Here is a 72,089-nt window from a genome sequence, read left to right as displayed (position 1 = left end):
CTAGACATTCCAATGGAAACATGCATAGCTACCAGTAATGTATCCACCTCTTAGTACAAAATGTACCGTGACATGTGGGAGACACAAATTTTACACAGATATATTGGCCTGAGTAAGACTGAAACTTCATCATAGCAGGGAGACCATGTAAGAGTTGACATGTACTCTAAAAAAAAAGCATGTCCCCACACACAAAATAGCAGACAGAATGGAGATTTGTGTGCTAGCATCCTTCATATTGTTAAAAAATTAGTCTGCCTTGTATTTATACTTCATATATTAAGTGACGCATGGTTACATTACTGACCTTTTGTCCCTTGTGAGACACAAAAGCAGCATCAAAAAGCCCCAATGTATCTCACAGAACACACTCAAACTTCCAGACACAAAACACTGAGCATGTGAGGTTCAAGGCCCGCTTGTACCTTGATTGTACCGCATCTTCAGCAAAAAAACGGCACAACATTGAATGTCACGAAATAAAAATCATATCAAAAATATACTTTACAATGTTGAATTTTGCCCACTATCTAATGTCAGAGATACAATTTTAAGCAAAGGATCTCGGTTGTGATAGCTATTCCAACATTACCAGTAACTCAATACAGTGTGCACATACCCTTTGTGTTCAGAATACATAAGGGGATAATTAAAAAAAATAGTAAAAGCAGCAGTTTGAGGTTTGTTAGCATCCAGTTTCACCATTTTGTCAAGTGGTTTTTGCTCATGTACAGTAGAGTCCTCTGCTACTTCAACTAAAACCTTTTAAACTAGATCCACAGGTGCTTTCCTCCTGGTGTGGCAGTCCCAGTCTGAATTTGATACATCTGTGTTGCGAGCCGCTGGACTGTCCATTACCCGAAGAAATTTCTCCACACAAGGTGAGTCCACGAAAGCCGGTCTCTCAGGCAGAAGGTAATAGTGTGTGGTGCTTGCCTTTTTGCCATTCTCCATTACAGGAAGGATGCAGGGGGAGCCCTCACTGTTTTGTCTCTGTAAACCCCGGCAACTTACATACTTAGGATCTGGTGCAAAGCTTTGGGTGGGGGGCATCACTCCATTGATGTATGTCGGGAGGCTCTTTGGGCTCGGGGTACGGGAACTGCCTCTAGACAAAGGATCCCTAGGAGGCACCTTGGGTGGTCGGTCGTCATCACTGTAAGCCCCAGACGAGACCTCTGCTGACCAGCGGCGGTAGTCTACTGTCTTGATTGGTCTTGGAGGGATAGGTGGTGGCACCTCTGGCTTATCCGTACTGTGGGTGTGGCGTTTGTTGCACGGGAGGCGCAGCATAGAGGGCTTGTTAAACGATCCAGCTGGGCCTGAGTGAGAGCGCCGTAGCCTCCTCTGAGCCTTATCCTGCTGTCTCTGACAGACCACTGACAGTTCCTGTCGCTGCTGCTCGTGCTGGTCCCGCATTTCCTGTGGAGGATGTGCCTGGTGTTGCTGTTGGGGCTGCATCTGGCTTTGCGGTCCTAAAGGACCGTCATAGTAAGCATAATTAATCTGCCCACAGTCCCTGAAGCTCCTTCGGCTTGGGACTCCATATCGAAAAGGTGATGATTTTGGACACTGATCAGACACAAGGCAGCAGCTATCGTCTGAACTTGTGAAAAATTCTACCTCATTGTCCATTGCCTGCTCAGGGGAAATGTCTGTCTGTGGAGGGATTGGAGGTAGAGGCTTGGAGCATCTGCCTGGTGTCTGTGGTGGACTGCTGCACTCGTACACTGAGAGCCTCTGGAATGAGGGGACCACCTGGTCATCATCAACAGGACTCGGGGTGGATGGTTCAGCATTGCAGGACAGGGAGAGATGGGAGGGCCGGGATTTCTTGGGAGGTAATCTCTGTGTGCTGGGACTGTGTTTATGTCCTGACAGAAAATTAAAAAAAAAAAAAAAAAAGAACATCACATTAATGGCATAGTATTAAATTATAATGGTTATGGCAATTTACTACTCCTATTTAACTGTATCCAGTAGAAAAGGACATAAAAATGTTCTTATGTGAATTTACAAGTTGCCATTGAACATTTGGAATAGAACTCTTAGTTTTATCTATATTTCTGAAAAACCACTTACTATATCCAGTATGTAGCAGATGATTCAAATGCATAATACATGCAGTGCAGCACTCGTGTATTTCAGAAGAAATGCACTGCGCAGATGACAGATCATGCACTTACTCTCATAACTTGGAGATGGTGGAGGTGGCCCCTTTTGCTGGGCACGATAGCTGTGCGTGTCTGCATTTGCAGTGTCCATACTGAAGTAGAAGCTGTTACTGTAACAAAGAAAAAAGAAAATATGTGTAAAAGAGGTTTAAATAAGCTACGTAACATTTCATCATAATGCAAAAGAATTCTCAGACTGACTTGAACCTTAAAACATCAGCATGCCATACAGTGTTGAAAAATCACCCCTTCCCCCTTAAGGATTGCTAATCCTGGCACCTGAACACTTACTTGTCCAGCTCATGGCGATGGCTCCAGGATGATTTGGATCCAGCCATGCTATGACAGTGGCTGCCCCGCAGGAAGGGGTTTTCTATGGGAAAAGATGTCTCCTGGGCAGTCAGGCCCACTGTGGACATGCTCCAGGCACACTCGGGTCGCATCAAAGCCAGGAAACACTCAGATCACCCCGGCTGGCTGCCCCTACCTCTGGTGCACCTGTAACACAGCCAAAACACAGCCATGAACGACAGTGAAAAAAGGTTGAAAGCAAAAGCAGATGAAGAGACAGAGCATGTCGTAGCACACTAAAAAAAAAAACTCTTTGAAAGCACAGACAACATACTCAAGGGAAGTCAGGAAAGAAAGAAAGAAAATGATATAGGGTATCTGATATTAGGATGAAAAGCAAATAACAGAAATGTTGGTTTATTACACAGATTTTTTGTTTTGTTTTGTTTATTCTTCAAGTCTCCTTTTATGAAGCAAGATTGGATGTGGACACATTGGCTATGTATTAATTTCATAATGTGGAAATGGTAAGATCATTAAGTGCTTAAATTTGGACTCATTTGACTTCAATACAAGTCAATACAAGTCACAACAGTTACTTTTCACAATCATTGGCGTTTCTATAGTCCATGACCTGAGTCTATATAACTTTAACATATCCGTTTTAGGTGTTGAATAATTAAGCAACTTTCAAAGTTCTATTCCTACAAACTTCTCTACTTTAATAAGTTTACAGTATATTATAAAACTTGACAGTGTGCCTCAGTGCTGCAATCTCACTTGGCCTGAACAGCAGAGGAAGGGGCTCCTCCTGTTACCAGAGATATACCTGATGTTGCAAGAACTCCTCATGTCAAATGACCTGAATGTTTGTGTCATGTCAAGTATGTGTCAGGGCTGCGTAAACAATGTATACAATATTCACAGAGGAGGAAACCTGGCAGCAAATCTATATTTCTGGGTTCAGAAATACACCGCAGGCTAAACGTGATCCGAGTTTACTGGATTAACCTGTTCAGTATGTCACAGTCCCTGGAGAAAAAGTGTAGAAAGTGTAAGTACAGAGAACCTTTATACTTTAAAGCAAGTGTATCTGAGTATGTCTAAGTTCACTGTGACACCAACCATGCATGTTGCAGCAAATCCTTTAACAACGTCAGTGCACCAGCAGTAGTCTTAACACTATCAATCTGATTTTTCAGAATGCAGGAAAACAGGTGCATCCATAACCCTGTTGGTCAACTCTTCTGCAGACCACAAATGAGGTGCGTGCACACCCAGAGTCACGTTGTCCTCCTTATAATGCAGTACTGATGAATGAGTAGAACATGGCCCCCCACCCCTCACTCCTGGTCTCCTATGAGCCATATTTATGTGCTGCCCTGACAGCTGGTGAGAAACAAAGCTCTAAAACAACAGGAAGCCTGGGGCATCAGTCGGAGCCAAACTGCCCAACAAGGCATGCAATCCCCCTGCCCAGGGCCGTCGATTCGGTTCGGCGTGGACGGGAAGCAACATGATCCTTGATAATGAACCCCCGGGGGCTTGTGCTTCCTCTTGCAACAGGTGCAAAGACAGTTCATCCTGGCAGTTAACCATAGGAGCATTTACAGGCAACAGGATTAAAACAAATGATGTGTAGTCATGCAAAGCATTAACCCTCTTCAGGAGGAATTCTTTAAGTCACTTAATTCAGATTATTTGGCCAGGCAATGTGGCTCTTTTTATAAACAAGTCTGACTTCAGTGTTTATACAATAGGTGGACAGGCTCCAGCTGAGAGTGTGTGAGGACAATACAAGGCCCGTGGGTGCTGGAAAAAAATGAGGAGGTCTGGTTGTGTCAGCAGTGATGTGAAACATCAGCAGATAGCTTTGCTCTTGATAGCTGTAGTAGTAGTCACACACAGACCTTGAAAGAAGGAGTTCACACCCCGTTCATGACACCCCTGCAGCGGTTTCCAAGCAACCATACCCGCTCTACCTGTGCTGCAAGCAAACAGCGCGCACACCCCCTCACTTTACCGGACTGAGATAATAATGGTTAAAAGCCCTCTAGCAGGCAGGTGACTCACACCACAACACACAAGTCAGCTCTTTGGCCAGGACAGGTAATGATGATACAGAATGAACTGTAATTTCCCTTTTGAGTAATCAGAAAAGATTAAAATTTAGCAGCCTCAATAAATGAATCAAAGCAGATTATGGGCAGACCTTGCAAGTTAAATGCATACATAAAAGGGAAGGGGGAAAAAAAAACCTGGTTAATGTTGGCAAATGTGTTCCCAGTTTATGGTTTGAACATTTTAAATCCTCTTAACTTTCAGCTAAAAGGCAATTTGCTCCTCTACATGGATTTATGCGTCATAAGCAGAAACAAGATCTAAAACACAGATGATGATCTCAACAGGACCTGAAGTTACATCAATCAGTGTCTGTCGTGCTGGCACCAACATACACAACAGTGACAGAGGCGAGACATGGGTTCATACAGAAGCCCACACCACACATTTACAATTACTTTCTCAACTCACCTATGTAACTTCGCACTTCTCCGCTGACTGACTCCTCCTGAGTCCTCTTTGGTCAAATATAGCTCCTCAATTTCTTTTTAAGGGGGATTTGATTGGAGTCCGTAAATCTTCAAATATCTATTGCATCAGGAAGGACGCCAACGAGTTGGTGGCGCTCCGGCTATAATGTGACACTTTTAGATAAGTCTTGTATTGTAGTGAGCAATGTCTTATAGGCTCCACCACACTACAGAAAGGCTCTGACTCCGCCTAGCACACTTGCCCTTAAAGGCACAGCCCACATCTCTCTCTCTGCATTGGAGCCTACGTGCAGCAAGACGGGCTGCGTGCTTATGGATTCCAGAAAATCACCCTTGTACATATACACAACGCTCGTTTAAAGCACAAGTTAAATTGATGTGATCAAAGTCTGCAGGGCTTTATTTATATGCACTTTTAACCTCAGAGGACAGAGCAGGTGTGAACACAAGGCTAAAGTCAGCTGATTAACTGTTCCAGTGGGATGAGGGTATAGTGTACAGTAAACACCTCCACTATTAGACATGCAGCAGCTCTGTGAATAAAGTCACAAACCAGAGCTCAAGGAGATGGGTTCATTCTGCACATGCTCGCAGATTATTTCAAACAGAAAAGGTGTGCTGATTCTGTATTTGCAGCATATTAAGCTGGTTCATTTTAGTTCCCCTACTGCCTTAAAGCTGTGACTTAACTGAAATTAAGTTTGAGAGTTCAAAGTTGTCTCATAACAAACTAAGATAAACTCAGAAAAGTTAACTCAGCTGCAGATTATAAATTCAATAAATGGAAAATATGAAGTTGAATAAAAAATGTTCAGTCATATTAAAAAACATCACAGTAATTTGATACAATTAATACATGATTATAAATAATTTAATACAATTATTATTGAGTATTAAAGTGTTTTTTTCACAGGGGCAATATAGTTTAATATTATTATATACAGATAAGCAATGCTACAGATATAATGTATGAAATGCATAACTGAGAGGGTAGGGACTGAATTTAACACTTACTTTCGTTGTGGTTAGCATTGTTTTCATTATTATGAAGAAGAAACAACTGTGACTGATCTTAATATGTATTAAAGACAAGACAATCATGTATGTTTTCTTCAACAACAAACGAAAAAGAGATCTCTTAAACAATGAATGTTGAAAAGTCTGTTAGTATGCTGATGATGTTTCTTCAGAAACATAATTTAATGAGTTGTGTCTCACCATCCACTCAAATCATATTTCAAATCAGGAGAATCCCCTTTTATATGTTCTGAAGTGAAAAATTGAAATTATATAAATTGTGTTTAGACCTACTTGAAATTAATGGAACTTACATATTTATGTTAAGGATATAGTATTAATTGATTCAACTAAGTTCCTGTATATTGTCTGACAGAATGCTGTTGTTTGCAGTAGTTTTTTGCAGACTTTGCAGCATCAAAGTGAGAATCATAAAGTAAAGCTTTGCCTTTCAAAACACCAAAACACACTTTTGCATAACGTGTGTTCTCTTAAAATGTCTCTCCTGCGTGGCTTCACAAACAACAAGGACACAGGCTGCAGGTCTGCATGGAGACAAAGGCAGTAATGGGGATGGCTCCAGGGTAGATAACACAGACAGCAGGCAAAGAAACACTCTTATCTGCACAAAACTCAGCTGCCAGCTGAATGGAGCCCAGATGGTTTTGCTACTCGCTTATCAGATCACCCCAGGCATTTTCTTTAGCTGGATGTCTTCTCTATTTACCTGACATAATGTTCACCTAAACACAACGTAATAAGGTAGCCTTGAATACAGGACTGAAATACATACTGTACTTATTTTGTTTCTGTTTAGGAAAATATATGTATAATCTGGGACGTGCAAACCCTCTCCATTTCCAGTCACTACTTAGACCATAAGTGGTGTTTTATTAACTATGTCACCTAACCAAACTGGGCTAAACAAACCCAACACTGACATGCACACTAACCAAACACAGAAATACAATAGCTACAAACAACTCGTGTGTTGAATCAATAGTGGCAGAAAGCAGAGGTGCATGGAGAGAACAGAGTGTTCTTGTGCTTGAGTTCATAAATCCTTTACAGCTTCGGCACAGGGGCCCCCAAACCCAACAGGCTTATCATTACATATTTGGCCTCCACATGGACCAGGCTCTCTCTAATCCCCCTTTATAATTTCAAGCACATTTTTGGGATTCCTCAGGGCCAGTTGTGACCAGCGGGGGAAGGGGTGGTTGGGGGGGGTGTTTTGCACGGTGAGATTTACGGTTTACAGAGATTCACAAGTGACAAGTGAAAGTTTGATGTGACAAATGGCGCAGGCAATACTCACCTGGAAAATTAAAGGTAAGATTTCAATAATGACAGAAATGCAAATATAATCAAATCTAGTTCAAAAAGCACGTGTCTTTGTGCTTTCCTAAATCTGGCATTCAGCTTTTCTGAACTGAATCTGTTATCAAAGCGTATTCCACGGAACACACACACATTCATTTGGAGAAATAAGCTTTATGTCCAAAAGAAGCGCCAACCACCACCACCACCACCACCACCACCACATCCCCTCCCTGCCTGTTAGCCGCGTTGTGATGTCATCACTCACAGGAAGTTCCTTATAAAGTTAGTCAGGGAGGGAGATAAGCAACCACAGCCAGAGGCAGCTCTGATGAGTTCGAGATGGTAAATGAAAGAACTTGTGTCACAGATGATATCCTTCTCAGGAAAAATGACTCTCCTTTTTCTTTGGTTCTGCTTCATGACTCATGCTGAGCTTTATTCACCATATCCCATTCCAAAAAAAGAAAAGAAAAAGGACGCCTTTCGTTTCAGCTGATCTTTGAGCAGAAAGGAATTCCCCTTTGTGGCTCATGCTCCACCCGATGGTATACTAAAAAGTGACTCTAAAGTATCTCAGCTGATTACTATGAATCCCTCACTAACCGGAAGGATGGAGCTTAGTTGGAAACAAGGCAGAAAAAAACCCCTTTATCATTACCAGTGTAAATGATTTATTCACTGTGGAGGTCACACCATTGATTGCCCCTGCCTGCTGAGGTAATTAAATTACGTGTATATTCAGCCTACGACCAAAGTTCACACTGATATAAACACAGCAGCAAGAGAGATTTGTAGTAAGGTGACGTCAAGTCTGTTTGAAGATTCCAGTCAATCGGTGTTATGCTAGTGAATGTATTTGCTTTGTTTACATTTTTCTCAACAAAAGAGTGATTGGCTGTCTGTCTCTACGTCTAGATTAAAAATGGAAGAGGATCAAGCATCTGAAGCAACCTGCTACCTTCCTTTGGACTTAACATTATGTGCAACCTGTTGGAACCTTAAAAACTAAAACATTTTTTCACTTAAGCCTTGTGGTATCTGTTTATGCAATGTTTTTGTTATATCTGCAGATATTTTGAGGTATCTGTCTCAACCTCAATACATTGGAGGTGAATGGAATTTAGATTATGGTTATCAAAGTAATGAAACACAACATTTAAAAAGCACAATAATGTCCTGATACTGATGACAAACCACAGACGCTGTGAACACTTACATCAGGATTTAAAGTAGTTCCAAAGAAAGCTGTTCACAGTGAGGTTTTTCAGAATAAGTGGAGAATTGTTGTTGTTATTTTTTGTCAAACACTCTGCTGTTGGACAAAAACGTCTTATCAAAGGGTTTGTCATAGAGATAGTTTTGTTGTCGTCATGTGATGTAAGTATGTTATTTTGGTCACATGACAACAGGTGGGTTGTACGTAGGGAGAAGATTGTATCTCTGACATCCTCTAATTTACTGCATCTGCTCATGAAAGTCTGTTGTGGTTGAAAGCTCCGGTATAACCAACCAAGACGGTGGATCTTGTGATAAGAACTTTTCCTTATGAATGAACCTTCAGTCTCAACACATTACTTTCCTGAAATGCAATTTTGCAAACATTTAAGAATTTTTTTTTTTTAAAGAAACCTTGGCAAATACAAGTAAAACTATCTCGATGGCAACATACCACGTGTAATAAATCAGAAAATATAAATCATCAATATGGCTAAAATGATTTGACTTGTTTTTATGTATTTGTTAATTCTGCTCCAGAAAGGTGCTAAATACAATAAATAACTATTACTGTGAGTATATGAACGTGAGTCAAGGCCTAATTATCCACAAAGACAGTAGCCCATAGAAAGAACACACTTTTCATTTGGATGCGTGCTTCCTGTCCTCATGGTTCACACTGCAGATGAGCTGTGCATCCAGCCAGTACAGCTGTGAGCCCCTTAAACAAGGCTCAGGCTGACACATCGTCATGTATTACTGCTGGATCGTGGTTTTCGTCTGGCAGACCCACACACACTTGGCTCCTGCCTTGGAAACAAAACACAAATCCCCAGGCAACGGGGCTGTCATCTCTCACTACAATGTAAATACGACCATATTAAAGCACATTTTCTACTTGTTAGCCATACCAAGTTCCTGAGAGTCCTCCAGCTGCTTAAGTTATGAATCACTTCCTGTATTGGTGAAAAGACTTCTGGGAAATGGAGAGATTTGGGTAAATTGCCTCACACGCAGGTATTTTCTATTTTGGAGTGCAATATAATCAAAAGCAGCAAAAGCAATAACGAGTCATCATTGCATCACTCCTCAACATTGTTATGTTCAGTGGTTCAAGTGCAGCCACAGCCTGCTGTTAGTAATAGGTGGAGCGAGCCAGTTTGCCTCCTTGATTATGACAGGGTGTGTTTAGTCTCCAGGAGGTGGGGATTGCTTTAGACATAGAGTGGGGGAGTTACTGGCGAACACATCGTATGACTTAGACTGAATCAAATTTATGTTAGTAATTACGATGGCTGGTTATTAGTGGATTCACTGCTAACATGCTGTAATAATTCTTCTTATTTTGGAGTTTCTGAAGGAGTGAAGAGAATGCACTCACAGTTACACATAATCACATACGGAGACGCCCACACAAACAATCTCATTGGTGTCTGATGTTTGGGGAGAAGCTGTGAAAACGACAGCTGTGGTGTGATGGAGAAAGTCATGCTGGTTTGACTCTCCAGCCACTGGTTCAGAGCCAACTCAGCACACAGGCTGCTCCACTGGAGCTCTACAGGATTGACTGACACAGATGGAAAGCAGCTCCTAATATGCCTTGTTTCCGGCACATTTGGTCCCACAACCAATATTCAGCGTACAGAACATCAGTTATCTGTTGCCTACATTTTCACTCCTTGTTCTGGCTGCATTACTGAATCCTAAAGGGTATCATGAAGAAATGCATTAGGAGTTTCCACGATGTAATGCCTGTATTGTATTTCAAACGTCCAAAACAGGAGTTTCTGGCATCTGGCCGATGAGTATCCCAGGTTTCCTGTGTTCCTGATGTCAGCCTGCAGTAGAAAAGGTTAAAGCTTTACTTAATGTAGCAATCTATTAATCTTAAGTAACAACTGATTGCTGGGGGAGCTTACTCTTCCCCTGATTTCCTGGTTTAGTCTTTCTCATGGGAGATATTCGAGGCACAGCAGGTCCCAGGGCCCTCAGCTCTGCTGATAAAGATTTCAGATGTTGTCCACCAAGGAGATCTGTAGGCTTGCCATCAAAGGGGGCACTTCCAATGCAATAAGGTATAAATCAATAGGCACAGGGTTAAGAAAGCATTGCTCTATAGGCATAGTAAGAGGACAGAAAAACATATGTGTAATGAAGGATGCGGTGGAAGTCCACAGATGAGCTACAGCCAATGAGGTGAACAACTTCTGTTTCTCCTTTTGTGTCTGTATATGTGAGTCTGTATGAATGTGTGCTGATGACAGAGACTGAGTCACTCCGGTCAGCTTATGTGCCTTTTGTTTCATTCACACATGGATTTAGGGCCCCTGATCAAGTCAGCCTGGTCACCTGATCTGGCTCTGGGCAGCAGCCACATTAATTCCTCACAACAGAAATGCTCTGGATCACTGCTCACACAAGCCTCTTAACGAGCAAGCCTACTGAATCAGAAGAATGCAGACTAGGCCCAGCTCCCATTTTCCATCTCCTATGAGCAGGTTGGCTGTGCAGACGCATATGTTTGGGGCAAAATGTGGTGCTCCAGGGAGAGAACCAGACGTGGGTGGAAATGCACAATCCTGTCCTAAATTCAATCATAGAGGTACAAGGACTAAAAGAACCTTGAGGCTACATGCTAAAAGCCAAGCTAGATGAATAACTAAACTGCCATCTAATATGCAGCACAACATCATTTGTTCATTTGCTCACAAGTTAATGCAAAGTCACACCATGGCATTATATTGAAGAGCAATGAGTTCTGGACAGACAGCTTCACCGATAAGTTTATTAGAGTTATTTATGCATGGTATACACAAAGTTACCTGTATTAGCATACTTTTACTGTTTTATGTATTTCAATATACAATATTCAGGTGAGTGAAAAATGAAAGCAAACACCTGAATAAATGAGTGGAGATACATAATGAATGTAGATGCTTCCATACAGGGGAACAGGGGTCAATGAAAGACTTGATGTGAACACGAGTTTATCAAACTAAGGCCTTCACAGCTACCAGATCACAATTTGCGAGATTATGGAGTGACATGTTAGACAGTGTTCCCCAACACCATCAAAACAGAAAGTTACACACATTAATCAAAATTTAAAAATTTCAACTGCAGTCATTTGGAAAGTTGTTCTAAAACAATTATATATTTTGAAAGAGTTGTCATCATACCCCTAGCAGAGCTAGTCTGTTTTGTTGGCTCATGGTGGCCCAACATAATGTAGCTCTGTGATGAATTTGTCACCAATCTGTGTATTTTTATCTCTCAAAACAGCTGAAAAATGACTGAAAATCACTTACTCTACAACATGATACTGCCAAGACTAACCATAAGGAAAAAAGAGGCTTCATGTGAGCCACCTTTTCTGCTTTTGTAAATTTAGCTCTGGGTAGAATGAACACTCAGTGTCAAGTTTAAATGAGGACTGTAATTATCTTGGAGCAAGCAGATTATCCCCAGCTCGGCAGAAAAATAATGGGTTATCGCTTCTGCACAACCTATTTTTAAATCATGTAACAAGTGAAGCTGGAGACCTTCAAGGTCTTACTTTGGTTTAACAGTGTAATTCTGACGTGGCATCTAAAACACACGTCATGCTTTGTTCTAGAGGTTTATTATACATTCAGTGAGCTAACAGTAGGGTCACTGAAATGGGCAGCTTCTGTTTGAAGAGGCGATGAAATATAGAATTAATGGTTGTTAGGTCTTGTAAATTAAACAAAAATCTCAGTTTAGCCGTGCTGTCTTTCCGCCTCCCAGCAAAACCCTGGAGACACTGTCCTCCACACACTGCTGTGGTCCCTGGCAGGAAGTAAATCAGCCAGGGAGCCGCCCCAGACCAAACACTGCAAGGGCCTCTGGAGCCTGAGGGCGTGTGGGAGGTGTGCACCAAGCACACAGGGCACAAAGTGCTTGTTACTTCCTCGTCAAGTAAGAAAACAGACTTCGCTGTATACACAGACATGCACATAAACTTGTATTGACTCATGCAAAAACGTGTGCACACATAGACGCCTGCACATTCTTGCAGACACATACACACACACACATAGGTATCAGACAGGCACAGAAACTTCATTTCAGTATTATAATTTATCCCACACACCAAACAACACTTTCAGAGCAATAGCCTATACTTAACACGCTCTACGCAACGCTCTACGCACAAATCCTGCTCTAAAACTGTATTTACTGTAAAGTTTTTGACATAATTACTCCATCATTTGGAGCTTTCCCTGAATCCCCCCACTGAAAGAAACCTTTGAGATATCCACTACACAAGAAATGAGTGTCATTTTACACTTCTCTAAGAGATATCACACTCACATACGTGTCCTTTTAACCTCAGACTGCCTTTGTTGAAGGGTTGGCTTTAAATAGGGGCTCATGTCGAAGTGGTTAAGACAGTGTGACACTCTGCTTGTGTCAAAAGAGCCTTATATGTTATCTATCATGACCCGAACTAGGCCCTGAACATGTCTGTTTTCAAAAGAATCAAGTTGTGAACAATTTCTCTAGTTTTACAAAAGAAAAAAAAAGATTAGTAGTGCATGTTTAGCAATACAACTTCCTTAGAACTTGGAGAAAGTATTGCGAAAACATACTCAGTTTATGTAAACTTTCGAATATGCATTTTCCGGGAGATCAAGCATATTAGACATCAGACAATGGCCCTTGAGCACGTCTGTGTCTGACTAACTACCGCCTGATAATTAGAATTGCCTAATTAAAATGCTGCCATAATACCCTGTAATAACGCTGCACAGAATACACTTGAGCACAAAGCTTCAGATTCAAGCATGGTTAATTTTCCGTGAGCGTGTCTGCAACGTCTGAGACATCAGTATAAATATCCCTCATTTGTAGGCGACAATAGCCGGCCATCCAATTACCAATCATGCTTGGCAGGGATAAGCTCGACCATCGAGCTAGTCCTGTCTGTTCTTCTGCTCGTTTAATCACATCCATTTCCAGAACTCTTATCCGCTGTCTGGGCATGGAGGAAGAGGAACTAAATGTTTACATTTACTCCCACCACAAACACAGATACAACAGGGTTTTCCCACAGCTCGAGCCATTGTGTCATAAACGAGAGAGAGAGGGACAAAACAGTGATAGACAGACTAGACAGACAGGGAGGTGGCCTGTCTTTGAATGTTTACTCAGATTAAACTGAAAGTAAGCATCTTAAAATGCAGAACATGTTGACAGGAGAGTGTGTCATTCTCTGAAAGGACGAAAATAAGGATGTGTGGCACAAGTAATCACACCCACCTGACTATAAAAGAGAGAAAGAGAGTAAAGAATGGTTGCCTTTGTTAACAAACAGTTAGCTGGCATGAAAAAGATAGTCCCAGTGTATGAACATTAAGGATATGAACTGTTGAGTGTGTGTGTGTGTGTGTGTGTGTGTGTGTGTGTGTGTGTGTGTGTGTGTGTGTGTGTGTGTGTGTGTGTGTGTGTGTGTGTGTGTGTGTGTGTGTGTGTGTGTGTGTGAGTGTGAGTGTGTGTGTGTGCTTTGAGCTTATCCTGCATAGCTGCAATCTTTTTCTCAAGTCAGCCTGCAAAGTGTTCCCACCAGGAACCACTAATTAAGTTCATCCTCATTAAAACGCTGAAAGTAGCTCCTTTGAAAAAAACAGTTTGGGAAGCTGCAAACAACAAACAAATCCCCACGAAATATTTCAGTGCAAGGTTGAAAGGAACGTATGGGTGCTGTGTGGTAAGAAAGCATGACAAGATTCTGAATCCTAATGTATTTCCTTGTATTTTGACATGAAAATCACATGACTTACAGCTATCGCAGCTCTTCAAATTTTTTACTATTTGTAAAGGAGAGGGGAAGCAGGGAGGCTCTAACACGTTCTCCCAAACTCTGCCCAGCACTAACTAGTGGTGGATGCATACCAAACTCCAGCCAGATAAGATTGTAAGTCATTGAAAGGGGTCCAAGTCCCCCAGCTACCCCCTCCCCCTCCCCCACCCTCCCTTGTTCCAACAGGTCCTTTCAGGGATATCGCTACTTGTTCCTTTATCAGGACAGGAAGCACCCAGCCAAGAGAGACAACAACAGCTCTGCTTCCTCTGGCTTTTCCCTGCTCTAGGAAATTGAGTTAATAGGAAGTAGATAAAGGATCTCGGGAGCTAAAAGGTGTTGAATTTCTGTTTATGAGTGTTTACATACATGCACAATATGTCCATATGCACTTGCGCCTGTGTCATCGCAAGCGTAAAAGCAGGAAAAATAACGTCAGCACGGGATGAAGAGCAGAACTCAGAGTACAGGCACTTCATGGGAGTATGTCAGGGTATTGTTGGCACTCTGTGTGAGAAGAAGCAGACATGACACTGGATGTGTTTTCCTACTCCCCGGTTGCTCAGACCAGAAAATGCACAGAGAAGGAATGGATTTTGTGATGGAAAAGATGTTAATCTGATGGACGTCCTGACCTGCAACAAACACCTCATTAGTACAACAGCATAAACACCACTCCCTGCTGTCTACTGGCCTTTTGTGTTTAAATAGGCATGTGTCCATGTGACGTAAGACAGATTTCTTATGAGACACGGCTGTAGTTTGGCAAACAGAGCTATGTCATGTTGTTCTAAGCCAGTGTAGTATTGGTAAAATTTACACCTTCATGGTTAAATCACAGTCAGGAAGTGAAGAGGAATTTCTGGGGCTAAACATTCATCACCTAAATCGGCTCGATGATTCAGACGGAAAGAGGGTGTTAGAGAGGAAGAGTGTGAGGGAGTTTGAGAACGATGGGTCAGGGAGTAGTCACAGGAGAGAAGCCACCCACTCTCACCACAAAGGCTTGACTCATGCAGTTTGGTTGGCACACGGCTGTGGGACGGGGACACAACACTGGGTCTCCTCTCCAGGATGTACTGCCTGACCCTGAGCCAGAGCAGAGCGTAGCGACCAAATCACTGGCAACGGTGTTCACTATCGGTGCCACAGCGGCTGGCGGATGATTGGAATACACCACAATGATCCAAATAATGACATACGACCCCGCGGAGAGCACACTGTCAAAGCTTGTAGTCATGCACGCTGTCATGAGTGTCACTCCTGCTGCAGTGAGGTTGTGCAACATGCTTTACTAGTCAATAACTGAGCTGACTAATGTTTCATTTTCCACATTTAAAAGATTCTCCCCACCTTTTATTATACTACCAACAGAAACATATGATTTTAGTTTTGTGCTGTTTGGTCAATTAGTTATATGTTGGCACTGTTTGGAACATTGTGTGCTTCTTATCACTCTTTTCGTGCTATCTTTAATCAATCTACCATGTTGCGAAACAGGGTCATTCATTCCTGTGCAATGTGGAGAAAAAAATTAAACAGTCTTCTTCCTGAAAAGGACATGTTTAAAGTAAGACATCTGGGAAAACTTAAGGAAAGTGAGCTGTGGCACAATGTCCTTTATAAGAGTATTTATTATTGTTATCATGAGTTAGCTATCAGCATGTGTGGTTGTGATCATATATAACACCGGATGTTTTGTTTCGTCTGCTGTTTTCATCTGACTGTGTCCCTGGTCACTCTCTGTACACTTTTTTTTTCTCCAGCTTGTATAGCCAAGCTGATAAATCCTCCCTCCTATGGACACTAAGATAAGAGCGTGTGATTACGACAGACGGAATACTTGGTGTGCACTCTTACCTGGCACGACACACATGTGGTTTGTATAAATCTGTTCTTACCAGCTCTGCTAGGGCTTAAGGGAGTTTCCTGATTGGATATGTTGAAATCGTCTCTACCTACGGAAGCCACACAGTGACACACAAAGTAAAAACTTTCCTGGAGAGTGGCCTCTGTATGACATGATTACTCAACAGCCCAGGGGCCAAGTTGTGTTTGTAACCACTACATTTAATAAAGTCCAGGTATCAGCTCCAGCATTAGTCAGCAGGGTCACATGCACAAACTAAATACTGATGGCAAGAACAGTAAAGCAGTGGAGGTTTAGTAAATAATATATTTTGAATTTAAACACCTGCACAAAAGGTTTTAAATACTGGCCAGCATAAACAGATTACTGAATTATCATCCCAAATTTAGCGTGATACATCATTGTCCATGCCACAATGTTACCAAAAGCCTGGGAAAAGTTAAACAGTTCGGAGCCAGCTCATTCCAAAATCAAATCAGCTCCACATTGCAAAGCCCTCAGTGAGCCGTGGATCCAAGCTTGCCGGTTTATTGGAATAATGTTGTGGCAAACCCTGTGTTTACAGAGTTTCCCATTGTGGTAAACATGGATTAAAAAAAGTCTGACAGCTTTTAAACTCCCACCACCCACACTGTCTCGTAAGGGCAGGACGTGGTTGAGAATACAGCTTGAACTGGGCACAGACCTCCTCCTGTTCCCGCAAACTGCATTTTGTGTGGCTGACTGATTTATGTCTAGTGTTTCATACACATACAAAACCCTCGCATTGTTTGTTTTACTTGTTGCCATAGTGATAGTGGCATCTCTCAATAGTTGACCTGAATAGATGGTGTGGGGGCAGTGCCGGCCGAGCAGAGGCTTAATTTGCGCTGCTTCCGCCAAACTTATGAGAATAGATATAGATCTGACATATTGTAGTCTACAAAAAAAGAAGTGGATCCTGGCAAATGAATTATGCAGGGTTTGTTTGCTTTTGGTAGCATTAAGTACACTGTTATGATTTAGTGTCAGCTGCGGATATACACACAGATTCAAAGCAACAGCTTTGTCTTAAATAAGACCTTTGTCGTAGTTACGGTCATAATAATGCTCTCTGCTGAGTGTATGAGTGGTAACTCTACCCAAAGCAGAGGAAAGCTGGAGTGTCTGTATGTGGCATTGAGAGTCTGTTTCTGGAGTGACAGTGATGGAGAGAGACCAAAACAGATCATCCTGGCCTAGATTGGGGGGGGGGGGGGATCAACAGGCTGCTTCTTCCTGCTCTGTTAGCTATTTCATGGACAGAGGGATATATTAACTCCTTATAATTGCTTTACAACCCATTGGCACCAGACCGTCTGCCTCAGGTAGGATCTGCACCTGTGTGTTCAGCGAGACTGATAGGGCACAAACACAAACTACAGCTGGAGACAGACTCCCTCGCCTTCAAACACTGACTGTGTCAGTGAGTCAGAGGAGTCCGATACTTTATGAGTAGGTGTAGTGTTCAGAATGAAATTAACTTTTACAGTGTCATCACACCATAGAGACAACAACTTGTGCTACTGTGCTGACAGTATGAACACAAATATTCTTATTCATAAATAGACAAAGTATGAAATTACAGGTCCTCATCTCTTTTTCTCAAACTGTGTTTCAAGCCTTCGGTAAGAAAGTTATTCTGTTGAACAAAGCAAAATGATGCAGGAAAGTCAGTTAGGTTTAAAGGCTTTTGGACTTTTTAAGGCTTTCGAACTGTGAAAATGATATTTAGTGTTATCAAGAAATCAAAGGGTTTCAAAGAATGAGTCTTGCAGAGGGCTCAAATGTTTGTCAGATAATCGTGGGGCAACTCTGAAGGTTTGTCATCTGTGACTGGTTGGACCTGATTTGTCACATGTATCTCTGTCCTTTCACCGAGCACAGAGGGTGGGGTTTACCCCTGGCCTGTCTGCACTGAAGTGCAAAAAAATGATTTACACTGAACATGTCTGTCCGTATAATTGCAATTACTTTTTTTTTTCTTTTAAAAACAACAAAAAAAAAAAAACACAGCATCTCCTTAGTCTCTCAAAATAAATGTGTAAAAGATCTAACCAATAAACGGATTGTGTAACTATGAAAGTATATCACTAAGACTATAATGTTGCTACTTACTTTTTATATCAACAGGCTTCTGAGAGAGGCAGTCTGACACAGTGACGCTGTGACAATACTTACCGGTATGTAGTTTACAAAAAGTGTCATCATATACGTATTTCAAGCAGCTGTGTTACACTTTATCTTCACAATCTTTGATGCATGACTTGGATCTGCATGCATTCACCGAAGGAAGGAGGTCAGCGTATTGTGCAACCACTTGTCAGTGAGATTGTTAGGTGCTTCAGGTCAAGTAAGTAAATGTACACAGATACAAAAACTGCAAAACTGCATTTTGTAATCTGGGCACGCACACATGTGCATCACTGACTGACCATGTGTTTATGTACATACTGGATTTTTGTCTCACTGGAAAATGTATTTCATCTGACAAATGTTGTGAATTGAAGTATGACTGAGTCACTCAAACTTTGCCTCTCTCTGCACTGAGTGTGTATTTAAAGAAAAAGAAAAAAAAACTGGAAACGTCAAACAGGAAAGTCAGGATTTATGAAAGCAGAAAAATGTGTGGCTGCAAGGTTAGCCCAGTGTTGTACCAGAGAAAACATACATACTGATCTCAAACAGAGCACCCCCTTTCATGTTGCCCATCACAGCCCACCTCCTAACCTCTGGACATGAGTACATGTGTTTCCACCACCTGTACATCTGTGCATATACATGTGCACTGCAGACTCTGTGTGTGTCATATGGCCATGGTTTACAAACAGAGTCTGTCTCCCGTTACCGGACACCGGAGCTATTCTGGCCTCCTCTTCCGATGTACACCATCCGAGGGTCCGGTCTCCATGTGGAAGTCTGCAAGCCAAGGTCACCGGGTCACATTCCTCCAGTGCTTTGGCATTCTGCCCCAGGGTTCAAGTAGTGTGGAAGTGTGTGTGTGTGCCTGTGTGGGGTGTGCGCGTGTATGTGTGCATGAGTTGTTTGTCTTTCATGCCACAAACTACATTCTGTTAGAGGAGAAGTACTGCCAGGAACTTCTGCACATGGTGACAGATAGAGGTGCACACACATACATAGACGTAGGTTGTATTTGAAATATAGAGCTGTAAAAGGACATGTTATACAGAAATGTGATTAATGTGGCTGTCTCCACACATACTTTCAACAGTCCTGGCTGTCTGGGAGGCGAGCGTTATGAGAAACTGCTGTTTGCTTGGTGGGTGGATAGTGATCCTTCAGGATCAATTGCAGATAGACATATTTTAAGTCTATCTGGTTGATTTAGATTCAGTGTACTTGACACTTGAGCAGCGGAAGTGAGGAAAGTCAGCACAGCACTATAGTGTGAGAAATAAACCCTAACCCTAACCCATATACAGAGTGCAGAACTACTGTGTAATTAACCAATTTCATAGATGTTGTAAAAAGTAGTTAAGAAATGGTACATCATTTAGGTACCACTTGTGGAAAAATAAGTATTCCATTTTCTTTACTTAAAAAAGTATATAGCCAGTGGGGTTAGAGCTATTTTTAACTACTTTGTATACTGATGAGCAGTTCAATTGGTAGCAATGCATCGCATATTATAAGATGGTCATATATTTAGCATTTTAAATCGTAATCTTTAAAATACAAATGTAACATAAATGTAATGAAGCAAGAAGGGCAATATTTGTTTTTGAGATATATTAAATTAAAAGTACAGTATAAAATAGAAGAAAGTGAAAATGATATATTTAAAAGCCACAAATGTACTTTATTACAGTGTCTTAGTAAGTGTACTTAGTGACATTCCACCACTGGCTATCACTTTGAATCTTGGTATTCATGTCCTGACACCTTTAATGCCCAATGCATTACATTTAAATCTGACTGAATTTCTCCAACAACAACACTTCAGCTTGATACACACAGTATCAGAAGTGAGTCTTTCCTATGAACCAACATGTTTGTTTTGATAGCCCATTGAGGGAGAAGAGGCCCAGGTAATCCCAGAATGAAAGACACCTTGTCATGACATCTTCCCCAGCCAGCATCTAGAGGTGATTAGCCTGCAGAGGAAGACACACACACACACACACGTACACACGCACAGTGGATCCCTGTCTGTCTGGACAGGGTGGGACGAGGAGCGTGGGAGGACAAAGCCTTTTCTCCTGCAACAACTGTGATTACATGACAACACCAGTCACTCACTAACATGACACACGTCTGATTGCCACAGACTACATACAAGTAGGGCTGTGAGGGTTCTTGTTGGGTGACCCGCTAATTTCAGTGGAGGGATCTTATATATAGAGGATTTCCAAAAAATATAAATAATTATAGATAAGACAGTCCCTACAGGAAATTATGATTTAGCAACTACAATAATGAAAATTCAAGAAATGTCTGCAATATTTGTGAGTGTTTGCAATTTTGCTAAATTACTGCAACTTTTCCAAATGAAATGGCTAAATCAACAGACTGCTTGTGAATCGGACCAGTTGTAGCATTTCGTGTAACGATAACTTGCGTCATCGCAGCACACATTCAGCAAGGATTTAGGTGTGCATTGAGGTGGAAAATGGACAAATCTCATCTGCCAACAAAAATTACTGCCATAGACCGCACAAAACAATTCCCAAACTTTTTGCACGACAGGGGAGGGAAACTATTTTGTACCCTTTGAAACATTGCAGTCAACCACAAGAAGCAATCTTCACTGGACAATCACTTTTCTACGTTGAAACATAAGAAACTGGCCACAATGAATAAACAACTTAAGGAAATCACTGTGACCAAAGAGGCCGCATCAAGGCCTGTGGCTGAATATCTTTTTGTTAATGGAAGGAAATTACTGACTGATTTTATTTGGTGGCGATATTAAGGTATTTAATAAAGGCTTATAAAGCAAATCAATCCTGGAGCAAACTTCTGCTAATAAATCTCACACCCTCTATTGGGGCAAAGGTTTGGTGTAGTACTATAGTGACAGCAATATTTTTCATAAATAAAAAGGGCTTATATTCATTATAGTATGCATTTTGGAACATCTAACTCAGTTTATAAGGCTTAGCTCCAAATTCCCAGTCAGATTTATGCTCTGAGCTAAACATAGCATGTTAGCATGTCCTCTATTAGCAAGATAACTACTGGTTAACATGTTAGCTGTGAGAATGTTATAATTTTTTGATTATGTATTATTCATTAAGCATTTTGGGTTGTCAAAATTGTAATGTTGCCATACTAACCAACAGTTAGCAATATAACTATTATACTATCATGTAATGTTTTCCATGAAAGCATAGTGAATTGCTAATATTTAGCATGTTAGGGTAATTCACACATTAGCATTAACATAATTATATTAGCACATATTATCATTCTTTTCATCAGTCCCATCATTTCACCTCAGATGTCCGCTAACATAGTTAAAATAAATATACAGAATACTAATGCTGTCCCACTGTTGAAGTACCCTGTTCCCTCATGTATGCATAATATGACAAATCTTTATGTCCTGATTTAATTTCATCAGAATGCACAAATATCATATTAACAGCAGCCATGCATTTCATCAGAATGCACAAATATCATATTAACAGCAGCCATGCATGAAATAGCATATTTTATCAGCTTGAGATTGTCTGCTGTAGATGTTTTATTCACAACTGGAAAGTGAAGCCTAAACCCAAACAAGGCCATATCCAAAAACTTCCTGGAGTTCTGTTCCCTGAATTTCCAAGAGTCCTGCCGGAAATCCAACATGAGGCAACAGGCTGTCCCTGAAAGGGTCGTAGAGTGTGAATAAGTCCACAGAGTGAACATGGCCGGGCTGACAGACGGACTGAGTCAGCGCCACATTCCAGTGGAGTCAACCATCCACTTCACCCTCAGCACACGCACCCCTCTGCACACACACACACACACACACACACACACACACACACACACACACACACACACACACACACACACACACACACACACACACACATGCATCACCTCTTTACCCTCTTTTCCTCTTGCTCACACATACTGTTCTCTATACAGGTGCACTGGGTTTATACCGTCCACTTTTCCATAACAACACATTATCCATAACTCATCAGAAGAAAAATAAGTACACAGTCTGTCATGTGCACATACACACTGTTTGCCCAACAAACGTCACTCTTTTCATAACGGCCTCAGTCTTATTGCTACCATCCAAATGTACACATAAGGGGTTTGAGATTTGTTTTGGAAGTTGAATAGTAGCTCCTCCCTTTTTTTCCACTGTAGCCTCCTGGTTTGTCCACTCAGCTGGAAAACTCACTCTCTCTCACACACACACACACGCACACACACACATACACACACACACACACAGAGAGAGAGAGAGCTCAAGGCAGGGGCCAAAAGCAAGTACTAGAGAGCTGGGTGGTTTGCTCTCTCACACACTGACCTCATAAACACCAGCCATACGGGAGTAAGCAGTAGAAGCTGACTGCTCACTTCTGACAGAGAGACCTGGCATTAATGTAAAATGTGGACATGACAGTCAGTACAGTATATCCCACGCAGCTGCTAATGGATGTCTGGATGCTGGGCTGCCAACCATCCTGCCCCTCATCTGCTCACACACTAATCCTCAAATCAGTCAGTACTACAGGGATTAACATGTAGCAGAGTTTTGTCAAGAATGTAGTGTGTCTGTGTACAGGTTTGTTAACCAAGTAGTAAGTAAAAGTACACTACAACTACTATTAGTGATGTTGGAAACTGATGCTGTGTGATTTGGTTTTGCCTACAATTAATCAAATAGGTGTTCAGCGGAGATAATATCAGGTTCAGTGAAGTTCTTCTCACAATTAATATTACCTTTTGGATTTCATTTTAAGCATGAAGGCATTATCATATTAGAGAGGTCCTTCCCCAAACTGTTACTACAAATTTAGACACACACTGTTGTCTAAAATATGTGGAAAGGAGTGACCATATACTTTTGGACATTTAGTGCACTCAAATCTCTTTGTTTTCACTTTCTTGTGAATTTCACTTTAACAATTAAAAAATGAAGGAATATTGGACTCACTTAAGAAAGAAAAAAAGTCATTCTCAAGTATATAACTAACTAATAATCAGGATACAGTATGAAAGAAAAGTGTTTTAAATATGTAACTGCAACAATATTACATCAAAAACATTTTTAATCTCATAAAATGAATGATTTTTAATGTTTGTAGGTATATGTGAGGTACCAACAGACATGGATAACAATACTAAATACATAGATAGTGATTATAAAATAAAAAGAATAAATAAATCTCATTGTTCTCACTGTCTTTCTCTTCCTGTTCAGTGTGGAACACTGCAGGGCTGCTCTGCTGAGCCGTAAAGGTGTGTGATTAACTCTGTGTGAGTCAGATACAGGTGTTTTGCAATTTAAGGGAGGCCTCTAACACCATCCCCTTTCCCCAGGTTTTTTAGGTTTATAGTTGTGAGACAGCCTGCATCTTCACACGCAAGCTGGCTGTCAGTCAGGAGGATCCGCGGCACACAGGTTATCATTCATCACACTGGAGACAGTCAGAGGGGTCCACAGCTGGGTGTCTGTGTTTACACGCTGACAGATTTAGACCAGGCTTAGATATGCTCTCAGAGGAGGAAAGTGATAGCAGATACAGGTAGAGTTTGCACTTACTATGGTTATGGATAACACCCATTGATAAAGGTTGTATTAGGCACCATAACAGAGAAATTGAGAAATCTATTTCTCCAGATGAGATAAACAGACTATGAAGATATAAAGAACAACCCCCAGACTAACAGGGCATTCTTACTTATTTAGGCTCAAGTTTTCTGAACAGGGCCTAGGGTCCTCAATCCAATCCAGAGCCCTGCCCTGTATCACATTGCTAGCTTGTCATCATGAGGGCTATTACCAATGCGTGATACTGGTGATGACTGGTATTGTCACTTGCCTGGAGTAATGCAATGTGGATTTTCCTGTAAGGTCACCAGAGTGACGCAAAACTGTGTCTCAAAAATGTGTCTCAAGAGCACAAACTGAGTCATCTTTCCAAATAAAATACAATATAACTGTTGTGAGTGCAGCATTTTCGGATGTCTGTCATGTTAAATTTGAAACAGAGTTATGCCAAACCTGGTGTATGATAGGATCCCGCTTCTCCAGTTTGCAGTTTTTGTAGATGTCCTGTTTAAGGTCATATATTATTCCATTTTGTAGAATTATGGTGGCTCACAGCAAGAAGGTCCTTAAGACCCAACAAGGTTTGACTGGGGTGTTTATGTGTGTAGTTTGCATGATCTCCTCATGTGGGTTTCCACTTTTCCTCCAGCAGGTCACATGGCTCCTATATTGTACACTATACTGTATTACATCTTCAACAATATGTCAATATGTGTAAACAAATAGGACAGGACAGTAGGCATCTTAAAGGACAGGTTCATATTTTTCAAGTCTTATGCTCACATGGCAACACTGTACATTGTGACCTCTATCATTCATGCATGTATGAAGGATACATGCATGAATTAAGGAGTTATTGGTTGGTGTGATTGATCCTTCTGTCCATGTTTTTGGCCCTGAAGTGATCACGTCTTAGCAACACTTCAGTGTAACAGATGGAAGACAAAATCTACAGTCCCTGTTCTGTGCAAAAATGCATTAAACTACTAAAATTCTCTCCTTGTGTTACTATCTGTAAGCAAACACTCCTGGGAAATGTTTCACTCAAAAGACTGTAACTTTGGGGGAAACTAATTCATTTGACAAACCCCTAACCCAGGCTGCTGAAGCCTCATAAAAACTTCAGCTGAAGTTTAGAATATACTTTTGCACAGAGAAAGCACACTGGCTTTTGTCCCCCATCACTTACACTAGAGTCGCACTGGGAAGGGAACCGGTGGAACAATTACAGCAAACTTTCTCAATGCACACTTGAGTAATGTTTTAAGACAGACTTCTCCCACATGGCTGCACTTAGGCCGGCAGCACTAAAAATAATTGAAATAGTGATATACTGTCAAGCAACCTTAATGAGCAGCTGGAAACTGACTGCAGAGGTACTGCGTTCATCTGCAACCCATCAGTGATCGCAGGAAAATGTAGGCCAGTGATGGAGTGATAACAGTAATGTGAAGCCTCTGGTTAGATGATGCCATGGGGTTAGCCTCTTGCTGATGAGCAGGTAACTAGCAGCCGGTGCATTCATGTTAAAAAGGTGTGGCAAGTTCATTCAATCTAAAAAAAGAGTCTGACGAAAATCTATTGAAAAAAACTATTTTGAATTTAGAAAGTCAGAAAGTACGCATTTTATGCTGCCATTTCTCGAAAACCAATGAAATCCTCACATTGTATGATTTCAATTTACTTTTATTTTCAATAAAAGTAATCTACAACATCGGATATACAGGCAATGACCAAAAAAATGTAACTGAAAGAACAAGCTCTACCTCTATCACTTCACAATGATGAAATCTGTCTTTATGCTTGTTGTGTGAACCATGAAAAGGACTATGACAGGAGACAGAGTCAGGTTCCCTGAAATGACTGGGCATGTGGGCTGAGGCAGTTCCTAACCTGTGCTTAGGAGAAAAGACACCCCGAGGGTCGGACTGTGGCAGCTGGTATGTTTCTAAAAACAGGCAACCCCCTAGCCCCTCCTCCTCAACCCTTCCTCCTCCTCTGTTCTTCATAGCAGATGCTGATCTCTGTCTGTCTTCAGAAGGAAGCAATTATTGAGTCAGAGGGAAAGATGCGCCTCCCTTTAATAAACCCACATCAAATCATTCGATGACTGACAGCCTCAGAGCATGACTCACGTGTTGGTCGGAAACGGCGAGTGAAAAGGTTCAACAATGACAGAAAGAAAACTGAATGAGAGGTCTTAGATAGGCAGAGTCATGCTGTTGGGCCAGAGCTTTAGGCAACCATTTTCCCAAACCTCCTTTATTTCTCTCCTCATAAACAGCTTTTCCCTCCTCCACAGTATCCTCTATTACTACCTTTCCTGTCTGTCTAGCTGCTCTCCTTTCTCTCTTCTCTCTGTCTGACTCTGTGTATGACTCTTATCCTCTGTCCTATGGTAACTCAGCCTCTTACATAAGATTGACCTGGTAAAATTCCACAGTACTCGCCTGCTCCTCTAACTTCCAAGTGTTTCACCCTGTAGCGACAACAATTTCTTACTGTTCAAATCCAGCCGCCCACTCATAGGATGTTTTTCCAGCTGCTCACAAACAGGCTACCTAACTTCAAATGCGGCTTGAATCAAAGAGAGGCTTCACCTTTAAGAGAGTCAATCATCTGAAAACACTGTGTCATTGTAGTGAGTGGTTTTGTCTCTCACTCTGGAGCTTCTCCTTAAGCTACTCATGTGAACTGGGGACACTTTGGTAGCCACTGATCTGAAGGACATGAAAAAACATTTTTATTTTTAGGTAAATCTAAAATTATTCTTGGCTAAATGTGCAGATAATCAGATACTGGATTTGATTTGGCAGTATAGTAATGTTTTTATCTGGCCTATTCAAATATAATGAATTACTACAAGTGAAATAGTTAAAGCAAAAAATGAACAAAAACTATCATTATAATCAAAAAATATTTTGTCTGCATACAAATTAAACATACAAACACATTTTAGCACATCTCCACCCCATTGCACCACATTATCTTCTCAATATTTAATATCTGTAGAAATGTAGTCAAATTTAATTGTAGGAAACAGCTTATACTACCAGTTCCAGCAGGTAAAAACCGCAGGAGGAGAGCAGACTAACTCCGAGATCACAGATAACTCGTCTCATGAATCACAGACCGGAGGATGACAGATGAGACGTATCAGTTAGCTTTGGGATGTAACATGACACCACCATGAGTGCTCTCTTTATCTCACACACACACACACACACACACACACACACACACACACACACACACACACACACACACACACACACACACACACACACACACACACACACGCACACACACACGCACACAAACACACAAACATGACAGATATAAAGTCAAGAATAAATGTTTTCTGCTCCACAAATCCACTTACGCCCATTTAAAATCCAAAGGGTCAACAGATCAGTTACACACATCTTGGCTCATGCAATTTGCCAACAGACTGTGCTGTTTGAAAAAAAACGAAGAAAAAACAGACAGACACTTTAGCAAAGTACTGTGACATCTCTGTAGAAATATATGCGATGTGTTGTAATGATTTGCCATTTGGGGAAAAATATGGCAGCCATCTCATCTGGGTCCAGTGTGAAACTTACTGAAATTGAAACCTAGGGTGACAGAGGCTCATGTTGTTTTTATATTTCTATGTATTCTCCTACCACTTATGGTTTTTATTCAAAGTAATGAGCATAAGAAAAGTGTGCCCGTCTAGAATGAACCGAAAAACTAAAGAGAAAACAAAAAAGATTCTAGTAGAATATTGATTATTATAGGCCCAAGAAAATAAATCATGCTTTAATGTATGACGATAATCTCATAATTGTGCATTTAAATAGCAGGCAATATTTTTTCTTCAATTTTGCCTAAAATTGATATGTAAAAACTGTCTTTGGTATTCTATATAACTACTATACTACATCAAGCAATGCCTTGTATGTAAAAATCCTGAATAAACTCAGTATTATGGCCTATATTGGCACACTACTACAATCAGAAACACAAGAGATAAACACACCTACTGTAGTATATATTAATGTGGCAATATGACAAGATATCTCTCTCTCTCTCTCTCTCATACACACTCAAAGTCATGACTGTTAATTTAAAGCATTCATTGGTTTGTTTTTATACTTGTCGAAAGCTTCAATTACAAAATGGAGCAAAAACTTTAACATGTCAAATAACAACAGAGTAACATCTTTAATTGCTCTGTCCATTAGGTTGCATTTATTCATGTATTAGCTGTTATACTGTTTTTCGCAAATGCAATATAGTTTATCTTCACATCAATAATATTTAACTGCCGTATGAATGGTATGCATTTCAAAGTCTAGTCCTATTTTATTTAATCTACAACGATATCTCTGAGACGGGACACCTATCTCAATTCTTCATCATACAGAATATAGGTGACTGTTGGCCTATTACTATTCATGCATTAGATTAGATTGCAACATCTTTACATGTTCATTGAGCCATCATGTGACCGCAAGAGTTTGAAAAGAACTTAACCTGAACAAATCTCCCTTCACTGACTGGATTACTTCATCTGATCAAGACATGGATCATTTTTTATTTCTTTTACTCAAAGGAAAATCGTGTGAAGGCATGAGCTAAACTGACAACAAGAGATAATATATTATGACTGATTGCAGGATTAAAATTGGCTAATTAGCGTTAGCTAGATGTGGTTAACATGTAACATTAAGTGTGACCCTTCGCTCTCAGATAACAATATGTCGGCTGATTGTGTGGTTGATTATTGTTTGTGTTGCTGTCAAGAATGTTGCAAATATTACTGTTGTGTTGATTTGCCTGGGATTCACTCTTTGTGTAGATTGTAAAGTAGCTGGCTTGCTTTGTTGTTAACATGTTGTATACTTTGCGTTTGATTGGCATGGAACCAGCTGCTGAGTGCTCAAATGTTAGCGCAATATTAATAACTTTGTTATAATGTTACTAAGCATTACCACTGAGCTCAGTTAAATTAGCATAGCTAACATTAAAACAATGTCTGCTGGTTATAACTTCTATTTTTAGCTAACAGTTTGATACTGTTGACAGCTAGTAATGAGCAATAACTCTAAATAAGAACTCAGCTGGTCCGTTACTTGGTAGCTACTGGTAAAGTTCAATGACTTTTTGTAGTGTTAGTTGACCCATGTCTAAAAAACTCTCTCATCTCCTCTATATTGATGTGCCTTCCTGGTGTCTTTGGTCTTTTTAGTAAAGCATGTATATGCTGCACAGCCAACAACCATAGTTACTGCTCATAGATGGTGATTGTAAAAAATACCCAGGTAAGATGGCAACGGTTATCCCATTAGTTATGATGTACTGTTTTGTATTGGTAATCACGTCTGAAAAATCTCATCTGAATGTGTTTATATACTATTATCACAATGACCTCCCTTATCAGATACCTAAATACGGTGTATGTTATATGCAAGATAACAACTGAACACATAACATCTTACTTTTTCTATTCATCATATAAAGTATTTGTGCAGGTCTGACATTGGTTGTACAACACAGGTCACAGGAAAAAAGCTTCTCAGTGGTTCATTTGTCCACAATGTCGCCAAAATGTACACAGCTGTGACCCCCCCCCCCCCCCCCCCCCCAGCTTTCTACACACACAATCTCAATAAATCATGCAATATGTCCAACACTGAATATGGGAATGCTTTTTTTGCGTGACAGCTGTTCAAGTCAGCCATTTGCCAATCCCTTTTCAATTCATTTAATAACACAGTATGAGCCTACAGCACAAGTTAAAACACTTCCTAACTCAAATTATTCAACAACCTCATAAAATTCCTACTGCCCAAAGCCCATAGGCCACGGTGAGTCAGTCATTCACTGCTGTTTAAGTAGCAGAGCAGACTGGCATAGATCAAGCTAAACACCCTTGCCCCTGATTTGAACTGTAAATGGTTTTCAGAGTCGTACAGCAAAGAGGTTTTTTGCCCCTGACCCGCAAGTTAATTAATCCAGAGTGCAAACATTATTGTTCCAGTCCTTGGACAGTGCTAACACAGTTCTAAGAATCAGGTTAATTTGTAGATGTTTTTTTGTTGAGTTTCATCAAAGTTTTCTCACTGCTTTGCTCAACAAAATGTTGTAACTGTAGATAAACGTCCACAGCAAACTAAATCTACAAAATGAGTCACAGAATAAGTTTAATCTTTGGCTAGTGTAAAACAAAGAAAAGGTCTAAATTGTAATTTACTGAAAGCAGAATAAAACAATGCACACATGTATTTACCTTTGTTTATATATCTCTGCACATGTGGATGTATGCACAAATTATTGTTGCAACACACTTGTGAGACACACACGCACACGCACACACACACACACACACACACACACACACACACACAGGTTAAAGACACGAAGAAGAACAAGTTTTACTGCTGGAAGGGGGAGGATGAATCCTTTATTTAACCCTTCAAGGTGAGGTAAAAACACCTTCTAATGGCACATGAATGTGTTATGGCTGCGATAACATGATAACATACATGCTTTTCTGCTTGAACAGGCTGATGTTGTAAACTGAGTGATGTTACACCATCACAGCTGGTTCAACCCAGACCAGCCGCCCCCGCCATCATACAACAGGATCTCCTCATTCCCACATTTTCCTCCAACATCATTGCTACAGAGCTGATCATGACAGATGGCCTCATGTCCAGCCGCACAGTTTAGTATTCTGCTGCCTGGCTGCATGGGCCTGCTGGCTGGCTGTCCTCACTCTGTACAGTGAGGCTGGCTAATAATTTGTCAGCCCCTGTGGGGTATGAGGCCAGCATGTCAACAACGGGCCCAGTGTTTCTCAGGCCAGCGATGGAGATTAGAGAGCGAGGCTGATCCGGCCACTCTGCAGGCAAAGGGGGAGAAGTGGGAGGGAAGGAGGGCAAAAGGAAGCAAAGGAGAGCGGGTGGTATTCCTGGGTTTCTCTCAGATAGGGAATGTAGCTGAGACAGTATTTTGCAACAGTCACAGACATTTGGGAAAGACAGAGTGGGCAAATTATGTTTACCAGCCACAGCACATTAACACTGGCACAAAGGAACAACAGCCCTCTAACATGCAAGAGTATCTTTTTCTTCACATCAGGACATGTATGGTCTTCCCCTGATGCAAATAACATCTATGTTTTTTCAATCTGAGAGGTATTGTGCAACAATGTTCCCTCCTTTGCAGGTCATAAAGCTAACCCATGGAAATCTACAGACACACACGGAGGAAATGGCTTCAGGCTTGCAGGACAAAACATGTTTCTTCATATTCAAAGTAAACCAAAACATAAGGACCAAGAAAATCATTTCAGCATTTACACAGGTTGACTCCCCTCTGTTATCAGTTGTTCAAACAGCCCTTTGCTACACAATGTACCTGCTGCCCACACAGCTGCAAGAAGCTCCACCTTCCCCTCATCACCAGCAACACAGTATGTCTCGAGTTTTCTCACCTCAGGCCTACAACTTCTAACAACATAAATGTTCTCTGTCTGTATGAGCTAGTAAACGTTCTGAGTGCCGGATTTTAACAGCCCTACAGGCAGCAAACAGTGTGTGAGCCATAGGTGAAAACAATAAAATACACACATCTGACATCTAGTGGCTGAGGTATGAAAATGTCCACACTGATGGTGGACTTACTGCACCAAACTGAATAAAATGATCATACAGTGTGCTATACAGTTAATATAAGTAATACATAGATGAAATATTAATTACTGTAATGAGTATCTGGCCATGGGGCAGCTTTTGGTTTTTATTTGTCCATAGAACAAACTGTGAACAGTCTTATGAGGACTACTTCCTCAGCAGAAAGCAATTTCAGTGAAAAGAGAGCAAAGCCTGTGTATTACCTAAAGTAATTGAATCATTGCTTCTTGAATTTATATTTTATTGTAAATATTTATTGTGGAGGAAGAAATATATGAGACTCGTATCCCAAAACGTGAATGAATGAACCCAAGGCTAACTGCTTGGCATAGCTGAACCAACTCTTCCACCTAACGTTCAAGCCACCGTCAACAAGCATTCATCCAGCTAACAAATGGAGACACCACAATCAAACTACAACATCATTAAGCCTTACTTCTTCTACACAACTCAAGAGGCGAGATACTTTAATGACCACCAAGCACTCCAGTACTATCGAGGCCTATAAAGTGTGCGTGTGTTTATAAATTGCGTGCATTCTGTACTACCTGGAAACTGTAAACAGAAAATGTGTTTGCATGTGTGTGACGCTGACGAAGATCATCAATTAAAGTTTAGCTGCAACACACACAAAGGCAAAAGGTGAATTCATGCTTGACAAAGAAAGCTGCTGAAACATAAACAAGATGTTAATCTAAGTCCACCGTCTGTACACAAGAACAGCACGAAACACTGAGCCCACACTAATCGCACACAAGATCCAGTCACATGTAAGCAGTTATACACGTTTCTGCAAATAAAGTGATCCTGACTGTTCAAAGAGAGGAGAGTCATAACAGCTTATGGTAAAAGAATGAACTGTAGATGGAACGAACAGACAGGCTGTGCCAAAGAAAAACACTGAGTTTCATCACCGGTCTTCTTACGTCAAGATGCTTAACAAGATATGCAACAGAATACCTTCTTTATGTCCCTGAACAAACCCTTCCTGTAACTCCTTAAATCTGGCTTGTTCACCTCAAAAGACAGAAAGGAAAATGGTGATGGCTGCACAGAAAAGGTAGATTTAAAAGAACCTGCAGCAGTGAATACTTTAGTTTATGGTTGTGATACAGTACAGAAGATGATTGGGTGTGTTGTTCAATGCAAAACTGTCGGGGGAAACTTGACATTCTGTATTGTTTCTTATCAGAAACAAGATGAAAATTCAACATCGATTAACAACATTTGTGAGATGCAGGTGGAACAGGCGAACAGAAAAGGAGTTCAAAGGCTGGGGAAGACACAGGGAGCAAGGCAGGGCTAACAAGGCTGATGTAGGGCAGATGATGAGGGAAGTGTGAAGGGAAAAGCAGGCTGAGGACAGAAAACTAAAAAACCATAAATATAATACAAGCCCATCTAAGAATATACATGAATAAACTTAAATACACAAGTTCACAATAAACTGCAAACTCTCTAAATTACAATTTAATGATAATGCAGTTCTTCTAACATGACACACAGAGACTGTAAATGCAAATTATTCAAATCTACAGAAAGGAATGTTAACAAACTCCTTTTTCATAATGTGAGAGGATGAGTTACAGAGAGTCCAGTCATTGAACAAACACCTGTCCGTTTTAAGATAAGAACGTCCGCTAAATGCCCTGAATGTAAATACAGGAGACATGTGGAATGAACGGCCTGATGTATAAATAGCTGCATCTTTGACATCTAACTAGGTGTGTCACACTCCTCAGTTACATTTCACAACTGATGAGAGAGAAAATGTCAATTTCAACTTCAAGGGCCAACTCCCAATCAGTCCAGTTCAACAAACAGGGAAAAAGTCAGAGGGCATCTGGTGGACTGATGGAGAATGGCAATTGAGGAACACAGAGTCAGACTGCGACTCACCACAATCACAGACAAATGTTCAGGAACTGAACTGACACATCCAAACTCTTCCTTATAGTATACCACTGTAAATCAGTCTCTCTTAGCAACTCAGCAAAGTTTTGACTTTTTAATTGTTCATTTAAGATTGGTGTAGTCCGGGCTGCAATTAAGTAATTCATCTGAATGGTTCCTCATTTCTAACCTGTGACCTCAAGCATGACAACATCAGATTTAGGTTACATGTACTAAAAATGATTAACCTTTTTTTTGTTAATATTTCCCTCCCTATTGCAAGGCTTAGTGATGCAATATACAAGATCTGTGCTAATCAAATGCTGCTTCCAGGCAATCACTTGTTTTTAAAACATATTTAACTTATTCAGCCTTAACAATTTGTTTGAGACATGTCTGCCTTGTTCAGTAGATTCCACATAAAAGAAAAGGTGATATCTGAGCCAACCCACTGCAAGTATTTTTGCTTATTTGATAAAAAAATATACATTTTCTTGACAACAGTCAATAAACAATGACACAGACTATGAAGCAAACTGGGTTGATTTTATTTGTTTAAATTAAACTGTGTTCATTCTGAAGGGTCTAATTATATGTAGTAGATGTATTATATTTGTTCTTATTTCTACATAAAGAAAGTGAGCAGAAGAGTTGTTTGCAAACAAGACAGCTGGTTAGCGTCCTGTCACAGGATGAAGGGTTGTGCTTGAACTGATTTCCAGCTAATCTTTTCTCATAGTTTCTCTGAATTCACCTTGGTTGTGTCTAAGTGTTCCAGTTTCATGCCACAGATCCAAAAACGTGCATGTCAGGTGGACATGCTGTCCATAAGTATGAATGTCAGTGACCCAACAATGGACTTATATCCTGTGAAAGATGTTTCTCTGCAGACAGGTAGGCTTACAAAATGTCCCCTTTCTTATACATTTGTATGGTATTCATACATGTACCCAACATTATCAGCACACTCAGAGCACTTTCTGTTGCCCCCCACCCCCTCTTGTTAATTTACAAAAGCATAATCCAACCTATCCTGGTGTACTGTCTCCATTGTTTCTTTACCGTGCTAACTATCTTCAACAAGAACAAACTTAACACACATGCCGCCTCCAAAATCATCCACTCTCCTACACGCAGTCTCTCAGACATGAACAATAGAGCCATCACATGCCTCGCTAATAGTGAATGACCCTGATCATCCCCCTTAACCCATACTTTACACTACTGCCATCAGGGCGTAGATACAGGACTCTAAAGAGCTTGTTTTGGAAGAAGTTTTGCCATAGCAGCACTGAACAAACTGCCTTGCTGGTAGATCCACAATAATGAGTGTATAAATATGTGTATATGTGTTGGGACACAGGCGGGGGAATTAATGTAATGTGTTTATGTATATCATTATCAGGTTCTTAAAACAAATGTGCTGCACGTGATACATGATAACATGTTATCTAAATGTCTTACTGGATGTGTTTTACTGGATAATAAAACAAACAAACAAGATATTTGTTTTCAAAATTCTGTGACCAAACAAACTTTGAAATCAGTTAGTAAGTAACCTTGACAGCTATGAACAATAATTTTAGGGCTTGTTAAAGTTTTAATCAAAAGAAAAAAATAAAGGTGTATGTCGACTGTAGGTTTATGTAAATATCTTGGGAGGAAATATGTCAATTTGTTTGTATGAATGAACAACATTGCATGCAAATGACCATGCAAAACCAACACTGAGGTGAATGCAAAACATGACGACAACTAATGAAAACATGCAATATAACAAATCTAAACATATGTGTTATTGCCTGCATCAGAGTTAATACATATCACTGATTTTGATAACAGCACATTGGCTAAAGTGACTGCAACAATGCAGCATTAATGTTCACCAAAACGGCACAGTGCGACACCCACAAAAACTAACATTTGCAAAGTGATAAACGCAGTTTGGCTGTGATAACAACTCTGGATGAGTTGACCAAAAGGAATTTACTGTATATGCTCATCCCCTGACAGATAGTTACACCAAAGAGAATCAAAGAGCAAACCACAAGCAAATGTCAGGGAAATGCTCCGGAAAGATGACCACCACCTGGACAAATACACACACAAGCACACACACACACACGATGCAAGGGGACTCTTTCCCTCCTACATGCAATATCTTAAGAATGTGAAAACAACTATCCTTTTTGACAAATCACAGGAATGGTACAGTGAATACTAGAATGATTGTTTTTTAAAACATTCATAATAGTGAAAATACTATCCACATCTTCATGATTATAAAAGGAGAGCTACTTTATTCATGTTCATGGGTACCACAAATGTAAATGTAGGTGAATTTTGTAAGGACCATTTCACATGATTTGTAGTTACTTGGTAGAACAATTTCATGTGATCAGGGAGGGGAGGGGCCAATTGTGGCAACTAACTTTGAGGCTTACAGATGAGTTTGCATACAACAACATTTGATGATTCGCTAACACATAAGCAAGCTGTTCTCATTCCAAAAGCTTCAGTGTTGAACTTGCCTGCAGCATGGCTGCACCTTTCAGTGTGCTGGTTCTGTACTGGGCGTTTAGACCTAGCTGCAGTGTGAGTTCACCTGAATGGTTTCAGAACATTTCCACCAGCCTCTTCAATTTATCTGGGGACATTATGCTGGGAGGGCTCTTTCCTATCAACGAATTGACCAGCAACCTCAGCCTGAGGAGTGAGCCTAACAACATCAGCTGTGAAAGGTACCGGGTTATGAAAAAAAGTTGTTTACCCTTTCTAGGAAATGATGACCTATTATCTCTGTCAGTATATGAAATAATGTATCACTATGTATGCTTAACTTGACTAACAAGGCTTTTAATTCTGTTTTTTCTACCTGGGCTTGCACAGAATAAATGACTATGGACTGGGCATTGCTCTAGTGATGAAATATGCAGTGGAGGAGATCAACGGAAACCAAATGTTGCTCCCTGGCATCAAGTTGGGTTATGAAATATATGACACATGCAGCAAATCTGCTGTCATTGTGAAGCCTACCATTTCTTTCCTCGCTGAAAAATCAAGCAGAATGTTATCTGTGGAGTGTAATTACACCAACTATGAGACCAGCATGGCAGCTGTCATTGGTCCTGATACCTCAGAAATGGTGTCCGTCATTGGAAAACTCATGGGATTCTTTTTGATACCACAGGTTTGGTTACAAATATGTCTACTCATATGTCATCATATATCTTCTTCATGAGTTGGTTTGACATTTCAACAAAATTATTCCTAAAGTAAAATATTTGCTTCAACAGTGTACCATAAGTCTTAAACTGTTAGCAAAAGGGGATTAGTGCCTGTTTTACAAATATTTAAACATTACAAATACAATATTACAAGCTAATTTGTGTAAATATTTATTATTTTCTGTAATTCAATTGCTTTTTTGTGCTTTTGACAAAATAATTACGAAAGAAACAATCATCAACTTAACACGTAACAGTTTAAACTGCAACCTCAGTAAATGTGCATTGGGCCTTGTGTTTCAATGATGGGCAGGATTAGATCAAATTAATGTAGTAAAATGTCTCTTTTTTTTTTTCAAAAGTGGAATAATATGACTCTTCTCACTTCAGATTAGCTTTGGTGCCACCAGTGACAAATTCAGTGACAAACTTCTCTACCCATCATTCTTACGCACGGTGCCCAGTGACAAATATCAAGTGGAAGCCATTGTGCTTCTGCTAAAGGAGTTTCATTGGAAATGGGTGGCAATTGTGGGCAGTGAAGAGGAGTATGGAAAACAGGGTGTTCAGGAATTCTCCAAAATAGCACAGAATATGTCTATCTGTGTGGCCTATCAGGGGCTGATTCCAGTATACACAGACCCTGAACCACTGGTCAAAACCATTGCTGAGAAAATCAAAGTGGCCAACGTCGGAGTAGTAGTGGTCTTTGCTATCCCAGAATCGGCAGAGATCTTTTTTAAAGAGGTTAGTAAAGTATAATGATCATGTTGGATATTCATTTAGATAATACATGGTAATACAATATATGTGGATAAATTATATTTTCTACAACAATTATTCAATCTATTACAGGTTATCAGGAGAAATATGATTGGCGTTTGGATTGCCAGCACAAGTTGGGCAATCCATAACCGACTGACTTCCCTCACCAATATCCAAAAAATCGGTACAATTATTGGGTTCACTGACAAAACACAGAACCTGGATCTGTTCACCCCCTACACAAAGGAGCTCTTCACTAAAATGAGCCAGGAGAGGATGAAGATGTCCCCTCTGGTACCAAAGTCCAACATTCCAGACAGTCCTTGCCCACAATGTTGGGACTTGTCACCTGCTAACATTAGCTTAGTAGAAGTTCCCTCTGTGCAGCGCAAGGCTTTCAGTGTGTATGCTGCCATCTACAGTGTGGCACAAGCATTGCACAACATGTTGGGATGCAATTCAAAAGCCTGTATGCGTGGAGCTGAAACCAAAATCTATCCCTGGAAGGTGAATTTCTTTGTTTTTTTCATGTGAGTGGCTGCAGAGAGGTTTTTTTGTTAAATAATTAATTGCATTTTCTTTTGCAGCTACTGAAGATTTTACAGAATACTTCTATGGACTTAAAGGGCACGCATGTAGAGTTTGACAGAAATGGAAACCCAAACATAGGATACAATTTGATTGAGTGGGTTTGGAAAGACTCATATTTGGACTTCATACCTGTTGGAAGCTTTGAAAATGAACTGTCTATCAACAAGTCTCTCTTCAAATGGTACACTGAAAACAAAACGGTAATTTCAGAAACACACTAAGAAATGTATATAAACATTTAAACATTTCTTAATCACACATACAAGATAATCCCTGTCATTAAATTCTACAAAACCACATCCCAGTTTGGGATCCTAAACCACTGTGCTTCTTATTGTTGTTGTTGTTTTTGTCTTTTTTTGTCTTTTTACAATAACTGTAATGTCATAATTGTTGCAGGTCCCCCAGTCCACCTGTTCAGCAGAATGTGGGAGTGGCCAGGTGCACAGAGTCAAAGGCTTTCATTCATGCTGTTTTGATTGTATTGACTGTGTGCCAGGCACTTACCAGGCTAACAAGGGTAATATAGTTGTCCGTACATCTCTCCAATATTTACCTTCATTGGAATTGTTCAACATTTTGGGAAATAAGAATATTCATTTTCTCACTGCAAGTTAGATGAGAAGATTGATTCAAATCTCATGTTTGTACGGTACATATGAAGTTACAGCTAGCAGCTGCTTACCTTAGTTTAGCATAGCATGAAGACTGGAAACAGGGTTTGGACAGCAGAGCTAGCCTGCTGTCCAATGGTAACAAAATCTAACCAGCATCTCTAAAGCTCACAAATGAATGAAATTATGTGAATTTCCCAAAATATCAAACAATTTATTTAATTAATAAGCAATCAAATTATGCATCACATACAGTCATTGTTTGATTTTAATATTTAGTGTTAATAAAACCAAATTTTACATTATGCTTTCTGATTCATAGATGACATCCAGTGTTCTAAGTGTCCTGAAGGCCAGTGGTCCCTAATCCGTAGCACTAATTGCACTAAACCCACCTTTAACGTTTTGTCCTGGGACACACCTGAGGCCCTGATCATAACACTGGCTGTGGTGCTGCTCCTGGTATGTCAGGGGTCAGTGGGTGTTGTGTTCCTGAGACACAGGGGTACCCCGTTGGTAATGTCCTCAGGAGGAACACTGACTTTTGTGGTTCTACTCAGCTTGATGGGAGCTTGCCTCAGTCTGCTGCTCTTCCTGGGGCAGCCAGGGGACGTGGTGTGTCGTCTTCAGCTGCCTTTCACCTCCATTTTCCAAACAGTCGCACTCTCCATTATTACGTCCATCTCACTGCAGGTGAGGAATGACAGTTAAAATGCATTGTATAATAGGACAAAATAAAGAAGACACATTGTAATCAGGATGCAAACCCCTCTTTTCTACAGATATTCGTCGTGACAGAGTTCCCACAGAAGGCTGCCTCTCACCTGCATACGATAAGAGGCCCCCTGACCTGGCTGTTTGTGATGGCCTTCTGTGTTGTGCAGGCTGGTTTCTGTGGCTGGTTTGTTCAGGAGGGACCTTCACTATCTAAACATTTAGCAACTATGAATATAGACTTTGTGACGGCCTTCCTGTCATGTCCTGTATCACCCTCGATAGGATATGCCTTGATGCAAGGTTTGAACTTTGTAATGGCCCTTATATCATTCATGTGCACCTTCATAGCAGTGAAACCACTTCATCAATATAACCTTGCCAGAGACATCACCTTTTCCAGCTTAATCTACTGTGTGATTTGGGTGACCTTTATTCCAGTCTACATAGGATTGACTGAAAAGAGAAGGTCTATTGTCCAAATTTCTTTAACCCTGGCAGGCATATTCGGACTGGTGGCAGCTTACTACTTCCCAAAATGCTACTTGCTTTTGAGGAAACCTGAGCTCAATATCTCAGAGCAATTCTGTACCTTCCTAGAGGGTGTCCCACCAACACCATCTCAGGAAGAGCCTCAGTCACAGCCAGAGGCAGCGCAATAAACAGAGAAAAAACAAATCTGTAAATATAAATTGTAAAATGTACATCTGCATGTTTTGTTTGATTATGGCTACCTTCATTATGATTGTAAACTGTAGCTATTGTAGCCCTGATATATTTTGTAGTTTCTACCCCATATATTTTAGCTTGTGTGAGATTTACAGTACTTATCCTAAAGAGTATGTGGAATTAAATTAATTTAAGCCTATATACAACAAAATATACTCTACATGAGGCTACAATAAGTGGAAATATATGCTGCATATTAATCTGCAATCTGTAATCATGACACATATTGCCCATGTACAGTATAGATGGGCCCCCAGTATATTTTGCATATTGTTATTATAATAAATAGTCACCAAAGAGCTGATTCTTAAAGTTCATTTTGAAATAGAAAATTGTTTTCCATGTTAACACTTGCATAACAATAAAGGTTCAATGAAACAGTGCAAGAGTTTTTCTTTGAATTTTCCCCCATCTCTGCTTTCAGCAAGGCACTCATTACTTTTAAACCATTCGTTTTGGAAGAGCTATTTAGACCCATTAATAAATAAAAGTAGAAAATAAATTCAAAATATTATTGAAATATAAGTATAGAAATATTACCAGCAAAAGCTACCTCCTGAAGCATCAACAGCACTTATTTAGAATAAGTATTTTCCTGTGGGATTGTGAAGCTAATTTGAATTCATCCTGTCGAGTAACTAGTTCAATGAATTAATACATGTATGTGCCATATTGTATGTATAAATATGCACTCTGTATTCCTTTTGTATGTTAAACCATGCAAATGTACTGGCTATGTGGCCGTCAGAAAATAAATGAATAAATATATATGAATATATATATACATATTAGGGTAAAAAGTACAATATTTTCCCTGAGAGGTGTCTAAGCTTAGTCGAGTAGGCATCAAATGTGTTGATGTTATTAGTTGCTGTAACGTTACTTACAAGTGCTACAAAGTTATTCCAGGCTACTTCAGAACATGAAAGACTTGGCAACTTTCGCCCATCAAAATACACAAGTAAAGTAAAATGTTGCTTACTGTGCTCTCAAACTTTGACTTTATTCACACTGGGTGTTATTTTCTCGACTTTTCCTCAATGGGCTCATATCATGACGCGTCACAGCAGGGACAGGAAGCGTCACTGCGCTTAGCAACGGTTGCCAACAACTCAGACTGCTGTGTGAGCCTGAGAGGAGTCACAAGTGTTTTTTAACTTTGAACACTTTTAGCTGGTGAGATGAAATCCAAATATTAAATACCCAGTTATAGAAACAAGCTTACATAACAGCTAGCAAGAACTGTAGCTAGTGTCTGTGTTTGCTTGTTTGTTTAGCTTGGTTGTGTGTCCTGGTGGGTAAAGCTAACTCAGTTGTTTTGTACCTGTGGTTGATGGCATGGATTTAGCTTGCTGACTCGTCTGCAAGATGAAGTGTATTGGTGCTCAATTAGATTTAAATATTTAAGTTTGGTTAAACCTAATGGTCAGAAAATATTCCACTAGTAAGGTACAATTCAAGTTCAATATTTTCTGTGAACATATCTTGCCTCTAAAGCTCAGTGTGACAATGCCACGAGGAAGATCAGCCAGAAGTGCCCATTCAGATGGCAGCGAGATGGATATGGACGGCACAGGTAATATTGGTTATGCTCTTATTAGTAGTAGTATTATATGTTGACATTCACTCAGATTCACTCAGTATTATTTTGCAAACATTTAAATAATGTACATATTATGTTCTTTGAGCAGAATCAGAGATAACCAAACTGCAGAGACAGTTCAGGATCATGGAAGGAGACCGACAGGCCTACAACATTCAGGCTCGGGAGCAGATTCGCAAACAACAGTGAATAAGCACTACACCTACATTACACTGTCAACAGTGTGTGCGTTTCTGTTCATCTGATTAGCTGTTTGTGTGTTGTGGATGAAGGCAGGAGATACAGAAGCTTCTGATGGAGCGGGAGGAGCTGCAGCAAAACCTTGGTGCATGTAAAAGCTTGTCCCGTCAACAGCAAGACAGTGAGGACACCCAGAGTCTTAATGCTCTATTGGAGCAGAGAGACATGCTAGAGGAGGAGTTGGAGAAAGAGAAGCAGTGTCAAAAAGAAATAATGAAAGAGGTTAATTGGTCTTTTTCACTCTTTATGGTAGTCATTTTAGTTTCACCTCATGTTTATCGACATTGATGGTCATGCATCCACAGCTGTCCCATACCATGTGTCTTCTCTAATGTGGGCAGATCTCAAACATAGAGATGAAGCTGGCAGAGCTGAGAAAAGGGGAGGTCAATACTAGTGATACACAAAGATCTGAAGTACGGCGGACTCAGAAGGCCATACGTACCTGGGAATACAAACTGGACAGAGTGAGTAATGAAAGATCTGGAAATATTATGAGTAGATTATTGAGAACAGCATATTTGTCCAGTCAATAGTACAAATTTACAGAAATCCATATCTTCACATGTTATTAGAGAATGTTGAAGTTTATGTCAGCGTCCTCTTCAGGCTTTGACCCGCTTCAATGAGCAGCTGACCAAAAACAGCCACCTGAGAGAGGAGATGCAGACTCTTCATATTGAACGTGTCCGTTTCCAGCAACTGCACAACAGGCTGAACAAGGTCAGAATCACACCATATATTATTAAAGGTTCGGGAGCAAAACAAGATTTAGCTTTTTTTGTTAAACTTACATACACAAGTAGTAATTAATTTGTCAACCAAAAAAAACTCTGCATATGTCTCTGCACTGATTCTTGTGTGTTGCAGGAACTCCAAGAAGTCCGCAAGAAGATTGGGGAAATGATCAATCTGTCTACTGCCGCTTACGATGCCAGGTGAAATTTGAGATAGTTGTGTATTGTACAAAAAAAAAAATCTGCATGATGTGCAACTCATATTATAATCTTTTGTGCATAAGGGTGGAGGCTCAGTCCAAGATGACCATGATGAGAGAGAAGGCAGTGAAAGATCTCGCCCAGTACAATGCTGAGATGAAAGAATTGGAAAGGGTTATTGCACATGAGTGTAGCCTGAAAGAGTTCATGACCACCAAGTGCAGTGAGAGGACTAGCCAAGATGACGGCCAGGAGATGGGACACAGGCAATGTAAGGCACAGCCATTGTAAACTGTTACTTTGCTTTCTTGTCATATTAATAATTATAAGAATGACAAAAGTGTTAGTGATACAATCAGTGGTGCTAATAATACTTTTTTTTGGTAAGCGATGTGAATGTGACAGGCACAAGGCTCCTACCATATATCCTATGACTACAAACTTAAAAGGAAGAACCCCATCCGGTTTATATGTAGCGCAAATGTAAGGTCCACATATGAAATCATTCAGATGATTGAAAAACCTCCTGCAACCATATCGGGATTTGTTTTAGGGGTTTATGTTGTTTGTTCTGCTTCTGAACTGAGCGTTGGACAATCAAAAATGAAAAGATCTTATTTCATCTATTTGTCATTCTTTGTCCATGTCAATTTATATGTTTGCAAATTCATGTAATAATGACTAGTTTAACTTATAGTAAGTGAAATGATCAGATGATACCTACTCTGTTCTCAGATGTATCAATAACATACATTTTAAAATTGGTTGATATGTAATCCTCCTCAGTCAAGACAAATATTAACAAATTCTTCCTTACAGTATTACAACTACACTGTTAGAAATTTTCCTGTAAAAAAACAGTAAACAACTGGCAGCTGGGTTGCCATTATGTTACTGTAAAATTGACATGTTTTTACTGTCGCTAAAATTTACAGTTTTATACTGTTAATGAAAAATACAGTATGAACCTGTTTTATTACGTTCCTGTAAAAAAACAGTAAACAACTGGCAGCAGGGTTGCCATTATGTTACTGTAAAATTAACATGTTTTTACTGTCGCTAAAGTTCACAGTTTTGTACTGTTAATGAAAAATACAGTATAGACTGTTTTTAAAATTACTTTCACAATATTTTACAGTTAACCTACTTGTTTAAAAATACATTGTCAGTCTTCACAAATTTACAGTATAATTACAACAAAATGTGCTTTGTGAATCAAGAACAGAGCTAAATCACTGATTTTTCATCATGTAATGTACAATTGTGAGAGAAAAAAAATCCACAGCTTCTTATTGCACTTTACTTTTTATTTTCATAAACTGCACATGCAGGACAATTGCAAACACAACCAAAAAATACAGAGCCTTCTCTCTCAAAACATTTGGCTTTTTGCTGAAAATGGTGCAATACATGGCACTTGGCTCAGGAATATTGACATGCTATATCACCTTTTTTGACGTAATATAATTGAAAAATATAAACCAGGTGACCAGAACATAACAGTTTAGTGGAGTACCCAAAGTTACAGACAGTTCAGCTACACCATACATACATGCATTACAACAAAACTCTCAGACATGTGTGCCCCTCATATCCACTTTTCGTAATGTGGACTATGAACATAAACATCCAAAGAAAAATATCCCAAGTCTTGAACTCAACCTGTAGCATTCAAACACTTGTGTAGGTTCAGAAACAGAACACAAATGCCCTTTACCCTATATCATGTAACATCTCAATATACTGAATATATTGTCCAGCATTAAATCAGTGGCACAAATAATAAAGAAAAAGTTCATTTAACAAAAAATGTTCTGTCAATATAATGCTGTCTCTCAAAAACAGTTTAAAAAAAAATAAAAATACAATGAACACCACCAGACATGTTACATCATGTCCAAATTATAACTGTATGTTCAGGCTGTTATAAGGCACATTGTTAAGTGTAGAAGTCAAAGTATTGGGCGATGGCAGGGGAGTGAGTTAGTGAATGACTTACAGTAAGGCCCACTCGAAGACACCAGTTCTTTCAATCCAGCCTGTGTGTGTGTGTATGTGTGTGTGTGTGTGTGTGTGTGTGCGTGTCAGTATGTGTGAGTGTGTGTGTGTGAGTGTGTGTGAGTGTGAGTGTGAGAGAGAGAGAGAGAGAGAGAGAGAGAGAGAGAGAGAGAGAGAGAGAGAGAGAGAGAGAGAGAGATAGAGATGAGTTCCAAAATAATTTTCACTGCATCTTCTCACATACAAAATCAACGTGTGTACTCCTCATTTCCTGTTATTATAATGTGGACTATGAACGTAAAAATCCAAAGAAAAAATATCCTAAGCCCTGAACTAACCCCTCAGCCAGCCAAAACATCCTAGCCTGGAACATTCAAACAGTTGTATGTGTTGGTTCAGAAACAGAATACAAATAACACGGAGAGAATGACAGAAATAATACAAGGTGTGAGTAAAAGAATGATTGAGAGAATAAAAAAATAATATAGTGAGAGAATGGAAGATGGATTCAGACTTTCTACTCTATCAGAGTTAAAGGGATGACACAAGCTAGCTTTTGATAAATATATGTGAGTAATGGGATTGAGTAATCTCACCATTTTAAATGAAGTCACACTGAAAGTCCATAAATCTCCTCAGCAGAGTGGATACATGTGGATTGACTGGTGTAGTCTTTTTGCTGTTGACTTTGACAGTTTTTTTTTATAAGACTTTGCCCCGTCCAGCCTTGGTGCCTCTCTGAGGGTTTACTCCAATGAAGCGCCTGAAAAAGTATAGTATTTCTTCAGACACTGTGTAAAAATCAAGTTGTGTAACTCACTCAGATTAACAGAAATTATGGTACTCAACTGCTGTAACAAGTCTTAATGTTACTTCAACTGTTGAAATGACTTACATAGACTATTTAGCGACACTATTAAGGCATCATCATTATTAAAACTTTTTATTTATATAGCATTATTAATGAATTCACTGGCAAAATACTTGTGGTTAGTTAATTTAGATTGAGTTCCTTGTGTTGTCTGATTATTTGGCAATCATCTATGAAATTCTAGCTAGCTGCTGAATCCTTCTATCATGACGTGCACATATTCAATAGGCTAATGCAAACAAACTTTAAACATCACTGATATACTTTGCAGCAATTTATAGATGAAATAAAACTGCTACTCACCAAATAATTAGCAAGATGGGGATGGATGAAGAAAATAACAGACCCAGCTTCACATGTGCTGTTCAGGTGAATTGCCCTTCAATTCAATATTCAAAAAATACAGCATGATACTGTAGTTTAGATACTTTGGATGATTTATTAGTGGTAAAGTGCTGTATTTTAGGAATACATTATAGTTCTGTAAAAAAAAACGGTAAATTGACAGATTTATGTTTGCATTAACAGTAAGGTGCTGTATTTTAAAATAACAGGTTAATACTGTTGGAATCCTGCTCTAAATTTACAGCAATCATTTACAGTGTAGCTGCTAAAAGGTTTTTGAATGACCGTATTTAAAATATGCACATTGCTAAACACAAAAAGACCAAAACACACATAATCATCATCATCATCATGCATCATAGCTACTGAACAGCAAATAATTGGCAAAAAGAATTTGTAGCAACATAAACACAGTTCAACTGACCAGGCTAGTTAACCAATATTTTGGATGTTACAGCAGAAACAATAAGACATAGGCCAGAATAAATGTTCCATAACCAAAGTTTAAATTAATATAATGTAAAAGTAGAAGAGGAAAGAACACTGTTGACATTGCTATTTGCTCAAAACCAACTATAAGAGTGTGAAAGTACAGTCAGTCTTTCCAGTGAGTCCTTGAATACTGAAATAGAAATAAAGTGATCTTTTTCTTTTTTAACTTGTTTCACTAGTAGAAGCACTGTGGCAAAAGAAATGTTATTGAATTTATTCTGGATCATCTACAGTAAAAGACTGTGATGCATAGATTTGGCATCGTTGATTAAAGTTTGTTGAATATGGGCAGTCGTACTAAGGCAGAAAATGTGAATGATAAACATGGTTATGATAATAACGATCAAAGTGTTGATGATATGAGTGACAGTTTCTGCTATAGAAACTTGATGATATTGATATGATAGTAGAGTTTTTTGTATGTCGCAGTGTCGGAACTGAGGGAGCAGAGGAGGACAGACTCAGGTGAGGAGTCACTGGACACTTTAGAGGAGGTGTTTGAGAGGATTCAGACTGTGACAGGGGAGGACAACCTGGACATGCTGTTCACCAGGTTCATCCAGGGTAGGTCTCCCTAATAAATCCTGACTCTCACAGCCATTCACAAAGAAAAGGGTCCTGGAGCCCAGCTCATATTTACGTATAAGCATATACATTTTATGATGTTCAATGGCCCAAATAACTCAAAATAAATAAGTAATATCAGATGATGTATTTTCATTTAGTTTACATTCTCTATTTTTGGATAGACTTTACAGCTATATAAGAGTAAAGTAATATTTTGATCATGAGAGTGATCAGTCTCAGGATTTAAATGTGTCTCACTGGTATATTGCTGTTTCGCTGTGTAGTTGAAGACCGAAACTTTGCACTCTTCAATTTTGTAAATGAGCAAAACAATGAGGCTGAAGCACTGAGGGATCAAATCAGCCAGGTGAGTTTGTTTTTCAAATCCATGAAAACTATAATCTTTAATTTTTTTTTTTTTTTTAACTCTGAATAAAATTAAAAATTAAATTTGAACTTTGTCTATTCACACATTTGGCTATTCTGTGCAACATTATAATACACTTAATTCCTTGTTCACAAAGATTACAAGTAATCAATATTTAGAACTTCAAAGGCCAGGGTCATACAACCCTTAATATTTTTTAAAGTTAATGGAAATTAAATGAAAGCTAAGGAGGTAGAGGTGTTTTTTTATTTTGCAGTTAGAGTGAAAAGGAAAATGTAATATTTAATGTGGAGGTTTGTTCGCTCGTGTCTTTTATATGTTTTCACTGAAACATGCGAATAAACAGATCCAAGGAGAGATGGAGCAGTTTCGTGTGGAGGGTTTGCAACAGGAGCGAGAGTATCGCTCTTTGCTGAGAGACACTGATGAGCTACAAAAGGAAACCAAGTCTCAAGCTGAGGACTATGAAAACCAAGCCAGCATCATAAGCAAAATCCTGGACCAGGTTAAAACAGGTTTGGGGTGTAACTTTTTTTTTCTTTAATGTACTCAGTTTGAAGCAGTCCTAACTCTTGGTTTTTACTATCTCACAGAAGTGAACAGCATTTTTTCTAAGATGGAGTGTGACCGTTCAGTGATAGAGGACATGCTTGGCTCCTCTTCAGGGATCAGTGAGAACAACATCATGTCTTACCTGGGTCTGGTGGAACAGAGGACCAATGAGCTGCTCACCATACAAGCTTTCCTCAATTCTAAAGTAACTTGTGAACCTGTGGCTCTCTCCTGCCACCTCTGACACACTGTGTATGCGGTACATTCATTTTGATCTATATTGTAATGTCTGTCTGTCTATAACACTTACAGGATCTGGAAAAGGACTACAATCCAAAAGATCTGGCCACATTTCTTCTGGGTCAAAATCCAGAAATGCTTAAGGAGAATATTAGTATCCAACCTGCAGTCAATAGGTCAGCCTTTTAGCTGTTCATTTTGATTAAATCTACAGATTTAAACACATGAGGTTGATGAGTGTGTCTGTTTGTTTGTATCTCTCAGTGTGGACTATGATGCAGGAGAGTCTCCTGTCACTGATGAAGAAGAACGTCCACTTTCACAGGGGGAACTTCGCAAAAAAATCATGAAAGGGGTCAGTTCAATGAAAGAAAGGGTGACTATTTGTACAGATTTTTTTTACTGTGCTACATTTCAACAGATTTTTTTCATATGATTTATAGGTTATGCTGAAAGAGAGTTCAGCCCGGCAGGCGGCAAACAAAGTGTCAAAGACCAGTCAGCAGTTTGGCAGCAGGCAGCGCTCCCTGGAAGAAGCAGTAATCTAACACATTGTTCTGATCAGTGTAGAAAAGTGGAAATATTAGACATGGGATGCTCGTACGCTACATCATCTACAAATAAAGGGCCTACTTTCAGTGTTAACTGTCAAAAAAATCAATGGAGGATCAATTTGATTGGCCAATCTGAAATGTTGCATCTTGCATGTAAATATTTAAAGCTTAATCATGTTTTCTGTATGTCACCTTTTATGATGAATCATTGGCATGGTCTCTTATAATCCTGGTGTAATTTGTTTAGTGGGAACTAATTAGGTTTGGAACTATAACGATGCCTTTTCAGACTCTGGTAACCAGCTGTCCTTTTGATGTTTGACTAGCCATCTGGCTTTGACTATACAATCTGGTTTTAATACAGCCCTCCCTCATTGGCAGCATTTCATTACATAATACTTGCTGCTATGCTCAAGCAGAAAGGTTGGGGGCAGCAGATCCTTTTGTAATTCTAATTGACATACTGAGACCTTGGTTCACTGTTTCCAAAAAGGAGGTGACAAGCTTTCAGCGCTCCACTGTAGTCACTGAATATGAACACACAGTGTCAATATTTAAATAAACTGTCCTCTATTACCTTTGCATTATATGAGTTCTCTATTTTCATGTGCAGCTCAAATCAGTACTCTCTCAGACATCAGTTAATGCTCAGTCAGTAGGCTTAGCAGGTAGATTTCCATGTCTGTGTCTATGAGGGTCATCTGTATCCTTTTCTTAAAACAGTCAGTGGTTTGTAGTGAGCAAGGGTGAAAAAAAAACTTAACTTTGATCTTCAGGAGTTTCAAATGTCATCTTATCCAAACATCCTGGAACAAGTCTGTGTTGGGGCAAAAATGGCATACACTGCTGCAGAGAGTAGCTTCCTCTTTTCAACTGAGAAAATCAGGATGAGGAACTTATTTTAAGAAACATATATTTTCACTACTACAGCTCAGTAAAACAATTAACAAAGCGTGTTGCTATATTTAGGTTTTAAAGGTCACACTGATGCCATCATACTTTTCTTTTCTCATGGGCTGCACAAAAAAGGGAGGGGGGGTTGATTTGACAGATGTGTACAGTGTGGCTGTCTACACACGAAAGAGACACAATTGGGTTATTATATTAATTATTCAGCTCGAGCTGCTTATTTGTTTATATAACAAAATAACCTTTAACGGTTATTTTCGTTCAGTTAGGTTTCAAGAGCAGCGTTTTCAGGAAGTGAAACCGCTACTCTGTAAACGTTTATGACTGATCGACCAATGACTTGGTTTGCCCAAGATAATCCCCCTTAGTCTCAACTGCGTGGCTATGAAAACAGATTATCAGAGATAAAAGGGCGCTGTGAAAAAGCAGAGGGGTGGCGGTGGTGGGAGATGAGATGGAGGGGGCTGCTTTCTTTGAAATTCTACTCTCACTTAGCCCCCTCCACTCCCAACAAATTCTCTGTGCACACGGCTCTCTGCATTGCCATAGAAACCTTCCTTTTAATCACAACAGAAACCTCATTTCCTGCTCCTGACAAAGAGTCCTCATTGCCTGCAGAGACCGCCTGCATCAGCCATTTCCAAGGCCCACCTCCTTCTGCAAGCTGTACCTACCAGCAGCAACAGCCACCCCAGCCGGTCCTTTTTTTACTCCTCCTCTCCATATAAGCACATTTTCCACCTTTTCCCTTCCTCTTGCTGTACACTCTTCCAATTTTCTGCACAACAAGTTCTATGTGTTACCTCATCATCTCTTGTACTTTTAGTCCCCTGGTTATGTAGGACTCTTGTAAACGCTGCAGGCTGTTGAGCTTGTTATAGGTAGTTTTAACTCATCTGAATTATTTTGAATTATTAATTGTAATCTAAGCAGTTCCCTAGAAATGTGACATTTATAGCGGTACATCTACACAGCCAACAATGCAAAAAACATTCAAGTTCAGGTAGTGTTTATAAGCACTGTTATCAGAGCATAGCATGCTTGTTTGTGGCCTATTCATCTTGTCAAACTGTCACACCTTATCAAGAGCAGTAGCCCATGTCATTGCGTCAGTCATAGTGTTTCTCTCATTTTCACTCATTCTAGTCTGACGCTGGAGTCCATTCGGTTTAAAGAAACCACACTTCTCTTTAAATCCATCATGTGGTTTTGTAAAGCTTTTTTGTTTCCAACTTACACCTCACTTTCAACAAAGTTTTCAGCACAATGCCTTCCTGTCCCCGATCTGCCATGGGAACAAACTGTGTTAGCACTTATAAAAAGCATTGTTCCCTTTATCTCAAACATGACTGTTATCTCTTTACTAGCTGGACTTAGAAAATATCCATGTCCTCTGTCTCCCTCTCTGTCCTCTCTCCCTGTTGTTTATTTGGGACTCTTGCCAGGTATTTCCCTAGTCAGTCTGCTGACACCCACCATGCTCCCTCCCCTTGAAGAACACCCCCCCCCCCCCCCCCCCCCCTCACCCTCACCCTCCCACCCACATCCCTCCCATGAATGTTGCTAAGCAACCACCCACCATGAGAGCTGGTGCATTTTCCAGCCAATCAAATTACTGCACATATTTTTCGAACAGTGCTGAGGAAGGAAAGAGGATATCACTTTTTTATATCAAGTCCTTCTTCATTTATGAGGTTAACAGCTTGCAAATAATTGCAGCAGTTTCACTGTGTTGCACATACATGCTTTGGAGAAGTGAGCTTTGATCATTCTGTGCTAGATCCTCCCCCCACACACACACATTCACACATTCAGTCATACACACACACACACACACACACACACACACACACACACACACACACACACACACACACACACACACACACACACACACACACACACGTCGTTCCCCCTGCATGGGTTAACAGTCCTCCACTGGGGGGCAGCACGTTCAGTTTCACTGCTACCACACAGGCTGCAAGGAATTTTTTACTGCTGTTGCTAAGCAATCCTGACTCTCATGTGTTACCTGTGTAACATTTGTGATTTTTACAGATGTCCCTGACACCATTTTGTCTTTGTTTCACCATTTTGAAATGCACCCCACTCCATGTCGAAAGAAAAACTAGATACTGGTTTCACTATGAAACCTATTTGCATCCAAAACATGAACCTACTAAACCAAGATATCGTTACATTTCAGACATTTGCAGAGCCAAATCATCTATGTTTCTGCTTGAAAGAAGAATGATAGACTTGTTGTGATCGAGCACCAGCTTTAAGTTAAATATTAGCCTTAAACTGCTTCAGTTGACTTCATCTCATCATGCAGTAGACAGGAAATGTGCTCTTGAGTGATTAGGCCAACAGCTCTTGTCTTCCACTTTACAATCAGTGGAGCGGTCCATGTAGTAGATGTTGGGTGCAGCATCTTGTTTTCTTTGTGCACAAACCTCTGAGACATTAGCACTGACTGCTTAGATGTTTCAGACATCATCCAGCTGATAAGATTTCTTTTTTTTCTTTCTCTTTTACACTCTCCAGGTCCCCGTTTGCCACCCCCCCACCCCCCCACTCCCCGAGTCCCCCTGTGTGCGAGTCCCTCATCTCAGCTTTGGTTGCTGTGCAGATGGCTCTTTGTTGGTGCTTCACAATGGGTCTAAGGTCAGTATGCCTCATGCCATCAACACGCTCAAAGTTCTCCCCCCCAGCTGCCTTGTGGATGTATTTTTAGTTTATCTAAAATGATTCTCTATCAAACATCAAGGCTGCCCATGTGAACATATTATAGTCTTGGATCAAGAGGAAGTTATAAAATCACCAACATAGTGTAGAGATAACCTGAACCTCTCAGGCACGTTAACAGATATCATCTTGTTTTCCATATCTCAGCCACACCTAGGAAGCCTAGGTGTGGCTCTCTTGTAATCACCAAAGCACTTGCCGCAATTCTTGATTCTTGATTTCTTAGATGTGTCCGTCTTAGGCATGCTTTGGAACATGTAATATCACTGAAACAAACCAGACACCGGAATATCAGATCAGCCAGAGAAATAGAAATGCAAATCTACCATCTGTTCTGTGATCCCAAACCAACCCTTGTTCATCATTAAAGAGCTATATAATAGTTAACGGTTAACACTATTCAGAGGGTTATGAGATACACACATTGTTGACGTTGTTCAGGCTCAAGAAAGATCTGTGTAAATGACACCTTTAAAACACATGTTTTAATTGCTAATATGGCCATCATATTAAGACTATTGAGACCACATATTTTAATTTTCAACATCTTCTTGAAAAGGTTTATAGCTCCTGTTACAATAAACAGAAATTGTTGTGATAATCTTGCCTGTGTGATTAAGACAGAAATCAAACAGAAGATGTTTTGTTTCGTTTCAGTGTGAAATTGTTTGGTCTGTGAGTGAGCAAAGTAAAAACTGCTGGGTTGTACAGCAGAGGGCCACAAGGTCTTCAGACCAGTATGTAGCTGGTAGAGTGAAAGGCGGGAAACTAGAAGGAGGAGGAGCAATTCTTATGAGGCAGTAGGAATTACTGGAAATTTCCACTTTTCTCTGGCAAGTCAGTTGCAGGGGTGGAGCTAAGAGGTGAAATAAATAAGGTAGTAGAGCTGAAGCTCAGCTGAAGCAGTGCAGAAGAAGAAAGCCATTTGCTACGACTTTAGGGCTGTAAACCTAAAAGAAATGATTGCACTCATGAAGAGAAAAAATATAATATAAAATATATGACATATTAGAGGGTTATCAGCTGTTTTAACCTTTACAGTAATTAACTGCAATGTATAACGAAGCAATATATGCATGGATTTCTTTCAGCCATATTCATCTGGTCACACACAACAGTGTTTCCATTATCTACAGTTTTTATTAGCAGTACTTTTATACAATGTAGGAAAATATGCAAACATGTCCTGCTGCCTCTTTTCTGAGACTGTTGACTAATTCTTGTGTGTTTTATGCTTTGATCAAATTTAGATGGGAAATCAGCAGGAAATATTCACTCAGCAATCAGAGACCAGAGCCTTAGTCAGATTTTGATCTATTTATATAGGCGTGAAATAATCAAATCAGCTAACTTGAATAAACTAGGGTCATAATATCACCAAAACTGCAACATATGGAAGACCTTAAGCATCATAAGTTATAGTGTAAGATTAATCAAATTAAACTTCAATGACCCCTGAGAGGATGGTCATGTAGCAGTAGAACTCTACACTCTTCACTCTAACCCTTTTCGGTCAGAAACTGAAGAGGAAAACAAGGATATATTATTATTTACTTTATTATCTATTAACATGTGTATTTGAGTTGCATAATTTGAGAATGGCTGAATACTAAACTAAACTAAGAAATGAGATTCTGATCTGTAATATATGACTCTTGGCTTCTGTAATATGAATACATAATAACATAATATGTTTACATCATGTCTATCATCCATCCACCCATTCATTTTCTAGCTTAGTTTTGGAGTCAGTGTCACTGTGGCAACACAGCCAGTGGAGTAGCCCAGGTGCTCTTTTCCCCTTCTCCCCAGCTCCACCAAGCGTCCCCATGTCAGCTGGGAATTTGTAGTCCCTGTGGCATGCCCTGGGTCTGCTCTGAGGTCTCTTTCCAGTCAGCTTTGCCCTGTACACCTGCAGAGAGAGCCCCCCATGGGCATATCAGTGTGGAGTTTTTTTTTTCTTCGATATTTCAGCCACTTGCCACAATATCATCCTCTTGGTAACGAACTGGGGTCAGATTAAGGATACAGCCAAGAAGCGAACACTAGCATTCATTAGGGCTCTCTCTTCAGCACCGCGGTCCATTACAACAGCCACATTACTGCAGCTGATGCATTTTACCGTCACTCATTTCACAACAGTTTTTGCCATCATTCATTAATAATGAGATCTCAAATATCTGATCCTGTTTCAGATTCAGACTACTTTATTGTCCATTAAATTTACATAAAATGGAAATTCATTTTTGGCACTGGCATATAAGACAATGACATCATACACAACAATACATAATACATAATAATGATCTCCTCTTCGTACAGTAGTTGCACACAACACTTTTTCTGGAGAGTTTCTCTGCCTCAACTGACAACAATCCCTATCCCAGTTACGCTATAGCCAGTAACTATAGACCTTTTTTCACAACAGACATTTTGACTTGTTATTGCAGGAAAGGCGGAGGTGTAACTAATAACATTAACAATGGCTCTGTTACATTTATGTGTCCCAGTAATACAAGTCACTGAGACAGCATGCACAATACAAGGGCCCTGAAACCTGGACACGTAAATGGAACAACCCAGGATTCATGCTATTAATTGCAAATGTGCTTTTCCTGGTATGACATGTGAAAATCCCTGCTGTAGAAAAGGTTAATTGGCTCCACTGTGTATCAGGAATTGAGCCAGAGACAGTTTCATATCCTGAGATTAACAAAACAACATTCTCCAGACTGTGATTGCACCTTGATACTCTGTCCATAATTTTCACAAACAAGGAAGGAGACAATGCACATCCTTTAATAAATCCATCACCCAATTCCAACTAATGTGAGTCAATTGCAAACACTGCTTTAAATCCAAGTGTACTGAGACCAAAATGTCTTGCAGCACTTTAAAAAATAAGCACTGGCATTTTCCAAATCCTCAAAGCACCTAATCCATGCAACATTGAAGAAGCACGTCAACCACAACAGCCCAACAATTATCCAGAGCCTTAAGGATGTCAGGATCTCTTGGCACCATGTCACAGAGGAGCTTTGCTTTACACTATGTGTGTTTCTAAAAGTGCAGATACTGGGTTTTTTATATTTACTATTAAATACTGCTTACAAATCGATTCTCTGTTATAACTATTTTGCGGATTATATGTATTTATGTGCATTGTATAAAATACTGCTAGTACAGTAGTAGTACAGGGGGCCATATATTTCTAATAATTACAATCTTTATTTATATTTCCAACATTAAAATTGACATTGACATTGACATTTTTTTAAGTACAACCTCTTGCACATCCATTAAGACCTCTTAAAACAATAACCATGCAAATGCATACACATTTTGTGTCATTAATATATCTACAGAATTCTTTACTGCATTAGTTAACAAAAAAGCTCTTGAACAGGTAAAAGTACTGTGACTAATACCTGTATAATAGTTTCTTTAGGAAAATCTCTGCAATTATGATTTAAAAATGCACCCCTGGAGGTTATATGGCAGCACTTTTGGTGCATATGTTTTCATTATCGCCAATATTAACTAACTAACCGACTAACTTGGGTTAATTAGTGATAAATGATGTAAGTTCACTTTCTACCTCGCTGTGCATTTGACTAAAGAATCCCAGTGAGAAGTCAACTTTATGTTGTTCCTGTATACTGCAGGACTTCCCTGATAATCAGAGAAAGCCAGGCAGAGCGTGCAGGACACTGCTGTTCTAAACAAAAGAGCTCAGCTTGCACCCACCAATTCCTCCAATTATCGGGACCCTTCCCCCGCCTAATCCTGACCTCTGCTCTTTGATGGGCCCCACTTTGCTCTACCCTGGAGCACTGACATTCCACAAGTAAGGTCAGTCCTTTGTCCCCAAGAAATTTAGGGTTAAATTAAGGTGCTATACTTCCCATCCTATATCCTATATCATTTAACCTGTTAGCACAGCGGAGAACAGTAAAACATTTGAAGAAATATCGCCCCGCCTATGGGAACTGATGCAAAAATGTAATTCACTTTTAAACATGTGCCACTATGAACACAAAGAGGCTTTTCTTTTGTACAGTTTTCCCGTCTGTGGTCCCATAGCAAAAAAAAATTCCAGTTCTTAATTGTGGAAAGAGTGGTAAACACTCCAGTTTTTTTTGTGCATGATAGATTAATAAAAATCACTACATAAATGGCATAGTTTTTTGTTTGACTGTCCTACTTACTGAGACGCTATGGTTCACCTATTTTACCTGCAGCATGAACAGGCTGCCAACTTCTTTTTAAAAGATTTGTGGCACATGGAAACATATTGAGGTAGGCAAATAAGAAAAAAAAAAGACAGGAAATGATCTCACAAACACTCCCCCTCTCTCTGATTGCTCCCATTTTCCAGTTACAGAAAAAGAGTGAGTAATGCCTTCTGCTGCTTTTTAGTGTACTCCACTGTTCCTCCCATGAATAAACTGTAGGTTCTGCACTCACTGAGGCAATTAGATTGTGGATGTCTGCTTCAGTTCACCACAGTCTTAACTTCGTCTTTATTTCCCATATGAAACGGAAGCACTTGTAATGCAGAGATTTGTGTTTGACAACACATGCAGTGACATGATAAATGACTTTCATTTGCTGCTTAATATCTATATTGTATAAGTGTTCAACCACACTATATAAACTAATGAGTCAATGTGATCATCTGGCCTTTTCTTTATTGTTCATTATGAGTATTTTAAATACTTAAAGTAATCAGTATTTTAACATGTCTTTAGTATAGTGACCAGGTAATAAGTCATGTAAGAACAGAGTTGATGCAAATGAAAAGCCTTCCTTATATGAAACAGGAAGTAAATCTCAAAGTAACCAACTACCAGACTGGGACACAAGCCTTTGATCTCTGCATGTAATTACAGTCCTCATAATTATATTTCTGAATGTGATGTGAATGACTAAACAGGGCCTGGAGGCTTCTTCAAAATCAGTGGCTTGAATAGTGGCATGGCAGGGAGAAGATAACTGAGGCGGTTAGGATTAGGTCCTTGGAGGCCCTAAAATTAGAGGCTGAAGAAATACTTGTGTCAAGATATCCTGCTTTGGTGTGTTGGGACAAGTTCAGGGTAAAACATTAGTATGACTGTCTACAAAAATATTTTAAATCCAGAGCAGATATATGACACATATGCAAATATGCATTGTAAACTGGGGTTAACTGGAAATTACAGTTACTCTAACAGGTATCTGATGACTTCATATAAACATTTTATGAAAATGATAGGCATGTGTGGAAGGAAACAAAGGCAGGCGTGGCAATTACGGTTGATCTAGGTCACAAGATTTTGTTGAAACTTGAAATCCACTTGTAGGGCACAAAATGTAGATTTGACCTGTGATAACAACAACATGTTTTTTCTCCTGTGTAACTGACAGTGAGACTCTGTCCAGATGCAGGCTTAAATTACTGAGTTCAGGGCCCACAAACGTGTGTTGCCACTTCCTTTGGTTTAACAGTTGGATGAGTGAGTACAGTCATGACAAAAAGTTCACCTCAAACAAAGGAGAAGAGAAACAGCTAGTTTGGGATATCACACAACACTTTATCAACAAGACCAAAGGCTTCCTGATTAACAGCGAGAAGGAAACGTGTCTTATTTTATCATTTACTTACTGGAGAACTATTGCTTTCACTTTACTTACATTATTCATTTATTTCTCAGTGGCAAAACACATTAATTAACATCAATATTATTTAAATGTTTTGCATTTACCCAAAAGGCAAAATTTCAACTACAGATGACATTATATTTTTGTGATTTAAACAAAAATGAAATAATGTTTAAATAATTAATCATTCATCATTAATTATTTTATTCTATTATTTTTATTCATTCTCTTGGTGTAGTTACTGGTGCTATTTTTTGAGGCTTGCCACAGAAAATGTTTTTTTTTCCATACACTGAAAGTAAAGTGACTTATGGTTAATCACCTGAATACACATGAAATATGAATTAGACAAAAACCTGTTGTAGTATTTCAGTAGGGTTTATGAGATCTGGTAAATCATCTATAATCAATTGCCCCCAGAAACACAAAGGCCTGCTGTATTCAATGTGGGAATGCAATTATTTTCTTCTTTTTTTGCATGCATGTATGGTTAAAAGTTACTACTTTTCCGTGCAATTGTTATAATTATTATAAAGACTTTATCTCAGATATATATTTTGTTAAGCCCCTCATCTGCAAAATTGTATTTTGTGTGGAAATGAAAAATTTGAATGAAAAATGTCTCATTTAATAATGTAATAATGACAATAGCTGTAATTAAATGCATGCTGTAAAGGCTTTTATACAAACTGTAGGCACACATACTGTACTACATATCATGCCCCATACTGTCTCACAAATCATAAAGCAATACATTTATGGCTTAGTCTATCCATAGCCAGTGTATGGCACAGGATTTTTTTCCCCTTTTCTTTGAATCAAATATAGCCCGAAACAGATGTTCTCTGTTACTCCTTACTTTCCTGCTAATTACTTCAGTAGAAAATGTATAGTTCATAAGCAACACATAATTTCCACTTTCAATTAAGTGACAGTTTCCTCTAAAATAAATGAATTAAAATGTGTAAACTGCTGTCAAGCTCAGGAGCTACAGATATGTCGTTCGTCTTCAGACAGTTTGTGTATTAAAATCAGGAGTTGCTTAATAATAGTGTATAATCATTGATTAACATACAAGCTGCACTTTTATCACAATTTAGTAAGTCTGGTAAAAAAAAAAAAAAGTGAAAGAGGAGCACACTTGAGCAGAAAACATATTTGTCACAAGACTTAAATATAGAAAAGGAGGAGTGGCCGCACATCTACACATTATTCGTTTTTGCCATAGACTGTATATAAGAAAGGTTTTTGCTTGTAATTTGATACCTCATCTCTCTACAGAGAAAGAGCGGTAAGATAAAAAAATAAAAAAAAAACACACACACACACACACACACACACACACACACACACACACACACACACAAACACACACATGACGTCCGTGGTGGCCAAGTGTTTATAAACTTCTCCACCATATCTACTTAAGATTAACATACGTGGTCAGCAGAGTCTAATAGATTAGTTGCCTGTAACTTTAAAAACGGGACATTTACATCTATTGTTTAAATTATAGGTGGAAAACCAAACGCTCACTGATGGATAGTAAAAAAAAAAAAGAATCTGGTATCATAGTGCAGCGCTTTAACACATCGACCAATCAGCGGGCAGATCTCCGGTAGGCGGGACATCTTAGCGTGACTGACACGATATTCATCCAATTGCATAGTCCGATGGTCAACGTCGTCCAATCGTGTGCGGGATCGAGCCGCTGTATCCAACGAGAGTACACTTTCAACAAGCTCGAGAGAAAAGCGGAGACGGGCAGACATCATTTCTCTCTCAGAGTCTTTGGGCAGTCCGCACGAAGGCAAAGAGCCAAGAAATTAAAAAAATCTTTATTTCTGAACAGGAATACAATTATCTAAAGTAAATTAGCCATGGCCGACACAGCTGTTGACACGACCGCAACTGCAGAGGTTACAGCCAAGGTGCGTTTCATTCAATTTTTTTTCCTTTCGGTTGAGCCGTCGTGTTAAAAAGATTTTTCTAACTTTATAAAGTTGTTTTTATTAACTTATACACTCCGAATAGTTAGCTAGCTCTTAATTAAAAGTATTGTTTTTTCCCTTAACGACAGTATTACCTTTCACTCTTACTGAAAGTTAAAACTAATGAATGTGTTACTTAAATTACTCTTTACCTTACACAGAAATGTTGTTAATTATACGCCAGCAGTGTGAGTTATTTGTTATTTATGAGCGTCGACAGCTCCATTTTTCATTGCCGGGAAATGTTTCGTGTGTGATGTGGTGAGCTAAAAATGTGTTGTAGAGCAGACAAAGCGGCGTACAGCTGGTGGAGCAGAGCTGCAGTTGTGGGCGGGAAGCCACGGTAACGTTACATTAACGTCACGCAGCGTGGATCGGCTTGAGAACATTTCCCACTTAGACTTTTATCAGATAGGATTTTCTTTGTATTAAACACAAATGCATGTGGAGGAGCGTGTGTCACTTCAAAGCTGCTGCTGCTTGTTGAGCGTTACATTGACAGTGGGGATCCTTTTCCCCCCCCCCACTTTGCAGGAGCTGAAGGAGAAGAAAGAAGTGAAGGATAAGAAAGAAGTGAATGAGAAGAAAGAAGTGGAAGAGGAGAAGAAGGAGGTGAAGACCGACAGCGGAGACGCACCTGCCAATGGCACAGTGAGTATGAGACGAGGAGAAAAAGCCTCATGGCCCTTTTGTCTTAGCTCCCCTCATCATGCAGGTGTCGCTGCGACCGCCTCCCCCTTTCTGTTCAGCTGCTCTCCACACAGCGCTTTGTTTGGGTTGTGAAATGGCACAGATGTTAACTAGCAAGCTTTTTAGACGTCTCCATTGGTTCCTCTTGACTGAGGGTTTTTTTTTCCAGAGCTTGGTAGCTAATCCTTTGGGGAGGTAATAAGGGCTCCACAAACATGCCTTTTTGTAATGTGTCCCCAGAGGAGTCAGTACATGTAAGACGTGGGAGGATTATTTCAACTATGTTTGGGATTTCAATCTTTCATTGTTTTCTCTATTTACAAATGTGGCTATAATCCTACAGTATTGCTCACATAATCATGACATATGTTACTAGACTGACATTTGCTTCTCTTCATTCAGAACGGAGCTGATCACAGTGACAAAGTGGAAGAAAAGACAAAGAAGGAACACAAGAATGGAGATGGTACATTCATTCATATGAAACAATATAGCTTCTTTTCTTGACTAGAGTTTGACAAATTTCATGATTCTGTCACTTGTGTTTCTACTTTATTTGTCCTGTAAATGTTGTTCCCATGTATGGCCTTGAGTTAAAATTATTGCTGTTGATTTGCTAAAAGAAAATCTTGTTTTAATTACACTGAGGGTGAAAGATGTATTTTCTGAAGTGGCAAACTGTCCTTACAGGGAAAGCAGAGGAGGCGCCCCCTGCTGAGGAGACTGATGCACAGCCTGTGAAGCGTGCAGCTGAAGAGGAGGAGGTGGGTTGTCCTCAACATGCAGTACACAATTTCTAAAATTCCACTTGACACATTTCTGTTATTTGTGGAGTTGAATAACTCATTTTTTTAATCTACTAACCAGTGGGCTGAATGATTTGATATTGAGTAATCTTTGAAATATTTTTCTTTCATTAGGAAAAAGTGGAGACAAAAAAGCAGAAGACAGAGGAAAATGGAGACTCAAAAGAGGCAGAAGTGGAGGCTTAGATCTCTGCCCTGCTACTTGTTTGCAGCACTGTCTTACCAGCCTGGTCAACATCGTTTTGTAGAGCTTGTGCTTTCTGTATCTTTTGAAAGATATTTCTTTTTGTTTGCTCCCATGTTATCACATTGCACTGGAGTCCTGAAACATAGTGGCCCTGCCTCCTTTTTTTACGAAATGTTATTTATTGGTCTTTAAAATGAGCTTTTTTTCTACTTGTACAAATTGGGCCACACTATGAGATCAGTTTTTTCATTTCTTGAGGTTTTATATCGGTATGTTAGAAGCACAATCTCTATTAAGGCAGTGCTGACCAGAAGATTCATACATACAGGCAGCTGCTCACCTCCAAGGCTCATGTTGACCTCTCAGATTCACTTAAAGGACCAAAGATAAGTTTTAAGCAGGGGATAATGGACAGTTGTTAGCATTATTAGTTGAGGCATAATCTTTTGTGTTGAGCTGCTAGTTAATCCTTGGCTTGGCTGCCCTGTTAACATAACAGATGGTGCAATTGAATAAAGGGGCTCTCTCTTGCGCCTCCATAAAGATTGCTTGATGCTGTTTGATGGAGGCAGGATTTTGCAATGTTAATTAACCCCTCTTAAATCTTAAAGCTTTGGTCATTTGTTCTGTATGCATTCCACGCAAGTTTGTACCATTTATACTTTTGTTTTTCTTACGTTTTCAATGAGTTTTATGTTATGGCTGGGTAGCCCAGTTTTGTGTCCAAGACTGCCTTTTTCAGAACCAGAATGACATTTGGTTACTTCAGCCACTGCTTTGTATATTCTGATTAACAAATAAATTGTCTTTTTACTTAAGATCTGTTCTGTCTGCATTTTATCTGTTTCAAGATCACTTATGTTTCTTAAAACCACAGCTGTGTAAGTAGATTTCACTTGACCCAATTTTTCTAAACATGGAAAATGGCTGGCAAAGATGCAGGAAGGAACTGGAATAATGGAAAACGGTGCACAGAATTATTGTGTTCTTCTGTCTTGTCTTCTGGCTCCCCCATGAGGTGTAGTTAAACATTGCAGGTCATTATTCCTGAAGTCTAACCGGGGTAACTGCTGTTATGATTGTCGGTGGTAAAATTATAACAAGAATTGACACAGGAGTCCAAAATGGCAAAATTATCATTTTAGTTTTAACTGAACCCTGAAGAAAAGTAGCGTTTACAGTAACACTGCTAATATTGAGCAATAGGTGGTATCATTATAACACAAAACTCAATGTGTTGTTTTTTTCCAAGCAAGCTGCAACAGCATGATCCGTACAGTAACTGTTTCCTCAGAAACGAGCATGGCGTGCATCCAGTCCAGGAGGCTTAATGGTAGGCAAATATTGACATTCTGCTGAGGCAGCAATTATGACTGGCACCAAAATGTTAGGGTGTTAAATCAGTGAGCCAGTCAATGAAAAGGTCACAATGACAGACTTAAAACTGATTTTATACTAAAGTGTACCTGCTGTTGAAGCCCTGGAGTCAGGCGTCATGTTTGTGTTGAGGCAGATCAGACATAGCATACTGTTCGCCATGGCACAACAGATGTAAAAAATAAATTACATGTACCATATTTGCTAATGAGGATGGCTGAAGGAATGAGTTTTGATACTTCCCTCAGGAACTTGGCGAATTAACTCAGATGTAAGGTCATTACACTACACTGTGTTGATGGGCCGAGCATGGTGGAGCAGAAGCCTACTATCTTAAGCATGCACCCTACTGATGACAATTAGCACTTGCTTCTGGCTCAATGAACCCCCACAGTCTTTTCTTTCAATGTTGTCCACCTTCAGGGTTACCCAAAGTTCACATGAGTCTTCTCCCTGTTTGCTGTTCTTCTGTTTTTTTCGGTTTCCGACTGTATGCTGATTCACACCCCAGTTTCAACTTCTCCTCTTCCTGATAATGACAAGAATCACTGTCATTATTACAATGGCATGGCCAGGAGTAGGGTGACAGCTCACAGGGCTGTTCGTGGCTTAGTGAGGGCCCAGACAGAATTAGCCAACAGCACACATTTCTCTGTGTTTCTGAAGGTGTGTTTGTGTGTGTGTGTGTGCGCGTGTCATCCTATTAGTCGTGGCTCTATGTTGATTAAGTACTTAATTGGTATTGTACTCATACTTGGGACTTGATTAAGAGTCACCCAGCATCAGACTGTGAATTTATAGCACACTGGTGAGTGTAATGAGTGCATTGTGTGGAAAGTTTATTTGCTGTTCACTATGTGGACAATGTGAAGCCCTTCAAGAGTATAACTGTGATCATAAGCATTGTTCAGACTCACGTAATTATCAAATATGTTGTTTGCTAAATTATGCTGTGATGAGCTCTTGAATTAATGAAGAGGTATTAAAATTGTGTGTGAATGGTCCCTGGCAGCACATTCATTTAGTCAGAAGAGCCTGCCTAAGGTGTGATGCTGCTACGCTAACTCAGAGAAACAGGCAGGTAGACATTCCCTTGGCCGTATGACCCAAACAAAACATTAACACAAGGCTTTGAGAGTTTACATTGCAGCTCATGCAGACGTTAGGCAACTGATAAAAAGAAGGAAAAGAAGGGAAAGCTGTGGTTAGCCTGAAAGTAGTGGTTAACATTTCTATTCTAAACACCAACAAGCAGGAAAAGATGACGTAAGATTTTACAGCAAAGAATCAGACACAAGAACATCTTAGCCTTATCTAAACTCAAAGATCATTCACACACACATACACACAACTCCAGTTTCCCACACCGCATTCAAAAGCATCACACATTCACTTGCAAAAGTTTGGGGAAAATGCATGGGCACACACACTGTATGAACACATGTACACATATTAGAGCAGTGGCCAATGGCTGTCTGTCTGTCTGTCTGTCTGTCTAGCTCTGAGAAGAGCAGTGCTGATTGCTGTGAAACAATATATGGAACTGTGCTGTACAGTGTGCGGCAGGGTGTACAGTGTGTTTGTCCTATCAGTGCTGTGAAGGTCAACACACTCAGACACTAAATGACAGCGTGAGAGTGTGTGCGGTTTGAGTGTGTGAGGTAAAGTAAATTAAGAGGCTTCTCTAAATGTGCACCAATAGTGGCTGGGTCTCGCTTTCGGGGGGCTCACCCTCAGGGGGGGGCAGATGGTACACCACGCAGAGAGAGGAGTACAGGCAGCCCACGAATGACATCAGGCTTGCAAAGTACATCACTCCCTGGGCCCCACCCACCAGTGAGGTCAGAGGTCCCATCGCCACAGAGACCAGGATCTGCGCCAGGAAGTACTGGCAGCTGAGCAGAGAGATGTCCACCCCCATCCCACGTCTGGTCCCTTCCTCTGACGAGCCACAAAACTGTAGGACATATGGAAAAAGTTTAGTTATATGTTTAACATGTGGAGTGCACCACAAATCACTACAGTGTTAAAACTGTAATGATATTTTGCTGAAGGTTAGGTTAGAAAACTGATATCACTCTATTGCCTTAATACAATTGTGTAAAAATACAATCAAGCAAATACAATTTACTCTACAAATTACAACATGAATGCCACACTTGCACATATCTAGAAACTAACCTGAGGACTCTGGTAGTATTCACACAGCAGAGAGTAAGGCAGCGTGCATAGAGAAGAAAAGAGCACCCCGTAGGTGACACAGAGAGATAGTACCACGTAGAGGTTGGTGGAAAGAGTGGCCAGGCCTGTGCCCAAACCAAATGCCAGGTAGGCAAAAAAATAAAGAGTGCGAAGAGAGAAACGCTCCTCCAGTTTCTCCAATATGGCTGGAAAGGTGAAGATGAAACACACAGACAAACAGGAGATTAATTTAAAGCTGTACGTGGCAATAAAAGGAAGACAAAGGGTAGGAAATAACTCCTTCCAGCCAGAGCAGGACTAACATCAAGATGTGATTATGAGAGAAGCTTACCTGAGTAAAAAGCAGCACTGAATGCATAGATGCACATGCCCCAGCAGCCCATGCTAACACCAGCATTGTAGCGTTGGTAAGCCTCAGAGTCATGGGGTGCTTTGGGGTCTCCTTCAAACACAACTTCCCCCATGAAATCAGTGTAGAAGAGCAGCATGCCTTCAAAGGACAGCCAACCTGGAGCATAGTGTGAACCAGTAAGTATGAAACTACATATTAAATAGAAAAAACAGATAGTTTTTATGCTGTTGTGGGTTTTTATACAAAACAAATTTATTTGAAAGTGATTATTCTCACCCAAAAAATGATTAGTGCATAAACTCCGCAGAGAGGGAGGCATCCTATAGATGGCTATACACAGCAGCCTTATTGACATTTGAGAATCTCCTGTCTCCACGTTCTCACTCAGGTCGCTCTCATAGCGCACCCCATTCAGCAAAATGTTTGCAACCTTCATTGGAAAAAGACAAACAGACACTGATTTCTAACTGCTGTGGTGACTACTGACTACAAAGCTTTTGTTATTTTTAAAATGTGTCTGACCTGCTGGCTGAAGGTCACTGTTCTTCGGCGTCCATTCTCCAGCCCGACAATCTGGGTTGCCATTGGCTCCTCGATTAGTGCAAGACTCTGGGGTCGCTTCAGGATGCCAGCACCGGAGCCACGATGTGACCCTGCGCCAGCCTGGGCCCCAGCCGCGACCTGAGTTGCTCCGTGAGATTGTGCATCTTCCAAAGGCTGGGCCTCTTCTGCAACCTGAGCTTCCCCAGTTGGATAAGACACCACATCAGCCTGAGTCTGTCCTGCAGCTTGGCTCCCTGCCACTTGTGTGGGTTCGTCAGGAGGAGGGGAGTCTCCTGGAGGCAGAGACGCAGTGGTGGAGTTGGGCGCCAGGGCCTGTGGTGTCTGCTGACCTGTATAGCAGTCTATGAGCACACTGTCTATGTAGGAGGTTCCTAGTGAAGAGGCAAATTCATTGATGCCCGTGAGTGAGCTGTCCCTACTTATGAAGCTGCCATATTTTGGGGTGAGGGGACTCAGGGGCGATATAGGGCTAGTGAGGCCAGCACAGAGGCGTGCATTAGCACTGCAAGAATGGGCCAGAGCATCAGAATTAACTGGGTGAGGCTTTGGGAAATGATAGCCGTAAAGACCGTCCTCTTCCTCGTCATCCATTCCTGGACCCAATCCAGGGGCAACAGGGGGAGAGGGAGGAAGAGGGAGGCTGGGGCTTTTCAGATGCTTTTTGCTGGAGTTTTTGTTCGACTGACTCTTTGGTAGGGGCCGTTCAGGGATACTAAACAGAGTCATGGCTGTGGCAAACACCAAAGTGATACTCGTAAACAGGTATATAACCCGTAGTTGACCTCCCATCGACTTCCCGAATTGTGTTTGGTCCCAATTGATGCCACCCACGATGTAGCCAAATCCACCTCCAAGTCCTGTATAGCAAGATTAAGAAAAACAAAAAAACCTCTCTATTTATCTTTTTGCAATGTTTGGTGATAAAGATACATTTTAGCGCTGTCTTCTCCATATTATCTTGAAAAATCATAAGTTAAAGCTATCATCTTCTATGCTGTACTGCATAATAATGAAGTAACAATGACTTTGTGAATGTGTTAAAATCTTTCCTACAGTACCTGCCAGCAGAGCGTGGATGTTCAGCCCTCGATCCTGGTCCTCTGGGCTGCACACATCCATCATGTATGCATGGCTTGGGTTGTCTGCTGAATCAGCACTGAAGTCCATCAGAACCACACCACACACTGTCAGAATAATTCCCCACTTGTGATTTGATGCTGTGTCCGCCAGTGCACTTCCCATGTCCCGCCCATTCAGAACCAGGGATAGACCAACCAACGCCCCTGTGAAGATAAACAGATGAAGTAACTAAAGGTGTGTTCTAAGTTCATACTAATTAATAACTTCTGAGTATGTTTTGTGTTCACACTAGACGAAAATAAGTATATTCAAATCAGACACCATGCGTACCAACTATGGTTGATTTTTGAGAGTGCTGTTGATGGATGCTATTCTCCTGCGATGCAACCAAAGCTTAAATACATTGGGGTGATGGTGCGATGCCTAGAGACTGATATGCAGCAAAGCAAAACAAAACAAAAAAGTTTTAAATAGGCCCTTTTCACAGAAGGCATTTTAATGTAACAGCAGGAAAAGCACAGATTTAAATAATAAAATGTATGATGGCTGAACTCTCTTCAGCTTGCTTCAGTTTCAGGGTCCTGGTATGGTGCATGCTGGCTCACTGTGGCTTACTGGTCCATTGTTAATGTTCATACAACTCTAAGTCAAAATATATGCTGTGAAAAAGGTCAGTTTTCAGAAACACTAGTTTCTTCAATTTTTTTCTTTGTAAAGTGTAAGTCACAAAGTCACAACTTGATCGACATCACTTATATCGTATCATGTAAAATGGTTAAATAGGTTTGTTTTTTGTAACTGCTTGAACAGTGTACTATGATTATTAGTATAAACAATACATTTTTAATTTCAGTACTAAAAGATTAAGCCAAAACACACATCCTGCACACTTTTGAAGCGGCCCTTGACCAATTTTAGTCGAGTATTTGTAGGGAGTAGGGAGTATAATATACATCTAGCCTGTGAAAACAGCTATGTAATGATTTTTCTGGTTCAGAAGGGAGGTTTCACAACTTTGAAAAATTATCTTGAGTGATATCACCCAGACGTTTTGTCTTGGGCTTGAAATTGACTTTCTTTATTTGATTTATTGTCTTAAGACCATGATAGCAGTAGATTATATACAATATATACAATACAATTTCTTCAAGGACCTTCAAGAAGGCACGTCATTTCCATATAACTTTTAGCTTGTCTGAGAGTGATAACAAAATTAATTTTAACACAAACGTAAATCCAGACATTTTTAAATATATGTGTTAAACAGAGATTGTGAGCACAGAAAAACTTGCCACTTTCAGCAGATGATTGTGAGAACAGCCTTCAATTGTCAAACTCTGCACATGCATCATTGTGCACAGTGAAACTCAAGCATCCAAGTGAATTAACAATACGCAAAACACTTAAATAATATTTGGGCAAGTACTTTTCCCTATAATTCATTATGCTAACATTCAACATTTTTAGAGAAAACCTGCATTTCAAACTTTAGGTATGGAGAAAGACGTGAGTGAGCACTTACCTGGCAAGAAAGATGAAAGATGCTATGGAGTCTCATTGTTTTTGGTGCTTTACCCATATTAGGGACTTAAGTCAGGATATATCAGCCTCTGCTGTGTCAGTTTTCACCCCTCTATGTTAACCTGTCCATTAGAAATCCCTAACTTTATGTAAGTGCAGTGCTAAATCACTGGAGTACATTTCTTACCTATCGCCAAGGCCAGAATAAATGGTCTCCTTCGCCCAAACCGGGATGTACAGCGATCACTCCATGCTCCTAAGAGAGGCTGAACGAGGAATCCTTCAAGGCAAAGACAAGGGGACAAAGTTAGAGTCCAAAGAGCAAGTGCTTCAGGAGACAACAGTGATTCAAAATCACAATAGGTCAAATACCACTGCCCACCAGGTGGTCATATCCTCTTCCTGTACTCACCCAGTATGGGGCTTATAAACCACACCAAGCTGTAGAATTGATCAGGTAGGCCCATCTGTAGAAGCACAGGGGTCACATAAGCCGTTTCCATGGCATAGCTAAATTCAATACCGAACAGGATGCAGCCATTGAAGACCAGCTCTTGGAAGGTGCGTCTCGGGGGAAGCTCACTGAGGTCCAGCTGGTCCAGGGGGCATGGGGTGTTGGGTGGCGGAGGTGGAGAAGGTCTTATCAACTTCCGCCGTTTTGGCTGTCTTTGGAAGTTGTTGGCACGGTGACTTAGGTGCCGAGTGGTGGACGTTGGGAAGCTGGCAGTTTTGGGGAGTGAGCTCCTCCAGATACCTTCCTGAGCTGTAGAAAACCTCCCTCCTGGACTAGCCAAGAGGGGGTCACTGGGAGTGCCCATCCCCGGAGATGACATCTCTCTCAAGCCAGTTTACTCTGCAACATATGAAAGGATAATTTAAAAAATAAGTCAGTTATGATTTAAACTTCTCTTGGGTTGATTTTTTTTTAAACATTAGAGGTCATTCAAGATCATCACAGTATAGCATATAAACATAGCAGTCATGTGAGTAACTTAGTGCTGCCCATGCTTAAATAGTGCTACCAAGAGGACACTGCAGTCACCAACAGACAGCAACAATGACACAAAAATGATGAGCACGACGCACTGCAACCAATGCGCATGTTGTAGTGTTGTGCGCAAACCCCATGTGCTCGGCGTGGCTGTCTACAGCAGTGTAGTATGCGGCACCACTCTCATGAAGCCTGTTTCCATTTTAATTTTTTATGGAGGAAGCTCAGATCGGATACAGTGGAGCCGCTGGGGGTTACAACGATGGCTTTCAAGACAATTACAAGGAAAACGCATCATTATCGCTCAAATTCAAATGAAATATCTGACCAAAATAGATCCTATATGTAGCCACGCAGCCGAATGGTTGCTTCATTTTATTTTATTTGGCAAATAAACATCGATACTGCCCTCGACTTGACATTTGATATTAAAGGTGGAGACCGTACAGTCGACTTAAATGAGTTAGAAGATTGAGGCAGCCGTGCAGAAACGTGAAAGATGATAATTACCTTATCGGGCTGGCTCGTCATTTATTGCAGCGCACTGAGTAGGTAAACAGAGCAACCATTATGATTTATAAAAAACGGAGGGTGAATTACAGGAGTCATGACTGTTATTTTTTTGTTTGGTCTCCTTTAATGCAGTCATCCCCCCGTTCTCTCCTCCGTCCCTTCTCCTTCCCCCTCTCCTTCTCTCCCCCTTCGCCTCCTCCTTTCTCCTGTGACGTCACGCCCCTCCCTGCAGCATCAGTACCATTTTTTAAAATAGAGACTGAAAACAAATGTCTTTCCCCCCCCAGAATCTTTAACTCGTTTATTTTACCATTATATATTCATTCACTTATTTTTTGGACTCGAATGGAAGATTATATATTATGTAAAACTAATCATAATGTTAAAATTGAATGTACAAATTAGGCTATACATTTTGAAGATGATTTGACATTGAATTTATTGTAAACTTCTTGACTATATAGGCCTATGGTAAATTTCACATACATAAATGCAAAATAACAAAAGTTACCCCCAATTTCTCTTGATTTTTATGTGAATTTAAAGAAAGAATATTACAACTCTCAAACTTAGAATAAAGTAATAAAAACGGTCAAACTGTATAGTTTTATCATAATTTAATTAATTAAGTTTATTTATCCCAAATCTGTTTCTTTTCAAATCATCATCATCATCATCATCATCATCATTATTATTATTATTATTATTATTATTATTATTATTATTATTATTATCATTAATATTTAAATTCATATTCTTGTTTCTTTCTGTTTAGCACATGTGTGCTGTATTTGTATGCATGTATGTGTGTGCATGTTAAAATGATAACTGGTAACTAGTGCAATTCAAAGTTGTAACATCACAAAAAGTCATGCAAGAAGGATTTATTTATATACATTGTAACTGAACTGTAAAATAAAGGAATAATATATAATAATAATAAAATAGATTACATTTCTGATCCATAAGGAGATGGTGAAGTGCACTGAATGTAGGACTGTACAATTTCCAATAATGGTGGTTAGGTTACTGGTTCTATCCAAGTCTGGCTCTGCATCCCTCCACCAGTCCTCCAGATGCCATCAGATTTTTTCCCTGTTTGTTAAGACTAGACTGAGGGGCAGGAGGATGGATATGAGGTTGCAAGTTATATTTAAGGCCCACTTCAGATACTGTTGTTTGCATCATTGACTGTTGTAAAGTTAAGTGGAAAAATGAACTGAAACTCAGCAGCAGATGTCTTTATGTTGTTACATGCAGCCTTAATATTCAGGCAGACAGATTTATTGATTCATGGTTACGTCAAAAGCAATTTATATGTCTAGTCTTTATGGTAAAGGTTCCTAGGCTGGCAATATAATGCTGAAGTTTATTTGCTATGTTTTCTCAGTATGATTTGTGCACTTTAAGTTATATTTATTAACTGAGATAGTTTGATTTACGATGGTTTATATATTAAGAGGATTGCACATGATTATATTGTAGAC

The 72,089-nt window shown here is 39.9% G+C and overlaps 5 protein-coding genes across 6 annotated transcripts in view; 3 read left to right on the top strand and 2 right to left on the bottom strand.

Moving 5' to 3' along the window:
* Positions 1–5,158, bottom strand: part of errfi1a (ERBB receptor feedback inhibitor 1a) — a 6,311-nt gene extending 1,153 nt beyond the window's left edge. Inside the window, exons 1-4 of one of the 2 annotated variants that reach the window (XM_062416085.1) lie at positions 4,998–5,158; positions 2,466–2,672; positions 2,187–2,284; positions 1–1,874 (exon numbers count right to left, since the gene is read on the bottom strand). The exon at positions 1–1,874 is cut by the window's left edge and continues 1,153 nt beyond it. In XM_062416085.1, coding sequence (XP_062272069.1) covers positions 766–1,874; positions 2,187–2,284; positions 2,466–2,617 — 1,359 coding nt within the window. In that variant the 5' untranslated portion in view covers positions 2,618–2,672; positions 4,998–5,158 and the 3' untranslated portion in view covers positions 1–765. Of the gene's footprint in view, positions 1,875–2,082; positions 2,285–2,465; positions 2,673–4,997 lie in introns of those variants that run through there. The other variant, XM_062416086.1, reaches the window with a different exon arrangement.
* Positions 5,159–36,141: 30,983 nt separating this feature from the next.
* LOC133977979 (taste receptor type 1 member 3) lies at positions 36,142–40,176 on the top strand. Its single transcript, XM_062416288.1, has 8 exons — positions 36,142–36,344; positions 36,493–36,793; positions 37,221–37,577; positions 37,686–38,102; positions 38,183–38,386; positions 38,586–38,706; positions 39,123–39,493; positions 39,583–40,176. The coding sequence occupies exons 1-8, from the start codon at positions 36,142–36,144 to the stop codon at positions 40,174–40,176; spliced, it is 2,568 nt and encodes an 855-aa protein (XP_062272272.1).
* A 1,576-nt stretch (positions 40,177–41,752) lies between these two features.
* odad1 (outer dynein arm docking complex subunit 1) lies at positions 41,753–49,025 on the top strand. Its single transcript, XM_062445337.1, has 14 exons — positions 41,753–41,819; positions 41,932–42,031; positions 42,119–42,308; positions 42,428–42,553; positions 42,696–42,809; positions 42,957–43,024; positions 43,108–43,295; positions 47,160–47,294; positions 47,582–47,664; positions 48,032–48,200; positions 48,279–48,442; positions 48,550–48,653; positions 48,742–48,832; positions 48,921–49,025. The coding sequence occupies exons 1-14, from the start codon at positions 41,753–41,755 to the stop codon at positions 49,023–49,025; spliced, it is 1,704 nt and encodes a 567-aa protein (XP_062301321.1).
* An 11,058-nt stretch (positions 49,026–60,083) lies between these two features.
* On the top strand, positions 60,084–62,820 carry si:ch211-222l21.1 (prothymosin alpha). Its single transcript, XM_062415945.1, has 5 exons — positions 60,084–60,259; positions 60,854–60,970; positions 61,412–61,475; positions 61,700–61,773; positions 61,930–62,820. Exons 1-5 carry the CDS (start codon positions 60,209–60,211, stop codon positions 61,999–62,001), a joined length of 378 nt encoding a protein of 125 aa, XP_062271929.1. The 5' UTR covers positions 60,084–60,208; the 3' UTR covers positions 62,002–62,820.
* Positions 62,821–65,063: 2,243 nt separating this feature from the next.
* slc45a1 (solute carrier family 45 member 1) lies at positions 65,064–69,931 on the bottom strand. Its single transcript, XM_062416206.1, has 8 exons — positions 69,511–69,931; positions 69,286–69,378; positions 67,556–67,780; positions 66,456–67,354; positions 66,210–66,363; positions 65,913–66,089; positions 65,561–65,766; positions 65,064–65,336 (listed from the first exon to the last, which is right to left on the bottom strand). Exons 1-8 carry the CDS (start codon positions 69,929–69,931, stop codon positions 65,064–65,066), a joined length of 2,448 nt encoding a protein of 815 aa, XP_062272190.1.
* Between the last annotated feature and the right edge of the window lie 2,158 nt (positions 69,932–72,089).

The sequence above is a fragment of the Scomber scombrus genome, chromosome 3, assembly GCF_963691925.1.
Source record: "Scomber scombrus chromosome 3, fScoSco1.1, whole genome shotgun sequence".
NCBI classification, from domain to species: domain Eukaryota; kingdom Metazoa; phylum Chordata; class Actinopteri; order Scombriformes; family Scombridae; genus Scomber; species Scomber scombrus.
This window is presented reverse-complemented; position numbering and strand designations above follow the sequence as displayed.

Excerpts from the sequence above, each read along its gene's own strand:
- odad1 (XM_062445337.1), top strand. The coding sequence starts at position 41,753 with ATGCCACGAGGAAGATCAGCCAGAAGTGCCCATTCAGATGGCAGCGAG. Across the intron at positions 42,554-42,695 it reads GGGAATACAAACTGGACAGA|GCTTTGACCCGCTTCAATGA; the intron begins GTGAGTAATGAA and ends CGTCCTCTTCAG. Across the intron at positions 43,025-43,107 it reads ACTGCCGCTTACGATGCCAG|GGTGGAGGCTCAGTCCAAGA; the intron begins GTGAAATTTGAG and ends TTTGTGCATAAG.
- LOC133977979 (XM_062416288.1), top strand. The coding sequence starts at position 36,142 with ATGGCTGCACCTTTCAGTGTGCTGGTTCTGTACTGGGCGTTTAGACCT. Across the intron at positions 38,387-38,585 it reads GGTACACTGAAAACAAAACG|GTCCCCCAGTCCACCTGTTC; the intron begins GTAATTTCAGAA and ends TAATTGTTGCAG. Across the intron at positions 39,494-39,582 it reads TTACGTCCATCTCACTGCAG|ATATTCGTCGTGACAGAGTT; the intron begins GTGAGGAATGAC and ends TCTTTTCTACAG.
- si:ch211-222l21.1 (XM_062415945.1), top strand. The coding sequence starts at position 60,209 with ATGGCCGACACAGCTGTTGACACGACCGCAACTGCAGAGGTTACAGCC. Across the intron at positions 60,260-60,853 it reads CTGCAGAGGTTACAGCCAAG|GAGCTGAAGGAGAAGAAAGA; the intron begins GTGCGTTTCATT and ends CCCACTTTGCAG. Across the intron at positions 61,476-61,699 it reads GGAACACAAGAATGGAGATG|GGAAAGCAGAGGAGGCGCCC; the intron begins GTACATTCATTC and ends CTGTCCTTACAG.
- slc45a1 (XM_062416206.1), bottom strand. The coding sequence starts at position 69,931 with ATGTCATCTCCGGGGATGGGCACTCCCAGTGACCCCCTCTTGGCTAGT. Across the intron at positions 67,355-67,555 it reads CATCCACGCTCTGCTGGCAG|GACTTGGAGGTGGATTTGGC; the intron begins GTACTGTAGGAA and ends CTTGCTATACAG. Across the intron at positions 65,337-65,560 it reads AATACTACCAGAGTCCTCAG|TTTTGTGGCTCGTCAGAGGA; the intron begins GTTAGTTTCTAG and ends TATGTCCTACAG.